Source organism: Sipha flava, unplaced genomic scaffold, assembly GCF_003268045.1.
Source record: "Sipha flava isolate LNK unplaced genomic scaffold, YSA_version1 49_pilon_pilon, whole genome shotgun sequence".
Lineage (NCBI taxonomy): Eukaryota > Metazoa > Arthropoda > Insecta > Hemiptera > Aphididae > Sipha > Sipha flava.
In genome coordinates, this window is record NW_020273360.1 from 423,467 (window position 1) to 495,555 (window position 72,089).

At 27.7% G+C, this 72,089-nt stretch overlaps 6 protein-coding genes and 1 pseudogene across 14 annotated transcripts; 4 read left to right on the forward strand and 3 right to left on the reverse strand.

Moving 5' to 3' along the window:
- Positions 1 to 6,635: 6,635 nt before the first annotated feature.
- On the reverse strand, positions 6,636 to 7,073 carry LOC112690294 (annotated as a pseudogene).
- A 6,702-nt stretch (positions 7,074 to 13,775) lies between these two features.
- Positions 13,776 to 35,828, reverse strand: LOC112690328 (mitogen-activated protein kinase kinase kinase 10). Of its 3 annotated transcripts, XM_025564316.1 has the most exons (15): positions 34,688 to 35,827; positions 23,727 to 23,907; positions 22,619 to 22,767; positions 22,364 to 22,539; positions 22,255 to 22,275; positions 21,935 to 22,196; positions 21,754 to 21,867; positions 18,580 to 18,780; positions 16,723 to 16,996; positions 16,571 to 16,644; positions 16,251 to 16,435; positions 15,399 to 15,459; positions 14,906 to 15,336; positions 14,310 to 14,400; positions 13,780 to 14,207 (listed from the first exon to the last, which is right to left on the reverse strand). In XM_025564316.1, the coding sequence occupies exons 1-15, from the start codon at positions 35,499 to 35,501 to the stop codon at positions 13,984 to 13,986; spliced, it is 3,258 nt and encodes a 1,085-aa protein (XP_025420101.1). In that variant the 5' UTR covers positions 35,502 to 35,827; the 3' UTR covers positions 13,780 to 13,983. The 3 variants fall into 3 exon arrangements, with proteins under 3 accessions (XP_025420103.1, XP_025420101.1, XP_025420102.1); XM_025564318.1 differs by lacking the exon at positions 18,580 to 18,780 and having other exon boundaries at positions 13,776 to 14,207; positions 34,688 to 35,828; XM_025564317.1 differs by lacking the exon at positions 22,255 to 22,275 and having other exon boundaries at positions 13,782 to 14,207.
- LOC112690329 (histone-lysine N-methyltransferase eggless) lies at positions 30,074 to 33,483 on the forward strand. Its single transcript, XM_025564319.1, has 2 exons — positions 30,074 to 31,336; positions 31,445 to 33,483. The coding sequence occupies exons 1-2, from the start codon at positions 30,330 to 30,332 to the stop codon at positions 33,420 to 33,422; spliced, it is 2,985 nt and encodes a 994-aa protein (XP_025420104.1). The 5' UTR covers positions 30,074 to 30,329; the 3' UTR covers positions 33,423 to 33,483.
- A 189-nt stretch (positions 35,829 to 36,017) lies between the features above and the next one.
- On the forward strand, positions 36,018 to 39,787 carry LOC112690330 (tetratricopeptide repeat protein 8). The gene is made up of 8 exons (XM_025564320.1): positions 36,018 to 36,313; positions 36,862 to 37,028; positions 37,123 to 37,417; positions 37,482 to 37,756; positions 38,095 to 38,244; positions 38,319 to 38,490; positions 38,550 to 38,756; positions 39,580 to 39,787. Exons 1-8 carry the CDS (start codon positions 36,185 to 36,187, stop codon positions 39,694 to 39,696), a joined length of 1,512 nt encoding a protein of 503 aa, XP_025420105.1. The 5' UTR covers positions 36,018 to 36,184; the 3' UTR covers positions 39,697 to 39,787.
- A 55-nt stretch (positions 39,788 to 39,842) lies between these two features.
- On the reverse strand, positions 39,843 to 48,850 carry LOC112690331 (neuroendocrine protein 7B2). 6 transcript variants are annotated; one of them, XM_025564325.1, is made up of 7 exons: positions 48,663 to 48,850; positions 47,692 to 47,797; positions 41,031 to 41,271; positions 40,819 to 40,947; positions 40,546 to 40,712; positions 40,413 to 40,463; positions 39,843 to 40,011 (listed from the first exon to the last, which is right to left on the reverse strand). In XM_025564325.1, the coding sequence occupies exons 2-7, from the start codon at positions 47,773 to 47,775 to the stop codon at positions 39,940 to 39,942; spliced, it is 744 nt and encodes a 247-aa protein (XP_025420110.1). In that variant the 5' UTR covers positions 47,776 to 47,797; positions 48,663 to 48,850; the 3' UTR covers positions 39,843 to 39,939. The 6 variants fall into 6 exon arrangements, with proteins under 6 accessions (XP_025420110.1, XP_025420107.1, XP_025420106.1 ...); XM_025564322.1 differs by lacking the exon at positions 48,663 to 48,850 and adding an exon at positions 47,877 to 48,080 and having other exon boundaries at positions 40,561 to 40,712; XM_025564321.1 differs by lacking the exon at positions 48,663 to 48,850 and adding an exon at positions 47,877 to 48,077.
- An 8,089-nt stretch (positions 48,851 to 56,939) lies between these two features.
- Positions 56,940 to 60,657, forward strand: LOC112690322 (D-aminoacyl-tRNA deacylase). Its single transcript, XM_025564305.1, has 4 exons — positions 56,940 to 57,139; positions 58,885 to 58,975; positions 59,508 to 59,740; positions 60,401 to 60,657. Exons 1-4 carry the CDS (start codon positions 57,097 to 57,099, stop codon positions 60,526 to 60,528), a joined length of 495 nt encoding a protein of 164 aa, XP_025420090.1. The 5' UTR covers positions 56,940 to 57,096; the 3' UTR covers positions 60,529 to 60,657.
- Positions 60,658 to 62,100: 1,443 nt separating this feature from the next.
- Positions 62,101 to 69,039, forward strand: LOC112690345 (cyclin-dependent kinase 8). Of its 2 annotated transcripts, none has more exons than XM_025564346.1 (12): positions 62,101 to 62,216; positions 62,354 to 62,571; positions 62,802 to 62,877; positions 62,948 to 63,058; positions 63,197 to 63,337; positions 63,396 to 63,585; positions 64,486 to 64,600; positions 64,879 to 64,977; positions 65,067 to 65,139; positions 65,198 to 65,295; positions 65,350 to 65,443; positions 68,352 to 69,039. In XM_025564346.1, exons 2-12 carry the CDS (start codon positions 62,444 to 62,446, stop codon positions 68,820 to 68,822), a joined length of 1,596 nt encoding a protein of 531 aa, XP_025420131.1. In that variant the 5' UTR covers positions 62,101 to 62,216; positions 62,354 to 62,443; the 3' UTR covers positions 68,823 to 69,039. The 2 variants fall into 2 exon arrangements, with proteins under 2 accessions (XP_025420131.1, XP_025420132.1); XM_025564347.1 differs by having other exon boundaries at positions 62,811 to 62,877.
- The last annotated feature ends 3,050 nt before the right edge of the window (positions 69,040 to 72,089 follow it).

The window sequence follows — 72,089 nt, forward strand, 5'->3', positions numbered from 1 at the left end:
AAATATGTTTAAATGTTTATGCGTCGTGCAAGGAGGTTATGATATATGTATAAGATTTAACCGAAAGTTTATGTTTTATACGGACCGTGGTATACATTTAAATTTCTGGTTGTGCTGGGCCAGTGCTCTTAGAAATTTCCACTTTACTACATGGTGTTACAGGGATTTCCACTTTCCCTCCCCCCAGCACTTTTTGGGATTTCCACTTTACCGCTCGCTACTATGGAATTCCCATCTTACCGCCCGCTGGACAGATAAATGGGAAATTCCAACGTTTCGACTGTGGTCGAAAACCAAACTTTCGGTACAGGCGTGACAAAAATGTTATGCCTAGAGAGTCATGTTTTAATTTCGATTACCGTTTACCTTCGTGTTTATCATTTCGATTTCTTTATTGTATAACATTTACGAGTGTAACGAGAATTTTGGCTGATGAAATTATCTTTTGGGATGAAAGTAATTCAACAACGGATGATCCTATAAGTAAGGAAGCAGGTTTTGGAATTTTTCAAGAATTTCTTGGAAGATTGAATGCTCTGCAAGCATTTTCAGTGCTTATAATAATATACAAAAACAGTAAGATAATGATATATATTGAAATAATAATCTTGAAAGATTTTTCCGATCTCGTCAAACATTTCCGTTCTCTCTTAAAATAACAATTATGTACCGTCATCATAATAACACACTTTCACGAAAACAAATAAATTGATCTTGTGTCATCTTTATTGATATACCTAAGTTATTTTGAGTATTATAATTTTTATTAAAATTAAGACTTTTAAGTTTATTATTAATAATTTTTCATATGCAAAAATGTACATTCCAATAATCGTCAACATTTAACACAAAGGGTTTTAATTAATTTTTATTTTAAACGTAATATATTAGTGTTTGAAAATTTTATGGAATATAAGATTGTTAAATATTTCAGTATTTTAAAAAAAAATAGTTATTCTTTTATATATATTTAATTTGTATGTATATTTCACACTTTTTAGGTAGATCAAATTAATAAGACCCATTATTCATTAAATTTATTTTATTTTGTTTTATTTTTAATTTTTAAAGTTTATTATTAGTTAAATTTTATTTGTCAAGAAAGTTACATGTTAAGATTTAAATGCAGTAAGATTTAAGACTATGAAATTTTAGTATGTTAAGTTTTAAAAACAATAAGAGTTGATAAATAAATAATATAATGTTTCATATTCTTTGTTTATCATCATGATATTATTACTCATTACTAATCCTTACATGTTAAGTTACGAAAAAATATTTTATTAATAGTCCATAAATATTAATTATTTAAATATATAGGTAACCATAATTTTTTAAATATTACGAAGTCGAAAAATTTAATCATTTGCCCCACTCTTTCAAAAGTTGAAATGACGCCCCTGTTCATAATAAATAAGATAAAAAGTATACATATTGATATTTATTGAAAGTGAAAACTTAAAAATATTTCTCACAACAAAATAGCGAAAATTGCGAGTATACGAGTAGTTGGTTTATTCTTAAAAACACAAATAATTCTAGAAAATGAATGCTTCGAGTTGATAAAGTAATATAATATATTCTTAAAATTTATGATGTACATAAATACGCTTGGTGAAGTAATATCAATCGCCTGATATATTTATATATGATGAGTTGACAAACTTTCGAAAATTTATTACCCAATTAACGTGGTACGTCAATCAAATATTAAGGTCACGCCAAAATGTTCTTTTAACATAACATATTTATTTTAAACAAACATATAATATGATTTAAAGCAAAAATTCTTTCAATCTGAATACGCTATACTTTCACGCGTTTAAAATTTAGAGTATCAAGTAAATTGTAATCGAGTAAGTTGTATGCTGTACATATGGGAACCGTATGTGTGACTAGAACCGCAGGATTTGAAAAAATATTCTTATAGAAAACAAATAGTTCGTTTTCACACACATGCTTGCACTTGCTACTACGGGTAATATTATTATTATAAAGCAATACCATACAATATTTCATCACCGTCGATTCTATTACGATTTTGAATATTATCATTATTATTGTTCGTTTGTTATTACTATCATAAGCGAAAATTTGGTGAAATAAGTGGGGGAGTAAGTATTATTTGCTTATTACACCAATAGGTACCCCTGTATGCAATTATTTATTTCAACAAGGCAATTTCCAAAGTTTGACAATTTAATTTGGCCTACTCAACAATTTAACCAAAAAAACAATTAGGTGCCTTATCTTAAACATTTTTGGAGTATATATCTAAACAGAAATTATTAATTAATTAAATTAAAAAACTAATGCGGGTATTATTACAGATCATTAATATTACATTAATTACGATCATTCCAAGTCATAACAGTTAGTTTGTAAAATCTTACAAATTTGATATAATTCTTATCACAGAATATTTTTTTTTAATTCAGTTATTAAAAATGCATTTTATAATTATAATAATTATTGCATTTTTAGTCACTTAACAGTTTTTAGGGCTAGGGAGACTAAGACCTGTACTTTAAATTTCTGGGGGGGCTTAGTCCCCTCAAGCCCCTCCCCGATTTTCGCCTATGATTACTATGACCGTTGTATTTCTGTTATATGATTTATTATTTTTATTTATTATCATTTTATTTATTATATTATTATTATAACTTTTAATACTACTATACTTAAGCCAAAAAATGAACGTCGTATGCAAATAATAATAATTCAGAGTGTTAAAGCGACCATTTACTCGAGTGGAGGGGATGGAAGATGGGAGGGGGCGGAAGAAAACCCATATAATAGCTTTAACGCGCAATCGGTTTCCATCAGTCATATGATACGAACGTCGTATACAATACGTATTTCGTATAATATACTATATATACATCTAGATTCGAACGACAGCGATAATTGGCGTGGTGACAGACATAGTTGATGTCGAAGGTGTATAATAATATACAATATTTGGCCGCGATCCGTGGCAGGGGAGTAAAACGACTGCTACAAACTGTATTATATCCAATAAACAATATCGAAAGTATATACGTGTGTGTTATTACGTCCGCGGGGAAACGTCGACGGCGTGTATATCGATCCGCATCGTATACTATATTATATTGTTCGCCTAAGAAAAACCAATATTCCGCGAAAGTTTTACCCGATCCTCCCGCGTGCGAGCGCTGTTTCTTATGGATCCTATGCCGCGGGACCGAGCTGGATGTGTCGCGAGTTATGTACACGATGAAAAAAGATAATTGACAACGACAACGACATATACGCATCAAGTGAAAACCGCTACTTCATGTCTTAAACATAGTACAGGGCGGTGATAGGTATTCGAAAAACCGTCATTAGTTAATTTCGAGTTTCGAATATTTCGAATATATCAGCTTTCGAGGAAAACGTGGGCCCTACGGTTTTGCTCCACTAACATTTTTAGAGTTCCACCAGTAACTATAAACAACGGTGGATTAACATGTATTTTACATACGATTTTGAGGATTTTTGAAAATTAATAAATGCGAAATCGTCGTCGTATTTTCGTCTATGACAGGACGCAGGAGACTTATAGGTTATCGATGTGTATTATCTGATCGCGTACAGGTCACGGTTTGCGAGTCGCAAATGTTTTCAATTTTTTAGATTTTAACCCATCATCCTTATCACATATGCACATGGTTGTAATACTTTCAACACTGCACCGTCGCTGTTTGAGTAAACGTTGAAAAAAAAAACACCGGTCATCAACTAATGTTACACAAAAAATAAGAAAACGTATTTATACGTGTACTCGGTAGGAGTTTTATTGTTTTGTGATTACTACACATGTCGTAAAGTATAAGCTCGGAGAGTATATGTTTGCAGGGGTAGATCTAGGGAGGTTCAGGGGGTCAGCTGACCCACAGTTAATATTTGTTGACAAAATTGGCCTCTTAGAAATTTTTATCCCTTTTTAGACTTTGATTTGGACTCTTGGACAGTTGGCCCATTAGAGTTAATTGAAAAATTAATGCCATGTATATTCAAAATTTAAAAATTTTCAGTTCATAATTAATATTTTAAATTATATCATTTTAGTAGAAAGTTAAGAAAATCATATTTTATTCCGTACGTTTGTTGTGCTGATAAAATTAGATTATATTTATTAATCGTAAATAAGTCATTATCGGTGGTATCCCTAATTCTAAAATGTAATATGTATAAATATACTTATACAATTTTATGAGCATATTGTGTTTTTTTTTTTTACAAGGTATTCATTTATAATTCAGTTTCATCCCTAATAAATGGCCTCTTGAAATGGCTTGACCCACAGTTCCCCGACTCTGGATCTGCCCCTGTATGTTTGTATTGGCCGCTAGGCGCAAGATTGGTTTGCTCGAATCTTGCTCGCTCAGGAATACATCCATAATTTTCTCGTCGTTGACCTTCACCAACATTTCTTCTGCTACTGAACATAGAACGCACGTCAAACGGTAAATGTAATCCCGTTCTTGTAGAAATCGTGTAAAAAGAATAATATTTTTCCACTCCGACCGTTTTTTTGACACGTGTAACATGGAGCCCTGAGCAGCTAGATAACTAGATAATATAGGTTAGTTATTCCTTCTGCCGAGTGGTGTATCTACAAGAAATGGAAGGAATGTCAAATACATGTGCGCGATTTTTTTCCTCAAGCATTTTTCGATTGTAATTATTTTACTAAATTGTTCTAGAGTGTTTGAAATTCTATTTTATTTATCTTAATCAAACTATAAAGTATTATACTCTAGTAATGTGAAAATATACCACAACAAAGTAATCGGTAAACAAACATATCCTACTCCCTTTCCCTTTCCGAAAAAAAACGACACCACTTCTATCTCGACCCGGCTCGAAGTCCCGGATGAAACGCACGCGTTTAAATAGGCGCGCGAATATCCGTTAACTGAAACATTCACCGCGAGTGCGGAATTCGCCCGTTGAATCAAACTGGTCGGTGGAAATTATCGGTATAGCGTAATCGCGACATACGTTCTACCGATTTTTTTAAGATTTTTTTCGCCTTGCGGATCAGGAAACATCGCATCGATCTCCCAAAGTGTGATCATTCGACCGGTCGGGGTGAGATCGAGATGCTTACCTACTTCGGTCAGCGGCGTATTTACGGGGGGGGGGGAGAGGGATCAATACATGTAACCCCCCTTTGTCTTTTTTTTCCTTAAGAACGCCTTAACGGACTAGCACTTTTATCAGTTTATCGGACAATAGACATAAACTCTAATTAAGTAATTGTTGAACTAGCAATTAAATAAAGAAAACTTGATTTTGTATTATAATTGCAAATGATAAATAATTATAACAAAAATAAATGTTTGTAGTGTGTAAAGAGTAAACTATTTTTATTCTGTAGATATTAATTGTAATGCGGTGTACTTTTTTATTATTTTCCTTTTCTCTTGATATTTTTCGGGAGTTACAACTACGCCAATAGTTCACGAGTTTCGTGCTGTATTCCGTCTAGTGCTTTTTTTGTCTGGTTTTCTCGGTACAGATATAATATGACAATTCCAAATTCAAAAGAGATTTCAGAAATATAATGTTAAGCTCGAAATTCAGCACAGCCATATTGACCGCTAGCGCCTCGGTGCCAATAGTTTGAAACTATGAAAAACTCAACTGTATAGTTGCCAAAAAAATATAAACTTAGCGATGCACTTATGTTATCACATATAATACATATATTTTTTTTTTTGGTCTTCAATCTCTAGATTTGTTGGCTGCAGCTCTCCAAGCTACTCTGTTCAAACTCAAGTCGTGTAAATCACGATAACATTTATATATTAAATATATATAGATATTTATTCCGTTTTTTTTTTTATTTTATACATATTATTTTAAATTATGTATTATATACATATTTTTGATTAAGAAAATGAATTTAAAATTAAATATGGTAACTAATAAATTATGTGTTCCTGGTTGTAAAAGCTCAACCAGTAACTTTGGTGTCTCACAAAATGCCTTAAATGTATGAGAAAAAGCAATTGGTGTAAATTTAAATATATGTTCAAGAAATTAATACTTTGCATTTTAATCAGGATGATATTATATCTGAGTTAAGTTAATTTTATTTTCTATCTTAACTTTTAACTTATCGAGTTACTTTTTTTATTTTTTGTTAATTTTTAACTTTAACTGAAGGCAATTTAATTGAATTAATTTAACTAACCACAGTTAATTATTTTCATTAACTTGCCCATCTTTGATTTTAAGACATACTTTTACACAGTCCAGTTTCCGCCAGTTTATATATACATACATGTAAACACTTTTAGGGTTTTAAATACCTGTAAATCCGCACCCTGATAATAACTATAATACGTCGTGTCCAACAGTGAGGTGGACTTAATCGGACACGGACATTTCGGCGCGGTCGTTTCGGCGCGAGGTATGTTTCGGCGCTGGATTACACTTATTTACATAATACACAAATTTACTTCTATAAAATTAATATTATAATTCACTTTTATAGATATTGTCGAAAAATTTACAATTTTAATAAAATATCAATATGTCTTGTTTAATAAATAATAAATATAAAATTAATAATATAATAACAATATGTCACTCTAATAATAAAATAAATATGTAGTATATTAATGTGTCATGTTTAAATTATGAGCGATACCTCTTAAAAATGTTAATATGTCCCTATTATTATAATTGCTAACTATTTTAAAGATTCGCTTATCAACATCCAAAAATTTTTTTTGTTTTTTCGGTGGGCTTTTACCAGCTTCTAATTGGCAATAAAAAGTATCCCGACCACTCTGTATTTTTCTTAAGCAAGATATAAAAGCCCATAGTGTTGGATTAGTAACCCCCATTTGAACATTGAGTCGTCTATTAGCGGCTTCGGCATAATTATTAGTTCTATCGTTTTTATTTAAAACTCGTTCGTGGACATTCCACAGATTTGGAGGAAAACGTGCATTTCGACGTCAATTTCTATGAACTCTACCTATATAATTTTCTTCAAACCAGTCTAACAAGGGTAAGATTTCTTCTGGTAATTCATCCGACAGAATGTCCATAATAACACCTGGCGCCGAAACGTAGCTCGCGCCGAAAAGCCCGCGCCAAAACCCTCGCGCCGAAATGTCCTAGATCGGGACCTAATGATGCGAAGAAAAGAAAAAAGAAAAATAAGCAGTTGACGCGCAGTTCGATTACACAGTTCTATTGCCACGTTAACGTTTTCCATAAGTGCACAGTATACACAATGTATGCCCACTGTGCAAGTCGATCGATCGTGTGCGGACACGGGTTATCGCGATACCATCAATATCCTTCGCGGAACCGTTCGGGTGCTCTCAAAAGAATCGCTGTGGCGTGACGGAAAGGAATAATAACATTATAAATCCTTTAGAAAAATATAAACGCAGAAGTCGACTACGGCGAAGACGACCCCGAAAAGGTTAAGCCGAGCCGTGAAAACCCCTGATGGTACCCTCGTTTAAATACGTGTTAAACACAATGGCCGTCGTGACGCACTGGACGCACATCATCGGACATGACAGCGTACCGTTTACTGTGTACCAATCGTATTATATCATAACAGGACGTGGCATATTTATCGAATGGTGGTGGTAGAGGGAGGGATGAGTAACTAAATGTTTCAAAAAAGCACTACCAGATTCCCTGAATAATTAATTATGAAAATACTAATAATACGTACGGACCGAGTAAAATTTTTATTTTATTTATCTTGATTCGATCACCATGTTATAAAATATGTGTAAATTTTGTCGCCACAATAATTACTAATTACTAGGGAACGGATTTATATGTAATAAAAATACATAAATATGTACATATGTATGTAAGTATAATTTATAAAATATGTACTAAAACCATCCAAATATGTAGGAAAAAAATTTAAAAAAAAAAAAATTATAATTATTAAATTATCAAAATGATTTGTTGCATTGAATAATTACAATATATTTTAAATTACCTATCAAATATTAAATGTCGCCTATTAGATCTGAAAATATTTTTAAAACGGCTAAATGATCGTTCCACATCAACCTACATCGGTTGATTTAAGCATATTTGAAGGGCATAATATTAGAAGGCGATAATTCCAAATTTTTAGAAAGGTGTCTGCCACTAATTATGTTATTAATTGATTTAAAATCAATATGGCCTGAAATTTTTTTCTGTCAAAACATGAATTTTCTTTTTTACTACTTCTCCTATTGGTCCGTTTACGAGTTTTCATTTTGCAATCGTTGATTCGACAATTTGCATACTTTCATTCAAGGACATATTTTTGTTTCTAATTTTTTAATTGTATGTGCAATAAAACTAAAATTCATTAAGATGAAAATTAAATTTGTTTTCAATGTTTCATTTTGCATAATATTTTGAGCTTTTCTAATAGCGATAAAAGTTCTGGATCTAAATTTGAAATAATTTTTTGTATTTTTGTACGAAGAAGACGTATGAATGATGAAATAATAAAATATGTTTAAAAATATTTACAAATTAGTGAAATATGTAAAAATATGTAATTATACCAAAATATGTAAAAATATGTAAAATAAAAGTAGCATCATATTAATAGGAATGATTTAAATCATGAACATTTCTTATCAAATTTTAAATATCTCGTTTTAATAAAAATATGTATTTACATATAAATCCGTTCCCTACTAATCACTGTTAACAACACTTGTATGCATTTACATATTTTTATTGGCGGATCAAAAAAGTAGCTTGTTTGTACTAAAATGTGTTTCATAACCTAACAAAACTGAACACGAAATTTTATTTAACACATTTTTCATATTATGGTATTTCTGTATTTTCCGGGCATATTTTAGAATTTAGTATATATTTAAAATTTTAAAGACTCGGTAAAACGAAATTCACATTACACAAATAAAAATATTATTTTTTTCACTCATGTATCTACTTAATTATGGGTAATTGAACTTAATAATTAAAATAGACAAGGTTAAATTATTAATCTTAATCACTAATCGGGATCTCATGATATTATATTTTATCGTACCTATCGTAGTCATCAGTCATGAGTTTATGACCATGAGTTTATACCCATCAGTTTATGGGTACTTGTGCTGTGTTTTATTAAATCGATCGTTTTAAAATGCCGAAAATAAACACATTTTGTAAAATTTCGAAAGTGAAAGCTTCTAACATTAGTCGCGTCAATAGTTTCATCTCTGAATATGGTGAAAATATATTTTCATCGAATGGAAATATATTGTTTTGTAAAATATACGAAATGAAAAACGATTTATGGTTCTACAACATCTTAAAACCCCTAAGCACGCACGTGGTATTCAACGACTCAACGTCCAACAACAAATGATTCAACAACTTTTACCTATTACATCAAAAATGAATTCTTTTAATAAAGACCAACACTTTGTTAGCTGCCAATATACCTGTAAATAAATTACAAAATACCTATTTTCGTTAATTTTGGAAAAATACACACATAAGGACATTCTATCGGTACCTATGTTAAGAAGTACTTATGTCAACGATTGCTATGATGAGACAGTGGATTCCAAAAAAAAATAAGTGTTTGGTAAGAAAGTCTAGGTTTCGATCGCCGAAACTACTGATGTAGAATCTCGATTTATTGCAAACGTAATTATTGGTATATTAAATGTCGATGAACCAGGTAAAATATTTTAAATTTTTTCTGGTGTTCTCGAAAAAACCAATCACTCTACAATTTGTCAAATATTTGATAAAGCTCTCTTTACATTATATATTTATGGAATCCGTCATCCCGATGTACTTTTGTTTTTAAGTAATGCCGCTCCTTATATGGTTTAGGCAGCTAAATGTTTACAAGCTTTTCACCCAAAAAATGGTGCACGTCACTTGTGTATGGGCTTACTTATAGGCTTCACCAGGTGGCAGAAAAATTCGCGGTCAATTAAAAAAAAAATGTACGAGCTTATTTCAAACACAAAAACAAAATTTCTGAATGCTCCAAGTCGTATTGATTTGCTTAAAACTGTAGCTCCAAGTATTCCATTACCTCCAACGCCTATATGAACAAGATGGGGTTACATGGATTTCTAGTTAATTGTATTATTGCGAACATATACAAATTATTCGAAATATGATACAGAAATTAAAACCGGAAGACATCGTTTCAATCGATAAAGTTCAAAAATTAATTTCTTAAACCAATTTGAAGCAAATTTAACATTTATTCATTCAAACTATGGATTTTTATCTAATACTATAACGTCTTTAAAAAGTCAGAATGTTTTAGCAGCAGACTCAATTAAATTCATAGAAACTGTGAGAAGTGAAATATATGAAGTTAGTGGTACAAACAGCATCGATATAAACAATAAATGTAAAAATATTTTTTTAAAAAAAATAATGGTTTTTATGTACTTACGAAAATTTCAAAAATATTTTCCGGTGATGTATTCACGTAGGAGGGTATCCTAGAAGATTTGACAAGCAACGATTTATTGCATTATAAATACGCACCTATTACATCTGTTGGTGTAAAACGATACATAAATTTACTAACGGACAATTGTAACGTTTAATACTATTTGAAAACTTATCCAAATCATTAATAGTTCAATTGCAATGCAATAACATCGGGTAAAAATTTAAATGTTAACAATTTAATTAATCTGTTATTTTTTTAAATTATAATTTTTAGTAACATAAAATATTTTTGTTTAGTTTTCAGATGGAGAGAATTCCATCCATTTTTATAAATCATTGACAGTATCTATAATATATAAAAAATAAAAATTATTTAATTAAAAATAGAATATTACAGTAATTTTTTTTTTTTAGAGCATAACTGCACACATATTTTCATATTTTATAGATTTTTAGGACATATAACTGTCGGCCTTAGAAATTAGTAAGCAAATACCATACTCTTACGAAATATCCTGAATTTCAAGCCTGAGCATTAACGAGTTCAAAAGTTAAAATTGTCATGAAAAGTGGTCTTAAATCTATATTACAAAAATGGGTACATATTATTATTGATTATAGAATACAATTATTATTAAAATCATTCCATAATCTATGATATAATTAAATAAGATTGATATTATTAAATATTATTGAATGAGAGAAGAAATTTAATAGCTAATCAACATTTTGAGATGACTCTTTTATTGAGATTCAATAGGTATTTTAATTAACCTGTCCATTGTATTATTTTATTTGTTTAGATTTGAATAAAGTTAAATAATATTATATATTTATTTCAATGTTTTGTATCTACTCTTCCTATATATTTATTGCCTGTATAATTTTATAATTACACTTTCAGCTGCAGTAATTATTTTTAGTTTTCATACTGTTATTGAACATTAATAAGAATACTTTTTCTAAATTATATTTATCATATGTAATTTGTATGAAAAATGAATAAAAACAAATGATACATAAAGTACCATAAATTTGACGTTTGAGTGCTTAAAAACAATCCCAATAAAGAAATGTATATTTTTCTACTCTTATTAGAGTCTAATTAAATTTTTTTTATTTTCATTATCGTTAATGTTAAATAAGATTTGTTGTAAATCGTTAATATGTATTACTTATATTAACGCTTAATTTAAATATTTTTTTTTTTTTTTGTAATTAACTTAACTTTTAAATCGAAGTTAAGTTAAGTTAAAGATATTTTTTAACTTTTTTTACTGAATTTTTTAACTGAATTTGTTTACAGGGGGTTCGGGATGTATACAACACGTCTTTAAAAGATTAAACCACCGAAATTTCGTATAACATTCTCTTAACAATTTTGTTAAACGCATCAATTCTATATATAAAAAAAAAGTCAAGGGTTGCAAGCAGAATAACAAAGAAAAATTAATTTGTATAATTTTGGGATATGCAAGGTTATTTTATGAATAAATTCAATTATGCCTTCCAGAAAAATATTTCACCTTCAATAGGTCTGAGCATCCCATTTACTATTTATAACAAACAATACGTCATAACGGTTAAAATGACACTGTTTTTTCGTTTTAAGCTTAATGTCAAAATTGCAACATTTGTTTTATGTGCTTTGTTTTTTGGTCACCCATATAATTTCTTATATCTTGAAATAAATGAACGCAATTAATTTCTCGTTAATTTTAAATCAAAAAAGCTTATTTATATAGTTTGCTCTTGAGCTTTATAAAAAACTTATTTACTATTTACTGAACAAAATAATTGTCATCACGTTTACAGAGCAACTTTAACAAATATTGTCAATATTTTATAGGACAGTTTTTTTTCCAACAAAAATAATTATTATCATCATGTCTAGCCGAAGACAATATTTGAACACAGAAATTGAAAATATAAAATAAATATGAAAACATTTAAATCCACGAAAATCATAATTATCTATCAATAATAAAAAAACTAATACTTACCTATGTAATATTAGTGTATGTTTCAAGTTCATGTGAAAATCGTAAAATTCAAAGTCACGAAATCTTTCAATGGCAAAAACGATAATTGCAAACTATTTTTAGCAAAGTTATATGATTTGTCAATTGATTTGTATTCGTACATCAAAAAATATTTAAATTTAAAATAATTATTGTCACACATGAATATTTTAAGATACAACATATTTTTCGTATATATTATTTTAATAATATGAAAAGAACAATAATCTATTTCAACAAAACCTATCTACATAAGAATGAGTGTAATAGATTTGTCCCGCACACGTAGATGTATGATTTTTATTGCAAACACTACGACGAAACAATACGTTCATAATACTGTAGGAAAAAAGAATCACTGCACCGTGAGACGGATGCATACGGATCATGCATCGAAATGACTAGGTACGTTCCAGTATGTCGAGAGTACTTCTTCATCCATTCACTGGTCGTGTGGACAACCAGATATTCTTTAAACGACGACTCCGAAAAGTTCCTACGACTCGGAAAATTTCGATCATTTTTTGAAGTGGGAAAAGTGCAAAAATAAATGAAATTCGGTCGGCCGCCGTATGTATTCATTCATGGTTCAAGACACAGTTTTGTTTTTTATAGATTACTACAGTACACTGATATCGATAAATTTATACAAAGAACAAAAATTGTTGATTATCATCAAAATATAAAATTAATTTAGACTAATATGATAAACTGGAATATCTTGTGGAAAATATTTACTGAATGACCTAGGTTAGTAAAAAAGTTATAGGTAATATCAACGAAAAAACAATCACAGAATTTGCCTAAAATCACCTATATTCATTCTAAACAACTAGGCCGAAAATACTATAATTCTTAGATTTCATGATTATTTTCATTATAAAAACTTTTAGTAACTATTATTTTCGTTATTTATTTTTGTTTTTTTAAATCTATGTTTAAGTATTTATAACTAACATGCAAATTTGTAGCAGCTACTGTTCATTATATATTTTTCAAAATACTCATAAAAAATCTTTAACACAAATAAACTATTCCAAATGATATAAATCATTAAAAATACAATTTATTATTACATCTCTTGAGTTATAATAATAATAATAATAAACAAATATAAAGTTTGGAAATTAGCAAAGGCAAGGTAAATTCTATAAACCTTACTAATTATTAAATATTATAAACCAAATACTGTATGTATGTTATACATTTTTACTTAGGTATATCGATTGTTTATTGTTTATATAAAAAAATAAGTTTTAAATTATAAAATAATTATATTAACTAGTTTTATCACATGAAAATAGATTTTGCGTTCAATCATAAACATTGTCTATGTATTAAAAACTTAATAATAAAATATATAAAATAATAAAAAGAAGAATATAAAATTTCTTGACACATTTCACATTGTGACTGAACTATATAAAAGAATATATGTATAAATATATTATATATTAAAAAACATATGGGTAAATACTGACTGGATTACAATATATAAATATTATAAAATTCAAGGCTCAAAATACTACGATATGAATTCTGTGACAGATGATGATCGTCTGGAAGATGATGCCTGTAGAGGTACAGTAGAATCTTGGTGTTGGCCATGGGTAGGCAAGTCCAATAATGTTATAGGTGAAAACCGAACTCGAGCTGTGGATGTAGATGTTATTGAACTATCCCTGGCTGACATGTAACTACTATCATCACTGGTTAAACTGTCTGGTGGAGTCGGATTGGTTGGCGATACTATTTAACGGTATTGCAATTTATTACAATGATAATAATAAAAATAATAATTAAAATTCAAACAAAGTATAACAAAAATATGCATTTTAAATATAAATTTACCTGCACTAGGACTCGATGAGCCAACTGCAGTTTGTCGACTGCAGTACACAGATTTTTTCAAACTGGACCGCAATCTCGACGGTGTACCAGGCTATCATCAAAAATTATATTTAAACCAGAACACAAGTCAGTATATATATAATTTGACAACTGTTAACACCAGATATTATTCTAATGGGCAGTACAATCCAAATTGGGTAGTAGGAAAAATCAAAAGGGCAGTGGACTTTATGAATATGGGCACCTTATAAAAATATAATTTTCCTTGTAGAATGATTAAATTTCTACTAAGTATTTGAAATTTGTGTAATTTATAAACCCAACCTAGTACCTAATAAGTAATAATTATGTAAGTTTACAATCTTTGCTACTTCGATGATTGATTAATCTATGAAATTTAAATTTAAATAGTGGTAAAAGATCTGTATTTTTTTTAATATTTTACCACGAGATGATCAAAATTCTAAAATATCAATGTACAATTTATTTGGGGAGGGGTTAAGTATTATAATTCAAATACATTTCATAAAACAAACTTTTCAGTGTGTTTGGATTGTAGCTAAAAATCCTTAGAATAAGCCCTGGTTAACACTTACTTCTAAGGTAGTTGGTCGCTTTAGAACTTCTTGCATTGTTGGATTATGGTCTTGTGAAAAATAAGTGGTAAAGTCTCTGGCTCGTCTGAGATACGGAAGAGACAATGAAGACTTGTCCGTTTCAGTATTCATTTGTTGCTGCAGAAAATACGACGATGTTTCTGCAGGATCCATAGAAAATGTAGGATTACCACCCCCGCATTGGTACCGAATCCTGCTGAAGGAAGGTGAACTACCTGCGCTACAGATGACATCACTGTTAGCGCTGGGATTGTCGTACGCGTACAATGCTCTATTTTCATAATCATAGCCACTATCTCCTCCTCGGTCGCTGGACAACTGACGATATCCTCGGTCGCTGGACAGTTGACGATATCCTCTGTCGCTTGACAATTGACGGTATTCTCGGTCACTGGATAGTTGTCGATATCCTACGAAAAGTCCATTATGTGATTATTACATCATATAGATACTTCGACGTATAATTATTTACCAGTATGAGATGAAAAGTCACTTTGCTTGTAATAGTCGCTCGACGTGGTACCATAAAAATGCTATAATAACAACGTAAAATAAATAATGATCTTTTATATAACAAATTTCCTGTTATTTTTATATTGAAATCAATTACAAAACCGAATACGTATTTATAAAATTAAAAAAAAACCAGCGAATGCAAGGATATTTAGAGGAAGCCAATATGATTTTAGCGACTAAGTCAATATGTTTTTCTTGTTAAAGAATAAATGTTGTTAAAATAAATATTTTATCGTGAACCTGTCATTATTTATATTTAGTATATGTGGGTATTACCCCCTCCTCAACATAAACGCAAATTCTATAATTGTAAAATTTTCATCATACGAGAATTTATACATAGAAGCCACAAGGCTCAGTGGTAAAAGTTGTGCCTTGAATCACTCAATTATTTCTCTGAAATATAAAGATGACTATTTTTAAGGCCGAAACATAATATTTTAACTAAGGGAAAAAAAGTGTTTCAAGCTGCGATTTCTATCTCAATGGGTTGAAGCTTCTTTTTAATGAAAAATAACCTATGCCACTTACCCTAAACCATATTTAATTTAAAATTTGAGAATTTGAGTATAAGCTGAAGTAATATTTTAATTTTAATATTTGTATCTAAAATACGTCGGATATACAGAATTATATAACAATAATGATTTAAAAATCTATCAATTAAAATAATATGTTAAGAACAAAAAATAATTTTCATTCGAAAATTAAGAATAATTCCGGTTGAATATTTCGTTTTATGTTCGTATATACATTTTCCTGTGAAACCGTTGATAACGAAAATGGATTTAACCAAATCATAACTCACGTCATTTTTGTCATTGTTACAAGCACTACTCGACTTCCTTCGAGGTGATGGCCTGGTTTTTCTCCGTGATCGGCTCAAACGGTGTTGTGGACTATCGGTGAATCGTAAAGGTTTGGCGTCCAAACCTTGCATCAGGGGCGTGCGAAAGTGTTTCGGTGGGCCGTGATAAGTATTGTGTTTATTGGCTGAAAAAATAAATTAATCAATCAAATTGAACACATAAATTATGAGGTTTAGCGCATTAATTAACAAATTTATGAGGCGATCTACAGAAAATCATAAATAAAACGCTACACGTGTTGAAGTATACGTATAATTACAGTGACTCGAAAAATTCTGCTGGTGAAGGTGATGACCAATCGATTCATCGCCCACTTCAAAAGGCACGCCGCGGCTGGATTACAAAACAAAAAAAAATGTAATTACGGTTTGGAAATAAAATGAAAAAAGTTCATTAAATTTGAGTTTTTACCCGTACGAACACCTCTTAATATCCACACCTAACACGAGACCGGCCAACATGGACGCGGCCATGTGTAAGACACTCTCGACCGCAGTAGTTCTGGAAGCTCCTACCGATGAAGATGATGATTTCGACGAAACGCTTGGCGGCGCCGCCGCTAACAATCCGCCTTGAGTGGAATAGCTGCAATCTCCACTACTATCACATGTGGTCTTGTTCAAGGATTTCGGTCGTTCATCGTCGTTTGGCCAAAAATCAGCGGACATCGGAGGACCACCATAATCTTGGATAAATCATAACAGAAAAAAACCATTATTATATCGGAAGTCGTTCGAGTGGTTAATGAAAAATGAAATAAACATTATAATTATTATTATACACAAAATGGCGTCACTTATATAATATTATTAATAGATTTTGTTATAAGCTGGATTAGTCGCGATGAAATAAGAGAAAGAGTGAGTTAAAAAATATTGAGGTAAGTTAAGTTTATCTTTCCGAGAAGCGGAAAATAAAAGTTTATTGATCTTATCTCATTATGTTATATGGATCAAAAAATATTATATGATTTGATTACTAATTATAAGGCCTAAGAGAGTCCAAATAATATAGGAAAATTATTATGTATTTTAAAGATATTACATGGTTAGTTATTTTAATTGGAAAAATTTAATAATACGAATTTATAAGTTTTACAGAGGGAAGTGTTTACTCGGAGAAAATTATTTCATTTAAATATTTATTAGAAAATTAAATAAATGTAAGTATAAATAAATATATATATATATATATAAATATGTTATAAATTAAATAAACATGCTTACCAATTGTAGCGACTAATTATCAACGAAATGAAACATGCACAATCATCTACAGAGAATATTTTAAACTATTGCGCGAAACCAATGAATCAAATTACTTTGATGCTATATAAAATAAAGCTAAACAGTTAAAATATCAATAACAAATAGTAACAAACGGTAATTTATACTTACTGTGTATATATATATATATAAATATATATAAGTATATAGAAACTTACTGTATCAGTCATAATATTATCAATTAGTACATTTTTGCGAAAACTTGAAATAATTTTTTTTCAAAACTAGTTAATATCACTAAACATTTTGTTTATTCATTCATTCTGCATATTCCCAGTATAATTATTATACACAAAAATAATCTAAATAATGATTTATAAAACTTACTAATGATAAATTTTGAAAAAATGTCAAAAAAAATTCTTAAAACTAATAAAAAAAAATTCACTACAAGTATATGATTAAAAATAAACAACTCTAATAAATGGGAGCAATTTTTTTTTTTTACGTACGTGCCTAATAATTTGGGAAATAGGTACAAAGTAAAATAATAATTATAATAATAATAAGTAATAATAAAAATATTAAATAATAATAATAATAATAATAACAGCCATTGGCCTAAGTCTAAAGATATACAAAATACATTTTTGTGATGTGCAAACTGGAATGTGTATTTTTTTTAACTTCAAAATAAATGAAATTAAAAATATTTAAATAAACAATTCAACAGTCAAGCAGTGCTTCAAGCACAAAATATTAAAAGCTTCATTTTGAAATAAAAATAATAAATTTGTAACAAACTAATAACAATTCTTAAATATATATATATATATGTATATATAAAGACCTTAGAACCAAAACCATTTAGTTTTTGATAATATATTTATTTTATTGCTTTTTTCTTTTATTTTTATCTATTCCACCACCGAGAAATGATTTTTGTAAAGGGGTTAAAAGGTTATTATAGTATGTAAGGGATGCAAAAAGAAAAATTATAGACTTATGGTCTCAGCTTCATCATTGTCCTGGTCACGGATACCTATTTCTTGTAAAGCTGCAAAATTTGAGCAAACCGATGAGTGGTGTTTTTCCAGATTAGGTGCTGATCTAGACCATCCCCTGAAAGATGTAGTGGCTGGCGATGATGGATAAGATGGGCTTCCACGAATTATCTGAACACGTTCACGTTGATGGCATGTGCTTGGGCCCCATGTTTTGCCTTTAACTCCGTCTGCTGGCACTGAAATAATTTACACATAAGAATAAAGCCATACATAATATACAAATATATAAATTTTAATTCTTTGAACTTTTTTTTTTTTATTGAATTTACAAGAAAACCATACTACAACAAAAAAAATGTAATAAATAATATATATATATATATTATATATGTAATATTGAGTTTCAAATTGAATAATTTTATTTTTATAAAATATGTAAAAAAAAACAGTTGAACAAATAACATACATTTTTGCTACAGAACCACCAATATTTTTTAAAATTATTTTTAAGATAACTATAATATTTCAAAAATGTTTGAAGAGACTAAAAGTAAATATTTTTTAATATTTTTTTGGATAAATATCTGTCAAACTCAGATTAAGAGGCCAAGTTACAGTAAAAATGTTATTACCACAACGAAGTTACACAAGCTTGGGAGCGATTATATTAATTATTATAATTACACCAACTATTATTTCAAAAGTTTCAGTAATAAATTGTTACTAGCTGAATTACCCAGCTTCGTCCGTATGTAGTTTTTACTTTCTAAACTAAACTAAATTTTTAAATCAACACACATTGTTATATTTTAAAGAAGAAAAAAAATGTTTTTAATTAATTTAATCAAGTGCTAATTATTAGTAGTAGCTGAGTTATAAATAAAAAATAAAAAATAATAACAATAATAATATTTACAAATGATTCTATAATCCTTATCCTTATATATATATATAAAAAAAAAAAAACAGACCTTTGTTGTTTCAATTTTGTAATGATACTATTTAAAATTTTTCCAATTTTTTTTTTTTTTTTGTAAAGTTATTCTTAATACTCTCCGAAGTTAATTCAGTTATTAATAATTAAATTTAAGTTGCTTAATTTTTTATTTTGTATGTTTGAAGGGAGAGAGAAGGTGGATTGTATCTATAAATAACAGTTTTATAGCGTATCATTTAAATAATTTAACAATTTTTTTTTCATAAGGTTAGAATAACTGTTTCTCATATGAACATTTGTACATAGCATTTTCTAAAGTTGGAAGACCTGACTATTAATACATTTATACAACACAAAATAAAACTTTGCATGGCTGTTATATATTATTCGTTAAGGGTTTAAAATTCTATAAGTTTTTTTGTTAATCTAAGAGTTAAATTTTAAGTAATCAATTATTAATGTGTTAAACATATTTGTATCTTGGCATATTATAAGATAATATCAAAGGACTCCCCCAGAAAAATTCTAAAAACCGCCAATTTAAAAATATACAATATATCCAATAATATACGGTAAATCTATGAAATCTTGGAAATCGAGATAATGAAAATATAAGATTAAATATAATTAAATTTTTTTAACATTATTGTTTTATTAAGTTATTAATATTATTTAATATTATTTTAATTAAGTTATTAAGTTTGCAGCTGTAATAGAAAAACCAGTTTTGTCCTATGGTGAAGCACTGGTAATGTGATCGTTAGTGATATAAATATTCTTTTAGAACCCTGAAGCATCACACAATGGTAACAAATTAGCATTTTTTAGTATTAAAACATACTTTAACTATATGCAATAACTCAATAGTACTCAAACTTCATAAGTCATAGAAATATGAATTTGATTTCAAAATAATCTTGTGAAGTTTTACTATTACATTTTTATATTAAAATTTTTGAATAGTCTTTTGATAACTTAATTTCACTATTTTATATAATTTTTTAAAAACATTTTTTTTTATTATTTTTAAGCATAAATAAAATTATTATGAATAAATCTATTTCAAAAATTATAAGTAGAACTTCTGAAGTTTATTTTGATATCAATATTATTGTATATCTATGACTAACTAGTCTTAAGTTATATTGGACATTTGATGTTTTCAAAAGCAGGTTTTTACAGTAAAATGTTGGGTACTGCAAAAACCTCTTAAATTAATCCTACACAAAATATTGAACTGACCAACACCTTATTCACAAAACAACGAAAAAGAGTGACAAACAGTCAAGGAATTAAATAAGCATACCTTGTTACTAAATCAATGTTATTTTTCTACTATAACTACATGTATATATTATTCTTCAAATTCAAAAATTTCTTTTCAGACTAATCGTCAGTAGTAGAAAATTCAAAAACTGCTCTCATATTATCAGTTACTAAGTCATGTTTTTGAACATTTAAGTTAAATGCTAACAATGCATAATACCTTCATTTGCATAAATTCAGCTTCCCTGCAATAGTACAATACTTAAACATAATTCTTTGAGGTAACATTAATGTCTACATAAATCTAAAAAATTAATTTAATTAGTTAATGCATTTTTTTTAAATATAAAAATTAAAATTATGTATTGTTTATTTGAAAATAAATAGTAAAAAACAATAAATAAATCTAAATAGAAAAAAAATACACAAAAAAATATAGTATATAAAAAATATAACGATTACAATATATCTTAAATTAAAAAAAATGTATAAAGATATCATATTTAATACTTGTATATTATATTAAACCGCAATTAATTTTAAAATTTAACAAGTGAATTAATTACTATAAAATATAAGTTAATAATAATTATAAAATAAATTAATAACTTTCTAACATTATTATTAGTTCTTATTGTAAAATACTTAAAAATGTAAACCTGATATTGCTCACACAAAAGGGTTATTAATCATAAATAAATAAATATTATAATAGCTAATAGCAGAGAAGAATAAGCGTTTCAAAACACTGCAATTTGGTACATTTTAATAAATAAATCAAATAATAATATATAAAAATAAATCAAATAATCAAATAATTTATAGGTACCAAGATATTTACTATCAAATGAGATTACCAAAAAACACTAAATTAATATTTCAAGAGTTTACTATAGAAAAAACTAACTTCATATAATACAGACATAGCCATATTTAATTTCAAAATACTAACAATATTAGTATCATAAAATTATAGAAATGCAAACTTCTAAATTAGTATACTCACGTGCAATAGCTCTCAGTCTAGGAATATTTGGGGAACCAGGTGGACTGTTTGGACCAGATGCATCACGATTTTTTCTGTCACCAGTGTGTTGTACAGTTATTGTATGTCGAAAATCTATAAAATTTAAATAAACTTAGCCACTGAAGTTTAAGAACTTTGGAATAAAATAATATAAAATTACCAGACGGAGAACTGATGGGCAATTGGTTTGGTTCTTTTTTTAACATTTTCAAAATGTTAGATTTCTTAAAATGTCCACGTCGTTTATTGGGAGTTGGTATTGCTGGTGAAGCTTGTTGTTGTTGCATTATAATATTCAATTCCCATTTGAGCAGTTCCATCTCACGCGCTTCTAGATCACGTTCTCTTTGTTTTAAATGTTTCTCAGCGATTTGTTGTTGTAACTGAGCACGACTTAATTCTTCTTCACGACATCTCAATTCCTACAATACAAAACATAGTCCTAAGAATAGATTTGATATCCAATATACTTTTACTTACTTCTTCTTTAGAACTAAAAGCCTTAAGGATGCATTTCAAAAAATATTATGGATTTAATTTTAAAATTAAATAACAAAATCTGATATGTAACTAAACATGACTATCTTACTTTTTCTTTTAACCTTAGTCCTTCGAGTACTTGTTCAATTTCTATTTTCCAAACATCTTGCAAGGTATGAAAAGATTCATGAGGGGTTTGAGTAAAAGCAGAATGTACAATCTCATCCAATGATGTCAATATGTCATCAAAACTTGGCCTCATATGAGAATCAGAATACCAACAAGCTAAATAAATAAATTAGTTAATACTGTAGTTTATTGATGAATTGTTGTATTTTTGGTATGAAAATGTACTCATGAATACCTTCCATAAGTTCTTTAAATGGCTGCGGACAAGTTGATGGTATTGGCAAAGTAAGTTTATTTGCGGCAACTCCATAAGCTACAGCTAATGAATCAATACCTTTGTATGGTGTTTGTCCAGTAAGTAATTCCCATAGTAATACACCATAACTATAACACCAAAATATAGTTCAAACTTTGACGATTTAGTTATATCTTTATAAAATTGTAAAATTATATTGATAATTTCTAAAAAATCATAACTATTTGTGGGAATAATTTTCGGTAAGTGTTCAAATTTTACACTTTCACATTTAATAAAAATATATATATATATATATATATATATATCAAATTATCAAATTAGTAATACTAGGTAAAATAGTTAACAACATTACATAAAACTAAAATCAACTAATTTTAATATGAAATAATATGATTTTTAATTGTTTTTTTTTAGACAAAAATATAAGCAATAAAAAAAATACATATAAATTTGGTTTATCTAATTTCTATACGCATGCTTATAATTATTATAACATAACCTCACACAAAGTTTCTGGACAACATTCTAATCATGGTAACAAAGTTTTTTTTGGTTTTTCCTTTATATTGTATATATTAGACAATTGAGGACAATTTCTTCGAGTATCATCAACATTGTCTAGTTTTGGATATTAACAATAATTTCTGAATATAAATTTAAATACAGATTTATTACTCGAAAAATGTTTACAGTAAAACCTATAACTATAATCCTTCATTCACTTGAAATCTAAAATAATATACCAGCTATGAAAAATATACTCATTTAAATTGATAAATATATTATGTATATAACAAATAGTCTGTAGATTATAATAATATCATTTTTTTTTATATTTATTAACCGAATGATAAAGGATCTAATGAATCAGATGAATGTCATATTTATTGTCATCCTTAATAAATTAGCAATATTTACAATGACTTGAAAAAAATAATTGTTTAAATCAATACCATCTTCACACCACAGAATTCAATAAAAATATTAATTATTAACTCAAATATTTTGATTCAATAGCTTTAGATTTAAACATGATGTTTATTTATAATTAGATTAATAAATTTTAACTATTATCTGTTCAAACCTCCAAACATCACTAGCTTTTGAGAATGTTGATTGTTTTATAACCTCTGGAGCCATCCAAGCATATGTTCCTGCTGCTGACATTCTAGTTGTTTTGTATACTTCTCTAGCAAGACCAAAATCAGTGATTTTTAATGTTTTGAATTGTAGATCATTGTTTTCAATAGGTTCATTTAATAGTACTGTAAATAAAATTTTTTAAAAAAATAAGTATTGCATATTTTAAGCTATAATAAAACATATACAAGAATATTACAAATACAAATAGGTATTGTTTTGAAATTGTATTCAAGTCTTCTAGAAACCATATGCAGTCATGGACAGACAACTAATTATCATACAGACTTAAAGTTTACATTCTATAATAATAACACATTTATATAAAAATACAAATGTATTCCATAAATAAAAAAATCATATTTTACAATAAAAATCTAGAAAATGAACAAAGAAATTACTTTATTTTTATTTCAGTAATAAAAATATTCTTATTCATTTAAATACCTATAATTGAATTTGTGGGAATTATATTAAAAATCCATATAATGTTCTTAATAGAATTTTTTTTAATATACAAATGCAAAAGTATATAATTCTACCCCACTTTTAAATTTACTTTACAAACTAATTTTTTCGCAGTACAAATATTCAAAACATTTACTTCTAACATATTATATAAATAGTAAATATTTTTCTCATATGTAACCACTTGTTCATAGAAATAATCATAGAATATCCAGTTTCTTAAAATATGTAATCAGAACTTTGAAAAGTGGTTAAAACTGAAATTGTATTTGAATTCGAAATCAAAATAATTAAATCCTATGTTCGAATCGAAAATTGAATAAGGAAAAAATTAAAACCAATATTAAAATCCAAATAAAAAAAATACTTGAATTTCAAGTTCTATAAATAGTGATTTACTATAAACCAACTAATGATGATAATAACAATGAGTATAATAAATAAATATAATAAATTAAACTCTTTCCCCTAATTTTAGTTCTGGATTCTAGTTTTAAAACCAACCAAACAACACATTTGTGAAACATTCTGATATTAATAAATAAGTAATAAACTAATAAGTAATAAGTAATAATAAAGTATTATGGAAATATAAAGAAATAATTTATATTAAAAATCTATTTCTGGATGAAGGACATATCAACAACCGAGAATTTATCGATGAAGTTATGCGTGCGAAAACAATATATGAGTGCTAACACACTCTAAATATTCTCTAACATGAGAATTTTATGTGCATAATTAAAATAGATATGGCGACATATTATCAATAATCAAGAAAATTATTTAGTCTTGGAAGGATAAGAAAATGAACACGAAGAATAGAGATTTAGAGATCAATTAAAGGGCAGATAATCAAATCTAAAATCTAGGTTATGGTTTAAATGGTACATGTATTTTCCAAAAAATGTTAAAACATAATTTTTTCAACACCACACGATTAAAGGATGAAAAAATGAAGTGTAGCCTGTAGTTATAATTTAATCTTGCAACTCATTTAGTTTTCAATTCCAATATCGAATTTTATTTGATATTTCATTATCATACAAATAAATTAATGTTTCTACGATGTAATCCTTCTTCCTTAATATTTAAAAAATAGTATCATAACTACAAGACCCGTATTTGATAAAAAAACACAATGTACGATAACGTTTTTTTTATTTGATAACAATAGTATAGTCCAGTGGCGTCATTTCAGTTTTTGATAGGGGGGGCAACATTTTTGACCGGCTATACTAGAGATGGGCAAAATTGTTTGAACATCGATATTCGACAAATCGATACATTAATTTTTAAAATATCGATGTATTCGATGTATCGGTGAAAAACTATCGATGTTTAAGAACATCAAAGTTTAAAAACATCGACAATTTTTTTTTCCCCTCTAGTGCTGCCATCTGTTGCACACCTTATTACTTGTACCTTGTATTATTTACTTGTTTAAATAATAAATTTAAGAGTTAAAATACCATATTAAATACTTATAATCAGGTCTCGTAAGTTCATGCATTTGCATGTTTTCTTTGCTACATCAGAAAATATATTGAGATAAAAATCCGTTTCATAACAATTGTAATACAAATCTATAGTTTAATAGAGCATGTTTTTGCATGTTTAGTGTGTATTGGCATATTTGGCATATATAGTTGACTTTATTTATGTTATTAGCGCATATTATTTTATGTAAATTCAGCGAAATCGTTTTTTGTGAAAGTCAAAAGAATATTAGATCAATAAATGTTTAAATTCTTTCTTATTTACTTTTCCGAACTTGTTTATAAAATGTTAGTATTTTATCAATGTGGGTAATTCGTAAATGGTACACACAGTTATTTTTGAAAAATAATTTATTGATTTAAAATGTATACAATTACAACGCTCACAAACAAAAAAATAAAAATGTATAAGTGTATTAGAAATAGTAACGTAATTAATGTCGATACAAAAGGAAATAATAATAATAATAGTACATTAAATTGTAAAATTTACATGGTTATGGTGGACGTGTCGATGGCGGTTATAATACTTATAGCGATAACGCGACGGATACTGAACGACTGTTGTTGTATATGGCTAGCTCTCCCGGTATATATAGAGGCGATAACTTTCTTGATTATTCCTGAACAATCTCGATATGATAAGTGATTAATATATTTAGTCTCGAATGTTCTCGAAATATATAGATAATTCGATAAGCGTCGCGCGTTATTGATTGTCGCCACATCAATAATTTTAATTTTTAATGACATTAAATTTTATAAGTTAAAAGGAGTACCACGAAAACAATGTTATTGCGCACCATTACCACTCTCCTCTTATTGACGCATCCATTGTAATCTATCTATTTTCATCGCAACGTGTGTTCATTAACTATAATTTTAATAAAATGTAACCCAAGAAAAAATATAACTTTTAAAAATATAAATGGATTATTATTTTAAAAAATCCTTAAACGTTTTTTTTCGTGCATAGTTAAGGATTTTAAATGTATATTTGATCAAATATTAGTGCATTATCGCATGCTTATTTATGCGTTTTTTAGTGCATGAACTTACGAGCCCTGATTATAACTGTATAACAATTTTTGTATACTGCATACTAAACAATACAAAAAAAAAAAAAAAATTCTAACTTTTCAAACATAAACATTGATATTTAATTTCGAACATCTTGAACATAAACATCGATGTTTAATCGTTTAATCAAAATTAAATCATTTAAGTTGAAACATCGATATATCGACCCAATACATCAATGTTTTAAAAACATCGATGTTTTTTGCCCTTTCCTAGCCTATACCACCGGGGGAAATGTAGAGTTTCGCTCATACGTTTTAACTTATACTTTAGGTACATATTTTATTAGTTATATTATTATACAACTTAAATTTTTGCAAAGTATAATTTTGTATTTTATAAACATTACCTAAACAAGGTTAATTTAATCCTAAATTAATCTAAGCTGTAAGTGGATATCTTCTATTTTTCATTTTTGAAAATACATCTACTGCATCATCTAAACTGATTTTTGCAGTAATATCACTGTCAACAGCTATAACCATCAAATCACTCAGTCGATCATTTCCCATTATCAAGCGTAGATAGGTTTTAATTAATTTAAGGAAAGAAAAAAATCGTTCATTGGAAGCAGTTGTTACATGAAAAGTTTAAAGAATATTTATAATTTTAAGAGTTTCAGTAAAAGCTTTAGTAAGCTCATTTAAAATTTTAGAAATAGAAAAAAAATCATATAACAATCATCAAACTGACATGCGGTTTCACACATTCGTTCGTGCGCTGTAATGGAAATACACTTTTCAGCAAAAATATATTGTTACCATATTCTGTTTAAAAATAAATCGATAAAATATTATACTGATAAATGTTCTTTATTATAACGTTATAAAATATTAACATTGGTCAACAATATTAAAACTGTATAAAACCATAAGCGAATTCTAGTTAATATATTTTTATTTTTTCAATTATAACTTGAGAGCAACGTAGTTATTTTTTTAATGAAAATTAAATTAATTTCATAACAATTTTATTTTATTTATTAATTACATTAAAGTAATGAATAACGATTAAAGTGATTTATTATTTTTTTTAAAGTAACTAAGCTAACACTGAACAAATGCCAATTTATACTTAACCTTGTTTCTGTAGGAAATACAGAATTATAATTTATCGTTTATAATACTAACATTTATATTTTTAATCATAATAATAATATAGTGGTATTGGTTTGTTATAGTCCCGCCACCCATATAACAATATAAATATAAAATAGTTAGTAATCTAACAATTCGATGAAAGGTATATTAATGTAAATGAAAATATAAAATAATGTTTATAATTCAAAAGGAAATACGTACCATTACTTTTAGATAGGTACCTAATAATATATATAATTATATATAATATAATAAACCGATATACCGATTCGACGGAAATTTTTTACTCTTACATGGCGGAATTTATGTAGCGATCAAAACTGAACATAGGCGTGCGCACGGGGTATGCAGGGTATGCCGCTGCATAGTCTGCGGCTTCATGTGAGGGGCCCAGTGGCGTAGCCAAGGGGGGGGGGGCTAAGGGGGCTTAGCCCCCCCCATGGGCCGTGTTTATATGTATAATGTATCTTGACTATTTAATAGAATCAATGGATGCTCGTTTTAATCAAAGGCTTATTGATGTTATGCCACTTGAAGGACTTATTCCGGCCAATTTAAATATGTATGACGATAAAAATATTATAAAAACTGCTAAAATATATGTCCAAGATCTCCATGATGATACCTCATCTACAATCAGAGCTAACCTGTTTATATGGAGGCAACAATGGAGTCAAAATACTATTCCAAAACCGAATTCTGCTCTTGATTCACTCTCTCATCACACTAATCTTCGACCTAACATTAAAATACTTTTACAATTATTCGCCACGTTACCAGTTACCTCTTTTACTCCGGAAAGAACGTTTTCAGCACTTAATCGCTTAAAATTTTTTTTAAGAAGCACCATGTCGGAAAACAGACTAAATGGGTTAGCTATGGCTAATATAAATAAAAAAGAGCAATTCGATGAAAGTGAAATAATAACTGAATTTGCTAGAAATTCGCCTAAGAAGATGCAGCTGTCAGAGTGGAGCAAGTGACTGAACACTGAAACTAAAATTATTATTATTATTATTATAAATTATATATTAATAAATATTTTTAAAACTATTCTAAAATGCTTGAGTTACGTTTAGAAACTTGGTGGTAGATGGTGAGGGGGGTAAGGCTGAATTCTCATATCCTCTCTTACCTTACTTATCCAAAAAAGTAGTTAGCCCCCCCCCCCCCCCATTTAAAAATCCTGGCTACGCCACTGGAGGGGCCCATATTTATTATTAAGTTAAGAAACTTTAAATTTAATTACCGCCACAGGAAATTTAAATCAATTAAAGCTTAACAGTAATGATATTTCAATATTGAAGGAAAAATTTAATTTGAATACTACATTTGAGTCTGAAATTAAGCTCATTACAAATATGTCTGATAGAACTTCTATTAGAGGGTTATCAACTAAAACAATTGTAGTATGGCTGAATTGGTTATCAGAAAACGACCGGAAAATAATATTTTCAAACTTCAATAAAGCTTTAACACAATTTGCAACAATACCTGTGACAAGCTGCTCGTGTGAGAGGGATTTTTCTAAATTGTCTATTGTAAAGTCTAAACTTAGAAACACTATGTTACTAGAACGTCTTGATTCACTGATTTTAATATTTATCGAGCAAAAGATGGCATCAGAAATCAATATTGAAGATGTAATAGATGAATTCAAAGCATGTGTGCCGATAAAAAGAAGACTTGAACTTTAGATTTTAAGTACTCTCCATAAAATAACAATATTATAAATATGTTAAAATTATTCAAAAGCATTCAATATAGTACATACTTGATCTTAAATAAATAATAAATTTTTTTTTAATAAATATAAATCAAATTTCAAACTACTTATTTCTACAGTGCATTGTTTAATATTCTACTGTAAAATTATATGTGATTATAAGGGAAGTAAAGAAGCTACGTAGTATATATGCAAAAACTTAGATTGTGACTTGAATCTTATATGCGTTAAAAGAAAATGCAAATAAATTAAGGGAAGATTAGAAAATTTATTTGTGAGGGGCCCTATATTTCTTATTGCATAACCTGCGAATAAAGTCTGCGCACGCCTATGAAACTGAACAATAGTGATCCGTTTAACACCATCTTAAAAAATATAGCTGAATTTTGGGAATCACAGAAACCATAATTTTTAACATAATATGAATAAATAAACTCATTTTTATATTTATAATAATTGTTATATGGGTGGCGGGGCTCTTAAGTTTTCACTCGCCATAGCGGAGCTATAACAAACCAGTACCAATATAGTTATGATATGGCTCGCTCGAACGTATAGCGAACCTAGCAGTTAACTCTGGAAATATTTACAAAGTTGAGACACACTGCTATTTAGTATACGTTGAAAACCGTGTTCTTTTTATCAGTGGTAATAACATCTTATAATTGATATCGATGGTAATTCATAAACAGTGTTCAATGGTGTTTAACATTTTTCATTTTGTGAATAATAATATAATGGCGCAGAAATGTATTAATTATCAGTGCAAATCAAAATTTGGTAAAAAGTTTTTATCAGCTCAACAATCCGTATGCAATTATTATCATGTTCCTTTCAAACCCTATCAAAAAGTGTGTAGTATCTGTTTAGAAATATGTATAAAACATTTTAATCGTTTAGGAAAACAAATGAAAAGCCAAGAATGTATATTTAATAATGAATTTCCAGCCCGACACATATATATTGAGTTGTCAGATTCAGATGATGAAGAGACAGAAGATAACATTGCTACATCGATATTAAGTGAAGATATACATGAAAATGATTTATCTAATTATATAAAAACTGTTTGGTATGACTTCATCAAAAATCCAGTTGACTTACAACTACAAAATTGTAAAAATTTTATAAATTCAGAAAAACACAACATAAATGAAACAAATAATCAAATAAATAGTTTAATTAAACAAATTAGTATTGATTTAAGCAAACTTCATTGCAACTTATACAAATTTAATAACTGTCGTCAATTTCATTATGAAAAAGAAGTAAATATTATAGATAACAACCCAGACAAGATTGATACAGATAATGATGCAGTTGTGGTAATAAAAAACAAAACCATCAAACCACTAAATTTACCACCAAAAGGCCAACCAAGAAGATGTTCACTAAGATCAGGAGATAAGGTATATGCAATGAAATATTCAATGTGTCGACCGTGGTTTGAGGCAACTGTAGAATCACCAATCAGTAAGACATATTTTAACATTTCATTCAATGATGATGGAAACAAGAAAATTTTGAATAATAAAAATTTAGCTTACATAAATACAAGTAACACACAGTATCCAATAGGTAGCAGGGTAATTGCTAAATTCCAAGATATGAATATTAAGTTGACAGATAATTTTTATGTGGGTGTAATAGCAGAAAAACCAAAATATTTAAATAATTTTAGGTTTGTACTTAAATTTTAAACATATTTTACTAATAAACTTGTTGAAATATTTTTAAGTTTAACAATTATTATGTACTTAACTAACTAGGTAAATTTTGTTGATTATAGGTATATGATATTCTTTGATGTTGGATACACTCAATATGTCTGCCATGAAGATATACGCTTATTGTGCTATCAGTCAAAAATAATAAGTGATGATGTACATGAAAATGTTAAAGAATTTGTCAAAGCTTATTTCAATAAATATCCAGAACGTATAATGGTAAATTTTAATAAAAAACAATTAGTGCGTGCAGAATTAAATTCTAAATGGAGTTTAGCTAAAGTGGTAAACACAGATGCTTCATTAGTTCAACTAAAATTCTTTAACCAAGAGAATGAAGTACATATAGAGTGGTTGTATAGAGGTTCTAATAGATTAGGTCCAATTTATAATCAATTAAATAAAAATATACATGATGTGCAACCAACCACTTCAATGGTTAATGTCTACAAAAAATTAAATCGACCATATATTAAACTAGAAAATGCTGCGAAAGAAAAAAAAATAATTAAACCTAATAAACATAAAAGTAAAAAAAATGTTATAGAAATTATTTCTATAAATGAATTTTCTTCAAAAAAACAAACAAATTCTGGTGTTATAGAGACTATTAATTTGCCCCCAGACAGACCAAAACCACTTCCTTATAAAGCACATCAATGCAGTCACTTATGTATGTTATGGATTCAATATGATTACAGTAAAACAAAAACAATGAATACTTTAAGTATTCCATTACATTTTGGTTTTGAAAGAACTATAATTCAAGATGAAAATTTAAAATCAAGCAAAGTAGTTTATAAAACTCCTTGTGGACGTATAATAAAGAATGAAAAAGAAATGTACAACTATCTAAAAACAGTTGAATATGGTAAAAATATTATGACAATTGATTTTTTTAATTTTGACTATTTTGTAAATCCATTGGCTTTATATAAAGAAACTGAATATTTTAATTACATAGATGATATATCTTTCGAAATGGAATCTAAACAAATTAGTGCTGTCAATTGTTTAAATCACACGTCCCCCCCACCTTTGAAGTACATAACAGAACGTGAAATTAAACCGGGTGTAAATTTAAATTTAGATACAAAATTCTTGTGTAGTTGTGATTGCACTGATAACTGTGAAAACAAAACAAAATGTTCCTGTTGGCAACTAACATATGAATGTCAAAAAAAAATTCCAATAAACTATAAAGATAATATTATTGGTTATAATTATAAAAGACTATATGAAACTGTATACACTGGAATTTATGAATGTAATGCATATTGTAAATGTAAGAAAACTTGTTTAAATCGTGTTGTTCAAGAACCTTTGTCATCTACATTACAAATATTTTTAACAGAAAAAAAAGGTTGGGGAGTAAGAACTCTTGTTGATATACCAAAAGGCAGTTTTGTTTGTACATATATAGGCGCAGTATACAAAGAAAAAGAGGCTGAAATACATGGTATGAAGTATGGTGATGAATATCAAGCGGAATTGGATTACATTGAAATAGTTCAAGGGATTAAGGAAGGATATGAAACTGATGCAGATCAATTAGATATAGAAAGTGATAGTAAGAGCAGTTCTTCTTCTGAAGAGGAAGAATTCAATCCAGGTCAAGTGATTAAAAGTAAAATTCCGATTGAATCAAAAATGTCTTTAAGACAAAACATACAAAATACTAATAAAAAAACAGATGGTAAACATCAATTATCTAAATTAAATATCAAACAAAAAATTGGAAATCAAAAAGAATCTTTACGTAAATACTTTGATTACAGTGGTACTTATATATTAGATGCTAAATTCAGTGGAAATGTAGGTCGTTATTTTAATCATTCTTGTGATCCTAATATATTCGTTCAGAATGTTTTTGTCGATTCTCATGATCTTAGATTTCCATGGGTTGCATACTTTGCATTGACTTATATTGCGGCAGGAACAGAATTGACATGGAATTATTCCTATACTGTTGGAAGTGTGGAAAATAAAGTACTAGTATGTTACTGTGGATCAGAAAAATGTAGCGGAAGACTCATATGATTTTTTTAATTTTTTTTTTATCAACCTAAATGTTAAATATGTATGTATATACTATGTAATGTTAAACAGAATAATTGAAAATAATTGTTTTGTTAATCAATTAAAATTTCATAACTTCTTTAACACTGTTTATTTTTATTTTTTATAATTCTACTGAAAATAAAATATACTACAGGCTGAATTAAACTTTATATAAGGCATATAAATTAAATTATTTACAAAAAATAATTTGTAATAAATATATATAATCAACAGAGTTATGGCTATCTATCCAACATTAGAATAATTTCCATAACATAAAATTCATTAACATATTAATGGCTAGTTTTCTAAATAATAATTTCTTATGACGTTGTGGACATCTTTATATTAAAATAATAATACATAAAATAATTTCAAAATTATAAACTATAAATTATATTAATAGGTGTATATTATAAAATTATAATATTTATGTAAGGCAATATATATATAAATACGTAATGTACCATATACTTATATTATATTATTATAATATAATATAATATTTATATAGAAACATAAAAACATATATGGAAATACTCCTTTACTTTTTGAACTAATTAATACCATGTAAATGAAATAAAAAACGATTTCAAACTTAGAAATGTATTTTTGGAAATATTTGAATAAATATAATTTGTAGGTGTATAAAATAAATGAAATAATTTCTTAAAACACAAAAAACTTATATAAAATTAAATTATTTTTCTGATTTTATCTTTTACATAATTCAACATTTTTCAAATAGGTTAGGATAGATACTACTATTTTTTTGATTGTAGAAATATTACTTCAATTATCGAAATGTTTGCAATACTAATACATTTTGATTATGTTATGAAGATCTAATATATCTGATTATACTACAAAAATTAATTATTTACATAATAATTAAAAAATATTTTAAAAGTATATATAAATGTAAATATGTTTCTGCTGCGATTTCAAATTTTATATAAAAACAGACTTTATTTTTACAGTAAACATAATGTAATATGTCAATGTAATTGTAATATTATGTTGTTTGATAATATTAATAACAAAAAAGTAACTTTCATTTATAATTTTACCAATTGCTATATAAAAGCATAATTAAAAATATTATTTATAACTAATTTAAGAACTTGTTTTAAAATTTTTTATTTTTAGGCCAATATACGATTTTATAACTAACAAATATGTAAGTTGTGTTACTGTATACTTTTTATTGTTATAAAAAAAATACAAAAATAATCTCAACTTACCATTTGATGACTTTAAGTCTCGATGAATCAATGATATTGGTGCTCCATTATGTAAATAATTCATTCCTCTAGCAATTTGAATGGCCCAATCAACAAGCACATCTGGTCGTATTTTTCTTCCCATCAGTACACGATTAAGTGAACCTCCACGTGCGTACTCCATGACTAAGCATAAATTTGGGATTTCTAAACAAACACCCAACATTGACACAATATTTTCATTGTCTAATAACCAAAATAAATTTGCCTCTTGTTTGACATTTTTTAATGTTTCACTAATATCTTCGTCTGGATCTTGACGTGCTGCTTTAACAGCAACCTCTTTATTATTCCAATAACCACGATAAACTTTTCCAAAACCACCAACACCAATTACTTCTTCAAGTTCAAGTTCACTAAAACCGATTTCTGTGATGTGGGCATTTTCCACTACTGTTGACACATTCTCCAAAATATTATTTTCAGTGACAAAATTTGCAGGGAATATGCCAACCTTATCACCGAGCTTACCAGTCCACCAGCCTTCATCTCCAGATATTTTTACATCAGTTGAAAGCACCTCTACAATGTCTCCTCGTTTAAGGCTCAACTCATCTTCACCTTGGGCTTTATAATCAAATATAGCAGTCCACAGTGGCAGGTTGGCTACTGCTGGTTGAGATATAAATTTATTCGTGTAATACGTAGATGATGAATTTACGTATGAGGTGTTTGGACCGTGAAACTTTGTTCTAGACGCCGAATAGGGATTGCGCAAGTTAGGACTGCCAAAACCTGGACCAAGGTGTTCCATGGACGCCACCGCCGGAGGCATACGTTACGGCTGCTACCTGATTTCTACGCCACTTTGTTGATGTGGAAAAATCTCTAACATCATTTGACAACAAGTTTTTAAAGTGACTTAATATTCTGACACATTACAATATTATTATTATTATATTATTGGCTTATCAATGTTTTGAATACAATTTGAATGGATTTGACATCTAGTCAATTTTCTAATATTGCAATAGTCATTTATTAGCGGGATTTCCGTAGAAATTAAAGTTTTTAAACCGTAGCTGTCTAATGAGAAACAGTAACGTATAATTTATAAAAAAAAAAATTAAAAAAAAAATAAAAACAATTTAAATAATAATAATAATATTAAATTAAAAGTATTCACAAATGTTTAGTCGCCATTTTGAATTTTAAATTCTTGTTATCTCTTCGAAATATTATTACTTTTTCGACGATATGGAAACTTATTTGAGACATCTTTGGAATAATATCACATTAAAATGATTAATCAACCAAAAAGAAATGAATTATCAATCATTGGCATAGATAGTATCTACAGCCGTTATCTTCAGTTCTTTTCTTCTCCGAGTTGATTATAAACCAGCTTTAATACTGCCTGCTAGTACTTTTAAATACTCAAACAATTGTTTACAATTCTGATCGGAATTTTGTCTATTAAAAATTAATATTATAATTAATTGTAAATAATATTTTATAATGGTAGATAACAATGTAATTCTTCTAGTGGATCCTTTCTATGCTGCATGCATACATTTGCGGAAACATAATTATGATAAATGTATTGAATGTTGCACGGGTATTTTATTGAAAAATCCATACGATCAGGTAATACTTGAATAACATTTTGGAATAATATGTGTATTTTATTGCTTATGATATTATGATTTTCTGGTTGATGTAAATATATGTATCGTGTTTTTAGGATAAAGTAAATTTTTTATCAATATTATTCATATTAGATTATAAATATGACGTATAAATATTCTATTTGAAAGAAAAATATATATTATTTTATATTTAAATTTAATGTAATTTTAACTATCATTTTTAAGTATAAATAAAATGTAATAATTTAAACCAAAAATCTTCAATAGTTATGTTTTTCACATCTAAGATTTTACATTTATCTAAAGTAAATGAATTAGTTCAGTTCTTACCTAACCTACATGATTTTTAAAAAAGAAATTTCTGTATATATTTTATATAAATTATAGAATTCATGATAATAGGTACAATCTGCCTAAAATAAAATATATTATATTTTCTAACAATAATTTTTTTTTTACGATCCATTATAAAATACTTAATATTATATCTTCAATTTCATATTATGAATATTATAGTTTATATCTTAATTTCATTGTACATTCAAGGCTACTTGGGCTCTAAAAATGCGTGCATTAACTGAACAATTATCTATCGATGACATTGAAGCTGAAGAAGAAGGTATTGCTGATTCTTATTTTAACTCTGATGCAATAGCTGAAAATGCTAGAATAGGTACATCACTGAGGTCAACTCCTAATTCTTGTAACCAAAGGTAAGACAAAGTTAATCAATTTTATGGTTGAATATGAAATATACTGTTTATTAATTTTTTATATTGAATGATTTGATACTGTATATTTTTATAGACCTCGGACAATTGATGGAAGACCTTTAAGTGGTATTGTTCGTCCTTCAACTTCATCAGCTGGTGGAAATAATTTACAAAAAGCTTTAAAAACTCCCCGCACTGTTGGTTCCTCAAGACCATTAACTTCACAATTGGCCAGAAATATACGTCTAGGTACTGCATCAATGGTTTCTCAAATGGATGGGCCTTTTATTAATATATCTCGTTTAAATTTTTCAAAATATGCATCTGATAAACAACTTTCCAAGTTATTATTCAACTACATTTATTATCAGCAAAATGATATTAGAAATGTAAGAGTATTATTAATTGTTTACTCTTATCATGAATTTTATATATTTTGAATACAATATTTAGGCTTTAGATTTTGCTGTGGAAGCAACTAAATGTTGCTTTTTTGAGGATCCTTGGTGGAAAGTACAGTTGGGCAAATGTTATGTGATGTTAGGTTTACTACGAGATGGGGAATCACAATTTAGATCTGCTTTACAACATGGACCTAATATTGAAGTGTTTCTACGCCTTTCACGATTATTTGTACGCCTCGATCAGCCATTAAGTTCATTAGACATATGTCAGCAAGCATTATCTTGGTTTCCAAACGAGGTTACATTACTTATAGAAATGGCTCGGTATATTCAACAATCGTAGTTACTTTTTTATTCTTTCACCAAGCACTTATTATTATTATTATTATTATTTTAATTTTAATTTATACATATAAATCAAATAGCCATAGTACTTTTTTATAATTTACTCGCACTGTTTTTCACATATTCCTAGTACACTATCATCAAATTTAAATTAAGTATTGATGGATATAAGTAATATAAATATATCAGAACATATTTTAATTTGTGCATAATAAATATTTAAGTACTAGCAGTTTTATCTTATTTAGTTATGTTGTGAGTATATGCAGATTATTGTACTATAAGTTATACTCAGTGTGAAATATTATTTATTTCAGAATATTTGAAGGCTTGAATAATATATCAATGTCTGTGAAGTATTATAGAGATATACTTGAATTGGATGCAACCGATATGGAATCTATTGCGTGTATAGGGTTACATCATTTTTATTCTGATCAACCTGAAGTAGCTTTAAGATATTATAGGTACTATTATAATTCTAATCAATATTAATTTTCTTATTGAATTACAATTTTAACATCATTGTTCTTTAACGTAGGAGATTGCTACAATTGGGTTTATATAATGCTGAACTATTTAATAACTTAGGACTATGCTCATTTTACGCTCAACAATTCGATGTTGTCACAGCATGTTTTGAAAATGCATTACGATTAGCATTAGATTATAATGCAGCAGAAATTTGGTATAATATTAGCCACATAGCAATTGTATGTATTTGAGTATTAATATTATATTTATTTAAATAGTTTTATCATTTGTTTTTTAGGGTTTTGGAGATTTGGATATAGCTGAACACAGTTTGCACTTAACATTATCTTTAAATAGTTCTCATGGTGCAGCTCTTAATAATTTAGCTGTATTACAGTGGCGTAAAAACGATGTAGCTAGAGCAGAATCCTTGTTGAACTCTGCCATAGCTGCTGAAGATCATCTTTATGAACCGCACTATAATAAAGCTTTACTAGCGCAAGAGGTAAAATATATATTTAATAAGTAGAGCTACAAAAATCAAATGTTTATGTTTATTTTATTAAATCTTAATCATATCATTGATTAAAAATATTAAGAAAATATCAGCTAAATTTTGGTTGTCACTATCTAAATTGAAATGTTCCAAAAACATTTTTCATAGAATATAAATGGTGATTAGGTTTCATTTATAGTTTAAATCTTTTATACTATGAAATTTATAAGAAAATCTTTATTGTAAAATATCTATGTATAAAGAAGTTACAGAGATTCCAGTTTTAGATTTTTTAAATAGTAGTAATTTTGTTAGTTGATATTTTATAAAAAATAAAATTTTATAAAAAGTCCTGTTCTCAAAAAAAATTCAAAAATATTTTTCTTTTTCAATTTCATGATAAAGGTTTAAACTCAAGATCTAACATAAAGTCCAAATTGTGTGTCCCGTGTGGAGTACATTTGTTGTGAGATAGAAAAAAAAATAAAAAAATATGTAACCAAATAGAGCTGACATCCTCTTAACTTATTTATAAATAAAATAGTAAATTGTATAAAAAAAAAAAATTAATATACTTACAATTTATTTATGTGCTTTTTTTTAAATGATTAAAATAATTTAAATCAATTTTTATGCTTAACTGAAACATTTAACCTATAAGAAATTTAGTTATTAAACTTCTCTTGGTATAAAGTTCTATACAAAACAATAACAATAAAGAATATGAATATAATAATTTTGTTTTATACCATAAAAATGTCAATGATAATAAGATTTTATGTAAATAATTCATAAAAATATATTATATTATTTAATTTATCATATTTTTTAGGAAGGTGATCACCAAACAAGTTATGTTATGTTAAAGAAGTCACTGGAAATATATCCCAATCATTACAATTCTAGAGATATTTTAAATAAATTAAAAAAATATTTTTCTAGTCTTTAAAAATGATTAATTTGTCTATAATTTATTAATTAATTATTTAGCTTTATGCTTCATCTCTTGGTCATATCTTTAACATTTAATTAAGGTAAAATATTTATTAAATACAATCTATCAGGTAACATTTTTACTTATTAGTCAAACTGTTTGAAATAAATGTATGTTCTTTTTTTTTTTTTTTTACATTTTCAGTAGAATTCTCTAATGTAGAATGAATAAATAATTGGTCATTTGGATTAAGATATGTTAAAATCCTATGTTAATTCCTTTTTTTGCTGCTATTGGTAAAAATTCACCTTGTAAGTATGGGTTGAAAGCCTGTGAAAACAAACATATAATAAAATCTTTTAGTTATTTCATTTTATTTTTATATTCAATTAAATCTGTACTAAAGGGAGGGACAACATGGGGTTATACTTGAGCACCACTTATAAAATAGCAACATTTTGTATATTGTGTATAACATAAAATAAGTTTAGAAAGTTATATGCTCTTAAGGGGTATAAAAAATGTATATTTTAAAATGTAATATTTTATTATTTTTAAATCTGTTAACATCTTGGTTTAATAAAAATGATTCTAGTCAAAAATTAACTAAACCATTATAGTGTTTTAATTAAAAAATAAATTGTCTCATCCAATAATAAATTTTACGGTTCTGTCAATATTATTATAGAATAAATGTACTCATGATATACTTACTCATATTATAAACTCACCTTTTTAACATGGAATTTTTTTGCTACCAAATTTTTATGTTCATCCTCTACCTTTAATTAATTAAATAAATTAATTAAATTTACATTTACCACAGGAAGATCATGTATCTATATACAACGTTAATTTTAATACCTGAAATTTTCTTACTAGTTCGTCCACGTCAACACCATGTTTGGTACTGGTACTTGATCTTGCACAATCAAACATGTGTTCAGAATCACACATACATTCTTGCGATTCTTGGTACTCACGGCTAAATGCTGCTGTATTCTCAAAGTCTGTTATACATCCATCTTCCTCTGAATCATACAATTAGTATTAGATCACCAATGTAAAATTAATTATTGTTTTAATAGATTAAAACACGTTTTATCTTATCAATAGAATTACAAGAGTAAAAGATACCTGTGTATCCTACTGGACATGGGTTTGGAGGGTTGCAGTAAGCTGGTAATGCAGCATCAGTTTTAACTTCGTTTTTGTTCCTCACTGGATTTTCAGGATTTAATGTTTGAACTCCTTCGCCAGCACCTCCTAATAATAATGATAAAGCACAAACAAAATAGAAAAACACATTAAGTTATTTACAAGTCTTTAGAAAATAATGCGTTAACTACCGCTCATGTATTGTGCACCCCACAATGTACTGTGTTGCATGTATTCATTGTCCCTAATTGATGGCACAATGTTGGTCTCATCCACTTCATCTTCGTAATCGGTCGTGTCCTTGGGTTCCTGTTCAGTTGTCTTTATCCTACCAAATTGTACATACTTACTGTCCATCTCCGACTTCACAATGTCTTTTTCTAATTGACTAATGACGTTTTCTAAGAGTTTACTTCGCATGTATTCAGAGTCCTTTCAAATGTAAAAATAACAATTACTATGTTTGAATATCACATTTATTCATGTAACTATTATATTAATACAATCTGACAAATTTCCACATTTAAATAATAAAATATAGTATACTATATATGTTTAAATGTGATCTAATTTTTTTTTTTTGTATATTCACTAATGGTAGAGATTCAGTTACAATTTAGGAAGGACATATTTTATTTTAAATTTAGGTAACATATAAATAGAGTGAACCGTATAATAGAATGTGTTACATCTTACTTAAGATATTTTTGAAGAGGGTAAGTCTTTCTAGTATCTGCCTATGAGTATATAAGAGTACTAATTGTAAATATTTATAATCATGTTAAAATACTTTTTTAGAATTATAATTATACAACAAATATACTAATTTGACTTTATTACTAAAAACTTTAGTAATGTACCAAAGTAACTACTTGTGATATTTTGTATTAATGTATTACTAACATTCATTTTTTTAAAAAAAATAATAATTAAGTTTACTTTTATTATGTAGGTATAATAAATAATAAAGATTATTATCAAGATTTAACACTTCTTTATTCAAGCTTATATTTCATTAAAAGTTTACATATGGTAAATAAATTATTAAAAACGGGAATTGCTCATGAAGGTTTATAGCTGTTTATCAAAAAGTGTTGTAGCATATTTTGTAAACAGAAATTTAGAATTGATTTTGATGTAAAGGTTTAATTTTAATATTATTATTTTAAAAGATGTATGCACTACATTTTTTATAGTAAAATCATTTTATAGTTTTTATAACAAAAATCAGTTAATACCTACATTTAGGTGCAATATGTTTACAATATAATATATATTAGCATTAATAGAAATATAAGACTTTAAGCTATAATATTCTTATAAGTATAAAATTTGAAGGTTATCTATCCATTCTCAAAAAAATTAGATATTCAAGATAATACCAAGTTGTTACACATAAAATATTTAGAAATATTTTATTTTTTTATACATTTTTTTGATTAAAAACTTTCAATCATCTTGCGCTTTAAATATTAAAATGTGCATCAACGAAGAATTATTATACTTAGCCCTTATTTAATAGTAGGTACCTAAATGTTTTTTCAATAATTTGTTATAATGGTATTTTTACTTTTAATGTGGCAAATGAAATATTTATGTATTTATTCATAACATTATAATACAATTATTATTGAACTTTGATTAAAACTATCTATCGTACTTTTAATGAAAACATAAGCGTTAAAATAACAACAACAACAACAAAGTTTATCTCCAATCTCCATACTATAATTGTATGCGAATTCGTACTTTTGTAGGCGGAAAGTCGTATATTGTGCTTAAACTTAGCTGAGTGGGCGAAGTGGACAGTATGGAAAACATCCAACATGAAAATACCCGTATATCAAATTTTAATTATTAGTATGCTAAATAGTTCTATAAATGAAACACCTACGTTATACTCATATATGTATTACCGTGAAAAGGATATTTTTATAATGTTCGATATACAATAAAACAGATTTATAAGCCCATCAAACGCATACTCAAAAAAATATTTTGGGAGGGGTTTTAGGTTTGTATATTTTCATAATTATGTAATATAGGTATATACTAATTTTACTATATAAAAACATAGTTAATCTTTTTCCTGAATTTCTGGAGGGGTTTGAACCCCCCCCCCCCTCCTTATGTACGGGCTTGAAGCCCATCAAAACCTAACAGTTCATGTGAAACCAATTATAAATAACATAAATTGTATCCGATGCGTCCGTTTTCGCATTGCACTCGCCGCACATTTTTACAACAAACAGTAGTACCTACATTATTGTATTAAAACTTAATAATTGAATGATTAGGTATTAAATAAATAAATACGTCCGTCTGGTCAGTAGCGCACACAGAATTTTTTTTCGGGGGGGGGGAGGGTTGCTATTAATAATTTACTATAATAATTAATACTGTACCTAATGTTACATTAATGTTAACTCTATGCAAATATATTGTCAGGGGCAGATCTATAACTTAAATTGGGGAGGGGTCATTTTTTTGAAAGGACAATAAGATTATATACAATTACAAAATAATTAAAGTAAATTATTAATTAAAATTAGAACGTTATAAACATATGAAATTGTTCATTTTTAAAATTAAATAACAAAGTTTAATCTTCTTTGTTTTATTTTTCCAAATTTAGAAATAATATTATCAATATTTATGGGTATATTCTTGTGAATATAGAGCAAAGAGGTGAAGCGTTCCTCCCCCATGTTTGAACGAAACCATGTCTTAAGGAGATGCCTGGGAGTATAGAATGATCGCATGCATAGTATTTTTTTTAACAAGTTATTAGAACCTTAATTAACGATGAGCGGTGCCATAGCAAGTATACGGTATAATATTATATAGACTTACAGGTAACGGATTGATAATAATCTTATCTAAGTTATCTTTCTGTCGAAGGTCAAACACTCAAACATTTATGCAGATTTACTATTATATTTATATTTATTCACCAACAATATTATAATATATCAGTAAGTTTATAATCATTATTAATATTCTTAGAAGTTGGATGGAAATTATGATTTTATGAACAAGTGGTGATGTAGTTTAAATGTATATGAATATAATATGTTGTATAACATTTTTTTTCCGGCTTTACGATCTATCGAGGATCTTTACCGTATAACATTTTTATTGCAAGAAAAAATCTAATTGAAAAAAAATTAAAAACGCAATTTATGCATATTTTAATTTTCCAATAAACACGAAGGACCTAATCTTGATGTTTTTCTGGGAGGGAGTCATGACCCCCCCCCTGGATCCGCGCCTGCATATTATTAAACGTTGTACAAAAATAGTGATTACTATTTATATTTGTAGGTACCTACATGGAAAATAAACCCTTATCATGATATTATTTGTTATTATTCAGTATACTTATAACTTCTTAATTTATCATGAATCAATATAAGGTCAACGAAAACTAAATGAAAATTGTTAACTTGTTATTAGAATAATGTATGCATAATAGTATAATTTTATAAATGTAATGCCAATATTGTTTGTAAAATCGTTCGTAAAACTTAATTAGGTAAGGTTAAAATTTAATTAAGGTAGACATTTGGTGGGGGGGGTTATGACCACTTCACCCTCCTGTGTGTGCCGCTACGTCTGATGCGTCAATAAACAAAATGATTTGTTTTTCAAATTGTGTGGTCTGATGTGACACTATCCAGATTGGACAGGTTGTATCATGTTTGCAGATTTGTTTTTAATTTTGGACGTAACGGATTTACTTTGGAAACGACATAAAATTAGTAACATATTCTGGGGTGTATTTTTGCAATAAATAACATACGGTATTTTATTATAAACAAAAATTTTTTGTAGGTAAAACATTATTGGTACTTTAAATTTAGTTTTTATGTAACTGTTGTAATTTTGTTACTAACAAAACAATATGGTATAATCTTAAAATTTTTTATTTTTGGAATTATTTCGTTATCGATTTTGAATTGAACCTTATTTCTTAGATATAGGTACTCTATACTTGACTAATTTAATATAATACTTAAACAGAGGCGAACCAATTCTAAACCTATCATTTCTTACATTATCATTATATTGTATAGCTATTTACAAAATTATTTAATAAATATAAATTTAAATATACGGGTATTTATAACTAACAACAAGCGAGGATTTTGGTAGGTTAGGTAAGTTAAGATGGCTTCTGCCATCTGGTATTTTAATACAATATAATAATATTATATATAGGAAATGGTAGACCGAAATGTAGTATTCTCAGACATAGTTATATTGTTTAATATTTTTTATCTAGACAAGTCCTATAGTTATTCTCACTTGACATTTTAATTGTTATTATTAATTTACCAAAATATATTTATTGGAGTACAGTGACGGAAATTTGGAGTAATTATAGGAGGGATTGAGTTATCCATATCTATTGGATTTACCAACGCCACTTGGAAATATTGATTCAAAATTTTGGATTGCATCAAAAAAAATTTTCTTGCAAAATAATTAAAAAAATTAAACAATAAAAATATTAGTAGTCTGAATTAGTATTGTTTGTGTCTTTTGTACTATATGTGGCCACAGGAGCCGGCTTATTTACGTTAAAAATATCAAAAATTTTCAACTATAATTTAATAATTATAAAAAGTATTATAATAACTATTACTATTATTATTACTTGTTATAAAAACAAAACTTACAAATAATGATTAAATTGAAACACTACACTAAATCAAAAAAACGAAAAATAAAAACTAAGCCTGAAATATGTATAATATGTATATTATTTAAGGACCATCCAATTCAAAACATTTTCTTCAGCTTAAATTATACTACATACCATTACGAAAAAAATAATACCACTAAAATTCGTTCGCTAATTATGCGTTTGTGCGCGTATCGTGTTCGTTGCGACGGCAACCATGTATAATACCCAACAATATTTATCCGTTTTTGGTTTAACGTAAAGTAACTGCTAATGAACTTGTATTTTTCGAATAACATAACTATATGTATTTAAAAGTATCTCATAATCTTTCTATTCTTATAATTACATTAAATTTTGGTTTAATATTAATAAAATAATAACAATTATATTATAATACCCACTATCACATGTAAATTATTATTACTCATATGAATAACTGCTATGATTTTATTTATAATTTTATATAATTTTATCGATGTTTATTTTTCATAACAATATAGTCTTATCGTTATATTAAAGTTATAAATATTTTTATGATTATAATAATAATAATATCCTTTATTTCGTATTAGTATTTAGTAGTAACTCGTAAGTACAGTGTCACTGTAAAATGTAAATGCGGTCCTTTCTATTATTGATTGTATTATAATTTTAATGTACGATTTAGTTACACAATATAATATTATAATATATATTGTTATTTTTTTTTTTTAATGGCCCTTCAACCATATAATTTTAAACTAACAATGGATGATCTGGGAACAGATACGAATTAAAACTAAATAGTCAATTTCGGCGTCAAAAATCCGTATACGATGTCACGATCGTTAACATGATATTACACACGTTTACTGTAGTGAATGTATGGTAAAATCGTATTATAATTTATCTAAGTTTTATTTTTGTCTACAAGATTAAATCAAAATGTGGTATAATTATATAGTCTTTCCATTCATATAATTATATCACATTTATAGGTACTCACAGGTAATCTTAAATACATTTGATTAGTTCATTCATTCAAAAAAAATTAGTTCATTAGCAATTGTTTTATGTTAAACTAGAAATTGATAAATATTTATATGACCCCCGTCTAGGCGAACGAATCCGTGCCGTCACGCGCAATGTCAAAAATCACCCTGACTAACAAACGAATTTTAGTAAATAGTTAAACTCTATTTTATTTATATGGTAATAAAAAAATATTGATTTTTTTTGAGTAGAATGGTCCTTTAATATAAAATATCCACGTCAACAATTACAGTTGAAAATTTGCGCTAATTATAGTCTGTACTCGGTAGTAAATATATGTCAAGTGTGGAGACATAAATATGATGGAACCACGAACACGAACAGAATTATGCTTAGTCCGTGATAAGAAATTTTTTATTATTTCTAATACAAGTCTAAACATCAGTGACAATAATAATGAGTCATAAATAATATATTATTGAATTACCGTCGAAGCTGACAAATTGGACAGACATAGATACAATTGATTAACTGACCCAAATTATTTGATTAATGTTGTTCGAAAAATCACAATGTTATTAATTTTTTAAGGTATCAAAAATTAAAATATTTTTGTTTTTTGTAACCCATTTTCAATTTAAAAATTGTCAAGAAATTTCACAATTATATTTGTAAGTTTGTGACGGTAATTATTAGTCATTTTTTTTTTGTTGCTAGAACCGGACGACAAGGGCGGTTAAGACCTCTACTTTGAACTTTTACGGGGACTTGGTACCATCAAGCCCCCCACCCAATTTCCGCCTATGTTGGTGTATCTATAATAAGCTTTTACTTATCGGTACTTCGCATAAGTATATAATATAAATCTACTATGGAATGTCTCTAAATATTTTGTAAGAAGGACGTATAATTATATTATGTAAACACAATCAAATTAATTTAATATGTGTGTGTAAAGCGAACGAGAACCGCAACATGCAGAACCCGATATCCACCTGCAGCTAAAATATCACTGGCAGAAAAATAGTCGACACAGCAACCTTATCAAAACTGACCTCGCCACTGCAACAAGGGTATCTAAATGTTATCCTCATACAGGTGGTAGACGTACCTACTACAAACGTGTATTCATATATATAAATATACATTTCGTATAAATATTTATCGTGAGTATACGTAGATAAACTTACTTTTGTATTTCCTGAGTACTTTCCAAACGCGATGGCACAGGCGGGTACCAAAGCAATGTACAGAATGATAACGCTCGTCGCCATAATGATGGAGTTTTTCGTATGCCTGAAAAAAACAGATGGCACAATATTGTTGTATAAAAAAAATATGAATATACCACGGAAGAATAATATTGTAATAGAACCCGTGTAGAATATTACACCGCGGTGTACTGCAGTGCTGGATACGGATTGAAGGCAGTCGCGCTGGCGCGTTAAACCGCGTTTTTGTTAGATTTTTCACAAACTTTCGACGTGGTCGCGCAACGATTCCCACCGATGTGCAATATCGTATTGTAACATACGGATTACTACTGTGGTGAACGAAGCGCGCGCTCGTCCCCGGACTACTAATGCTGGAGGGTGTGTGTGTGTGTGTGTGTGTGTGTGTGAGTGTGTGCGTGTATGCGAGTGTGTACATGCATTATTCGTTTTATAATTTTCCGCACGGGCACCCGCAGCGATCGGACGAACGCCCATAAGGACCCGATGCGCACGACGACGATGATGATGATAAAAATAAATGTACTTCGCAATACACTACAATTATTCGTATTTTTAAGATATCATAATATTATTCTAGTTACAACGTTCCAGCATCCCCGATAAGCACTCCTTATGCTGGGGGAATCCGAATAAAATATAATTCGTCCTTTACTTGGTGGAACGGCGGTGGGGGGGATGGTATGTATACCGATAGTATTGCAACAATAATTGTTCCGATGACGACGCGTGCGGTTTACGCCGCGTGTGCCGCGAGTTACATACGTTATTCTGATCGGGAATTACGTAATGCATGCGCGTATTCCTTACGATTATTTTATGCAAATATCTACTGCAGTGCAATCAACAGCGGTTACCCTCCACCCACAAAACACGACCGTTATAGCTGCTACTGTTGTGTTCGTTACGTACGCTTACAATTTCGTTACCTTTTTCGACGATATGACCCGCATAAATGTTTGTCCACTGTTCCACAGGTAGACGACGCGTCAGCGGGGGCGGCGAGTCGTGTGGCGGCGGATCAATAGGCGCGGCCACCGACGACGTGCGTGCGTGCGGTGTGTGTACGTACGGCGTACACGACGCGCGCGATGTACCGTCGGGGTAAAAGCTCCGGCGGCGGCGGCGGCGGCGGCGTCGACGACCGGCTACGGCCAAGCAGCCGGACGAGTCGAGCGCCCGCGCCGGGTGGTGGATGACGCGCCTCGCGACGGCGGCGGCGCGAAACACTCCGTGTGCTGTTGTCGTGCCCGTTGTCGCAACATCATCATCATCATCATGCACGCTTGCAATAATACCAGTGCTCGACTTGGCGAAATCAAAGAACGGTGACTCCTTTTGCTTTAAAGAGAATAACGTCCCCGAGACTTGTTAAGCGTTATACTTATAACGTACGTAACAGTAGGGGGACGCTAAAATTTCTGTAAATTAGTTGGGGTACCCCGTCCTCCTGCGTCCCCCCTCAAGTCGAGCACCGAATAATACGGACGGGACTGCAGGGGAAATCGACGAACAGAACTCGTGAGAATCCTATTCGATTGTTCGTGTTAGTAAATTGTAATTAATACCGTCGGGATCGATTACTGTGGACTGTGCACTTGTATGATATTATTATTATTATTATTTACTCATCATCGGTATATGCGTACGGACGGGACTCCAGTGGAAAAAAGATTACATTATAATGATGATACAAGCGATACGTTTTGCGACGAGTGAATGAATAGATTACATGAAATTAAGGTGTAAAAGTTTGGGTAGCGTGGAAGACAGACATGTAGGAGCATTTAGTAGAGAAAATGAGGGACAGAGAAACGGGTGTAGCGATAATGAACACAGAAATTCATTTCTGCGAGTAAGGAGGCAAGAAGAAGTGATCGACTTTATTGGGTAAGAGTAAGGATAATACGAAAATACTATACCGAATGTTTTCTATCAACAAGATGTATGTGTGACCCGAACCGATGAGGCGTTGAATAATTACGAGGGAGATATGATGTTAATGCTTTTGTTGCACATCAATTGATAACAACAATTTAATTAAAATAACATGTTGTATGAAATCGGGCAATATAGATCAACGAAACCGATTTATAATTATTTATAACTAGCGATAGTCTAATTAAAAGATTTACTATTGACAAGGGAAGCACAGGATTTTATAGTAGTTGTGCCACTGATAATAGGTATAATACAGAGAGTACGGTATAACCTACGATTTATAGTTTAATGATCGCCGAATCAGTATTCAGCACATTTCACCAATAGCATTTGATTCGAACAGTTTTCTTTAATAAAATAAGGAATATAGGGAATATATGGCCTAGTTTATGTACGAGGAGTGGATGTTTTGGATGTTTTAAGTTTTAGATGTTCAATGTATAAACGATGCTCATATCTAAACCGATTGCATTTTAGTTAATACATTTTACAAGTGATAAAAAAAAAAACCTAACCAGTAAAATAAAAATTGAACAGTCTTATTATGTAAAAACGTCGCTGTGATCGAATAAAAAAAGTTGTAGTATAAATGTTGTTCTAAATATAATGTTGCACTCCGACGTACGGTGGTCTACCACCGAAAAGTGTATACAATATTGCTACAACGTAAAACCGTGTATTATGTTATGTGTTCACCGTTGAGTATAATATTGTATAATATAAACTTTTCTGGGATATCCTCCGTCCTCAGGAGTACAGGCTTAGAAGTAATGCAGGGTACAATGTACAAAGGATTAAAGAAATCGTTATTATTAGTATACGCTACATGCATTAAATGTACATTTACAAAGGAATATTTTTATTTCACTTTAAGTACACAAAATAATAAATAATATACAAGTACTTACTACTATACATTTCATGTATATGGAACACGCACAAATACCATATTATTTTATGTTATGCTTAATCCCTATGAAAAAATTTACTTATTAAATTTAAATGATAGGTGAGTGCGTGTGTTTGTAGTAAATACCTATTCTCGTTTCTTGTATGTACGTACCTATACGTTTACAACTAAGTATTCGTTATTAGTTATTACTGGAGTGCAGATTTTGAAAGCATTTGATTTTTGATGTGAAAACATTAATGTTTAGATTTTTCCTTTTAGGAAGTGATAATTTTCGAGCGTTACCTTTTTCGCGTAACGCTCGATACCTATATATTATTAAAAGGTAGGACAACTTTTATGACAATTATCCCCGAAGTTCTGCTTAACCTTTTTGCATAGTTTTTTTTTTTTAAATGTGAGTACTTTTTGTAGAGTCAGACGGTGACACTTTATGGTTTTTTTTTATTGCTCTAAAATGAAGCTATGTAAGGTATAATTAGCTATAATTAGCTATATTCGATTCTACTTAGAATAAAATACACGACATGATATTTTGTTTTTTGTTTTTTTGCGTTTTTTGTATATTAATTTTTGTTTTCGATATTTTGGGTACCTTTTTTTCAAAAAGTATTCTAAATAAACGTATCTGGAATGTTAATATTTATTTTTACATTATATAATGTGTTCCAAATCTTGTTCAATCATTTATTGACAACCTTTCCTCGTGTGTTCAGTTTGTCACGTACCGTATGATATATAGTTGATTAATTTATCTTGAAACGACAATAAACCCTAAAATATGCTTTTGCTCTGGAAATTATCTACTCAGAATTACAGTTTAGTTTTCGTTATATCACCGCATAGTCATTTACAAAATACCAAAAATTATTAATTTTTTTTTAAACCCCATTTTTAATGATTTATATAAAGTTTTTTTTAAAAACTTATACTGCCTTATTACTTTTTTTTTAGTGATTTTACTTTAGTTTTCTAATGTTCTAAAAGCCATACTCTAGTTATTACCATATCGTATATTCGCATCCATAATGATTTTAAACTGTTAAATTATCTGCTTACTGAAACTTGTAAAGGGTTTAATATTTATGCATTTGAATGATAATTTTTAATCATTAGTCATAATTATTAATTGGATACGACGAAATTTCTATAATAGTATTATCTTATAATTATATGACCAGCGCTCATAAGAAAAAAAATAAACGCCTTAAATAAAAAATATAAGAGCTTTATACTTTTAATAGTTTGAATTTTAGTTATAATATTAAAAAATCAACTTTTTTTTATTATTCAACTGAATCAACAATTTATTAATAATGCAGATTTTAAAAAAAAATTATCACTTATACTAATTATTAAACAATTTGATAAAGTTAAAATTATTACTATATATAACAAATTTATAATTTAAACAATGTAGCAATTTATTAGTTTAAATTATAAAGAATATATTATACTACCTATATAATATTATATAGATAGAAATTATTATATGACTGTATTCGTTAATTTAAATTTTACACCAACATTGAAATTGTCATTATTAATAGCATTGTTAATTATTATTGTTGTTATCATGCTCATTTTTATCATTATTTTTTATCACTGTAAAAATATGCACTACAATATTGCACTTAATTTCAGACAAGTTTTCGCCTGGAAGATTTTGGAAGGAAAGTTTTCTTGCGCAAACTTTCAATCAACGAATTTCCGCTAGACGAACTACTTTCATGTTCTGAATCGCTCGTTTGATAGACTCGTTAATATCTTATTCGGCTTTTTTTCAGCTTTTTTCAACATCATATTTATTTAGCTACACGTTACTTGTTCTGTATCGCTATACCCAAGAATCCCAACATTTATTTTTTCTATATAATAAAATGAGGCAATTGTGAACGGACATAAGTGTAGTATCGCTTTTTATCTTATGTTCTGATTAATTTTCGTCATCTCCATGCTATAAGATATATCAAATTAAATCCTATTCTCATTGCACTATTCTGCATGCTGTACATCGTTAATTAATCTATATATCAGAGCCGCATTTAGGGAGGGGCACTCTCGTAAAATATCATCGTCAATTCCTTCCACATTTAAAAAAAAACCCAAACAACTCATTTATTTCAATGTATACATTTGTATGCATTTTCCACTTATATTGATTGAAAATAAAATATTAGACACGTTTGTTTTCCAGTCAATCATAATTCGTAAATCGAACTCGACAACGACGACAACTATGACCACGAGATTTAAAAGGGAGAGATATAACAAAAACAATTGCTTGGTAGTGTGTAAGTAAATTATTTGAAATTATTAATATCAAATTTAATAATCTGATGGTTATAAACTATAATACACACATAGAGATATATATGAAATACAATACACACAATTTTATGTTAGTGTAACGAAAATAAAAATGCATAGGTCCGAACGCTAAATAATAATAATATGGTTTTACTAACATATGCTAAACGCCAACAGACGAAATAACTCAGTGGTTTAATATATTATAATATAACTATTATAATTATAATATTATAATATTATATAATTGTTATTAATATTTTTCAATAATAAATTAATAATTTTTCCTAAAAATTAGTTTATACATTAGAAAATTTCAAAATTTTTATTGACGCCGTCAAAAAATTGCAGTCCCTAAAATTTTTCCGCCCGGGGCAACTGCCCCCTTTGCCACCTCCTTAACCTGGCACTGTATGTATATATATATACATACTGTAATATTGTATCCTTCATGGTTTTGGAAATAGGAAATTGTCAACATCCCATAAATAATCATCTAACTGTATTATTATTAAATCTAATACACCCATGTCTAATATATTAAACAACGGCGGACTACAGACAATTTGATTACCCCGTCGCTGAAAAAGTCCAAACGTTGCATATCCCGAGGGGTTACTTTATCGTCAATATTTCAAAATAACAAGTAACCTAGTTATGGTTGTATGAAATGTATATCAAAAATTTTAACTTAAATTTATCTCAATTTATATACGGCTTTATCTGTTCTGTATAGTGTAAGTATAATTAGGGTTGGCGCTGCAAATATTAGCGACCTACCTATACGAAGCCATGTATTTGCGTCCCACCTCTCTCATTATTCAATTACAATTGTTTTTTAGGTATAAATTTATGAATAACATTATTTAAAAATATTACCCTATACTATCAATGTCGAAATATTACGATAATGTATTACCAACCAACAGGGGTGGATCTAGGATTTTTATATAGTGGGTGCTAGTTTGCATATAATGGTCCTTATAAGGTACTTATAAGTTAATACTTGTAGTTATGATAAAAAAAAAAATTTAAGCTTAATCAGCTAGAAAAATCGGTTTTGCAATGTGAATTTGTTTTGGATATTACATAAACGGTAACTGGACGTTCCCCCCACTCGGGAATCTTAATGGTATTGGACGTTTCTCTCCCCCCAGACTGAGATGTTCCCTCCTCCTGACTCAATATATATTTTTTATCACTGCCCAAACATAAAACAATTTTTTATTTAAATTTTCAATTATATTTATATATTAATTTAATAATTTATGCATTTATTTATTTGCATTGTATATTATTATTGTTTAATATTTATTTTTTTTTGTCCGGGAGGAAATTGTCCCATTTAGGGGGAAAACGTCCTAGATTATACATAAATAGTTTGAAATAGATAAATTTTATTTTTTTTTTAAATATGTAGGTTGTAGGTACATAATACAATGTATGAATTTTAAAATTTGTTAAAATTTATAATCAAGACTTACCAGTCCTCTAAATTTTCAATAATTAATAATACGAGGAACGGTGAGTGCTTCAGCACTCTAAGAAACCCCCTTAAATCCGCCCCTGCTAACCAACGAATATTTTACACGGAGTTATAATGAAGTGTTTTTGGTGAATCAATGTCACAAAGGTTTTTATTTAATCTTAATACTAAACAGTAGCGTATTTATGAGGGGGGTGCTGGGGGTTTCCACCCCCATCAAAATATTTGAAAACGTCAAATTTTATAAATATCAGTAAAATAATAATTTTAGTTTGTTTTTTCAATAAAGTATTAAAGTATAACGAAAAAAAAAAGTATATATACAAAAAAAATATTACTATCGTTAATAATTAAATTGTAATCAAATAATAACTTGAAATAGTGAAAACAATAAAATCACGAAAACTTCAGTATCTAGGACATGTTATGCGACATCCAGAAAAATATAATTTACTACAATTAATAATTCAGGGTAAAATAGTAGGAAAAAAGAGCCGTGAAAGACCTCAAATTTCTTGGTTGGACAACCTCCGAAAATGGTTCAATACATCAACAATATCTTTATTCAGAACAGCCATTAATAAAGATAAAATTACTAACATGATTGCCAACGTTCGTTAACGAATATGGCACTCGAAGAAGAAGAAATCAAATAATAATGATAACAATCGATCACACGGTACTCACAGACACACGGTAATAAATAATCTGATGTGGGGAAATTATCGGTCGATATGTCGATGTCTTTGTCATGCTATCGAGATTTAGACTTTTAAACCGATGAAGTTATTGATGATTTGGCAAATAAAAAACGAAAACTAGAATTTATAATATAATTTGTAATTTTTTTTTTACAGTAGTTGGTCAATAGTTTATATTTCAATAAGATAATAAAAAAGCTAACAATAAGTTGATAAAGAAAATTTTATACTAATTTATAAAATTATTTCACTATTAGGTATGACACTCTTCCCAAAAAAAAGTTTCTAAATACGCCACAGGTACTAAATATTTAAATATATTAAATTATAGCTGACACAATATTTATGATTGTGATGAACGTAGCAATTTTTCTGATCGAAATCGAATACTTAGATACAAAAACAAAAAAATACTCATCGTGGTAAAATCAATACATAATTGGTAAAAAAAAATATTTTTTATTTTGGAATCGCAATAGTGCGGAAAAGTTATAATTTGGTATTCTAAATGAGAGAAAAATAATTAAAAAAAAAATTTATTTTACAAAATAAAAGTTTATTTTTTCAGTTCTCGCACCGAGTTTGAATAAAACAAGTGTTATAGGCTATCATGTATAAATAGAAAACGTATGTGATTATGTAACACAATATTATATGTATTGCGTAAGCCAGCATATTGTTATATTTAACTAATTGATCGCAGGGTCGCATTTAGGGAGAGGCACTGTCTATAATTGCCCCGGGCGACAGTTTTTTGGGGGCACCAATATTTTGCAGTCAGAAATTTGCTCACTTGTGAATTATTGAACTTTTAAAATTATTTTGAAATTATTATTTTTTTTGTTTTTAATAACAGTATTATAAATTAATGTTAATTTATTATGCTTTTTTGAATTTAAACAACTATGAACTATGAATGTATTTATAGCAATATAGCTATTAGCGATCCAGAATATTATTAATATACCTAATGTTAGTGCCCAAATTTGTTGTGATAATATCAATAACCATAAGTTATTTATAATAATACAGCGTATTATGTTATCGCGTGCTGTGTGAAGTGGTGTGCCTACTACACAAAAATAGCATTTTAGAATATCTAAATAGTTTATGAGGATTTATCTCCTATATTTTCCGTAAGTAGGCCCCTTAGAGGGGTATCAATTTTTTTTTGCGCTTGAGCACAAAATGTTTAAATGCGGAATTGATTGGTCTTGAGCCGAGTAATAATTGGAAGGTGCATCAAATGTTAATCTATAATCCTTGAATAGGAACAAGGCCTATGGCTGGATATTGCTAAAACAACAAGTCCTATGACGTCATATAAAAGGAATATAAAAGGATGGCGGAAACGACCACAAATCAGATGAGTTCTAGTCACGGAACTGCAAGCAACGTCACTCAGTATCAGCATTTTGTTAAACACTTTGAATTGTAAAATAAACGAATTAAATATATTAAAAGTTAAAGTCTCATGTCTAATTAATTAAAAATAAACACATCTTCGACTGCACAATTTGAAATCAAGCCGGTGGCACGTAACACGGGCAAAAATTAAAAAAATTTACAACTTCATAAAAATTAAAAAATTTTTATTTTTAAAATGTATTGGTCATTAAATAACAGTATGAGGATCTATGGTCATAAATGTATAAATATACTGCGCTGAATAAATTAAAAATAAAAGTAGGTAATTGGAAAAATGTTATACTCGTATTCGAATATCAAATTTGCATAAGCTTTTGTCGTCACCGAATATTTGGGATTTGATAAGAACACATGTATTAATATATGTTGTTATCATGTTACGTTCACACGTCACACGTGCTCTATTATCACATGTGTTCTATCACATAATGTTCAATTTAATCTGTACTATGGTATAATGTATTTAACAAAATCTTATTTTTCTAACTGTTGTTTGATTATTTGTTATTCGTAAGCTTATTGTCAAACCTATGATCGTTTATTTACCTAAAAATTATTAAAGAAAACCTGAAATTTAGAAAAGCATTATGAAGGTAGTCGTACAACGTGTTTTGAGAGCAAAAGTTTCTGGTAAACATCTATACATACGTTTTATTTAGACAATTTTATAATCAGATATCATTCTTTACATTTTTACACTAATTCTCAACAGCTATATCGTTGTTTTAGTCTATAGCTTCTAATAGTTCTGTAAATAGTATACTAGAATCATGTAAATAAAACACCTTAATAAGTTTAATATTTGAAATCTATATCTGCATATTAAAATCGATAACGTATTATTTTTAATTATTGATTAATTTATTCATATGTGTAATAAGTAAAATGTAAATTTTAAAATCATATGTAAATATTTTAATAAAAAGATATATTTTATTCAATATTGTATAGTTATTTTTTTTATTTATTTCTTTATTTCTTATTGTTTTTCTTATAGTCATACCAATAGTTTTAAATGGTAAAAATAATATAATTTTTCTTTAAAAAGTTTTTTAGAAATAACTTTATATTTTAAAATTGTCAAAATAATTTCTGTGTTTCTGTTATAAATGGTGAAAATTCTTGATATAGTTTTTGTTTTAGATGTGCACTATGATTTTTAATAACATATTTGAATATAATCAATCACAATTAGTGTCTATAACATTTTTTCAGGATTAAAAATTTATGATTGAGATGAGTTCATTCACAAATCATAATACCTTCAATTTTTTTTTGTGATGAATCTTAAGTTATTCTTTATTTTGGTTTACTATTGCATTGGTACTTAGTACTATACAATATATTTTTTTAATATCTACCATTGATTATAAATTTAGTATAAATTAATATTTATAATCAATGATATTTATATACAAAAGTATATGTTTTTACTTTTTAGAAAATAATTATGGACTTATAGTTCTATTTTACAACATTTTAATTTCACAATAAAATATTGAAATTCAAAAGTTACTTAGTTTGTTATTTAGTGATATTCTAGAATAGAAAGTTGGCTACTGTATTAAACTTATTAACTTGTAATATAAATGGATTTTTAAATGACAGTTTATACAGCCATTTTATGGTATCATAGATTTGAATTGTTGAATTAAACATACATTAATTTTCAATTCAATAAGATTACATAATATAATATATTATATTTAGCTTAAATTTTTATATTATTGTCGTTGATTGAATAAGATTGTTTTATAGAGATATTTACGTATTAAATTTAAATTTTTTTTTAAACTATTGAAATTACTGTGTATATATATATATATATATATATATATATATATATATATATATATATATATATATATATATATATACATATATTAAAATACATGAATTATGTCTGTTTGAATACTTAGTATTAGTAATATTAATAAATGCATTATTATTATTAGTGTTATGAATTAAATTTGTATTGAATTTATAACTTATATTTTAGGTTTTGGAAAATGTATACCTCTAAACCACTCACCTTATTTTTATGATACTGGTTATCATATTTCTATTATCTAATTTATTTAATGAATAAAGTATCTTAAGTGCTTCCGTGCTTAGTAGTATTGTATACTCATGGATTATTATAGATATATTGCTAAAATGTTCTATAATCAAGAGTTATTGAAAATGTATTTATGTAAACACATTGTTTTGAATTAATATAATTATAAAATATTTGTGTTTTTGTATAATGATCAATTGATGTGTAGATCTCATAAGGGGTATTTTTTTATTATTAGTGAACAATCTGAGAAATTAATTAATATGTATAATTTATTGAAATAAATTGTCTGAAAATGGTTTTTTTATAATTTTAGTGGATGGACATGAAATAAATTCAATCGCCAAAGGCTTATGTTTGTTGGTTGGTTTGCAAAAAACTGATGAGAAAAATGATATTGATGCTATGTAATATAATTAACTAATATTCAATAAACTTTTATTTTCATAACAAATTATATATATGATAATTTTATTATTATTATAAATTGTTTTTCGTGTATGACCTACATCAGATACTTTGTTAATAACAGTCACATTAATTTTCAAACTATCTTTCAAGTTATAAAAATCAATTTCTTTAATTTTTATTTTTTTATTTTCTAAAAGAGATTTCTCTAGCTACCTATATTATAATTTTATATCAACTTAATGTAATTACCATTATTATTTTAATATTTTCATACAACGAGTTACTGCTAATTTATAATATTTATGTTTATAATTCATTTTTTACAAATATTGAAACTCGTTTGTTTTTGGCATTTGAAACACTTAACCAAGTAAATTAAGTAAAATTAACAACAAGTGAATACCAAGTGGAAATATTTTTCTAAACATTTTTTTTTTTTAATTCATATTAAAAATGTGGGAAGAACAATTTATTTTTGTCAATTGTGATGTTAATGGTCTGTAATATTATAAATCTATATTATTATAGGGTGCAGAAGATATTAAAGTTGCGACTTTTTGATCATGATGAAAAAAAATGGCATTGTAATGTAACTGAAATGAATTATGAAATACTTTCAATTAGTCAGTTTACACTGTGTTATAAGCTTAAAGGTAACAAATTAGATTTTCATATGACCATGCCTGGGAATCTAGCCTTAAAAAATTACCAATATTTTTTGGATACTTTGCGTAGACATTACAATGAAAATAAAATTAAAGGTATAAGTATAGTTATTTATTTTTTATATAAAAAGTTTAAAGATAATGAATTCAATTGTATGACTATTTATTTAAAAATTAACACTTCATTAATGCTTAAGAGTTTAATTTATGAAATAAAACTTTAAAAAATAAGGGATAAATTATTATTTAATTAATTTCACTATCGTTAAAAATATTAGGACACATATTTTAAATAGAAATTGTACTTGTTTCTGCCATACCGTTAAATATTATAGTCTTAAATCAAATATTATTTGAATCTCATGTGATATTGTCTTATTCTACACATTCATGATAACTCAAGATAATAGGAATTTCCCTTGACATTGATAGAACATATATTTTACTCATATTAATTCAAATATCCACTATATTGAAATGTTCTAGCGTTATAACATAGTATTTTAAAATTAGTAGAATTTATAACTATTTAAAATCATTGTGAATAATATATAAAATAACCATCTAATTATTCATATTGTTTCTTTTAGAAAGTATATTTTTTCTGTGTATTTGTTTATGTGACTATAACACAAATACCCATCTATTTTCCTTATTATATTGTTTAATTTAATTTCTAATTTCTATTACAATAGTCATAACTTTTTCTTAAATGTTTTATGTTATCCTTACATTTACAATTACTATGCATTTTAGATGGAGCATTTGGCGAAAAAATGGAAGTTGAAATCGTAAATGACGGACCAGTGACTGTGCAATTGGAATTTCCTAATCCTGGAAAAAATGTTTTAGAAAAATTAGACAAGGATAATGGAGTTGATTGAATGTAATTTAAAAATATTTATTTTTATCTGTTAAATTTGAGCTACTATGGTGGCCACATATATCGGCTTAACTCCAACAAGCTTACCAACGCTTAGGTGTTCTCTTCCCAATAATAAATAGGAAATCAACTATTAGTAAAAAATGCTCACTTATTATATATAAGCAAGTACTGAGACTCTTAATCTTTACACATGTCCTTTATGGGGCAGTTGCGGTAAAAGTCACTTAAACAAAATAAAAATTTTCCAAAACAAAATACTTCGCATAATAACAGATGTTCCTTGGTTTGTACGCAACCAAGCACTGCATAATGACTTGAAAATCCCCACCTATTGACAAACACATAAACTACATAGCAAGCAGATTCTTTCACTCACTTATGAAATCATATGGTGCAATGAATTATGACTTAAAAGTAAGTCCTTTAAATATTCGCTATCTCAAGAGAGGAAGACCCCACGACCGCAAAGAGCGACATCCACGATCAGTCACTGTCTAATTGGATACATCATGCTAGATAAACACCTAAATTAAACTTATTACTAATAAATTTATTATCATATTATTATATTGCAATTATTTTAAAGAAAAAAGAAAAATTGTAAAAAAAAAAAAATTTGTAAAAAAATTGTACATTATCAATAGGCTTAGATAGCTACGTAACTAGGAATACCTTAATCTAATAATAATATTAAAAAAAAAATAAAAAAAAATTAGCTACTATTTTTATTAAAAATAGCTTTATTAATAAGTACCTATTTTTAGGTATTTATTTTTGTATTTATTTTTCACAAATTGTGTGTAAAAATATGCTATTAAGTGTTAATAAAAATTAATTTTATCGTGAACCACTGTTGCTATGAAGCTTGAATGTTAAAGATTTAAGTCTCTAAATAAGTCAGATATTAAATACTTCCAGCGCAAAACAAATTATTCTTAAGATAATAATTATAGAGGTTTTGGTTTTTACTCTCTGGTTTCATATGTAACTATAGACATTGTATATGTTCGGTTCTGTACAGCTCTTAATTGGGTCGTGAGACTTGGATTTTAGTATCCATCGATTGTCTGTTTTTTTTACAGCCCATTGCCCAAGACGAAAGAAACGTGACTTTGTAATTATGTGAATTTGAATAGAATTATGCTCATGTGAGCTTCTGAGTTGTGCATTTGTAATGTGAGGGTATAAGCAATGGCAGACTTGGCAAAATTAAAGAAGGGGGACTTTGTTTACTTTATAGAAATAGCGTCCCCAAGACTTATGCGTTATAATTTTAACATTATAATAGTAGGGGGGTGCTAACATTTTTGAAAATTAGTCGGGGTACTCCGTCCCTTTGCGTCCCCCTCAATTCAAGCACTGGCTCTAAGTCGAAACGAATATGCAATGTTAACTGGTCATTTCATGCACAATCGGTGCTTAAAGTTTATTTTAACTTGCGTTCAAATTTAATTTTGCTGTTTTGTTTTTCATTTTAATTTTATTAAATTGTCCATTTTAATACGTCAGTACGTTGCCTACACTGATCCGGTTTCTGTTATCAGTGCAAGTTTTGTTTACGTTTCAGTTGTTAAAAGAATCACTATATTTAAAATAAAAAATAACCATTTGTATATTCTACAAATTTTAAACTGATCGTACAACTATTAATATCTTGAATTATATGAAATTATAAGATTTTAATTGGTAAGTTGGTTTTTGTAACGGATGCAATGGTAATATTGTCTGTGTTTGGAATGACTTTGTTAAAAAAATAAAAAACTAACTTGTCCGTTTGACCATAACTTTAATAATTATAAAATAATTTTTGTTGGTATTCATAGGTCAATCGCTAAATATATTTGTGTTCCGCATGTGCCTTACAGTATTTAATGAAAACGTACTAAATCAATTTTTTGGAAGGTAGCAGTTCAATGGATTACGAATTCAAAATTAAGACAGGTAATGAAAGAGCTAAAGTTGAAGAACTTTTCGACTACGAAGGATGTAAAGTTGGAAGAGGTACTTATGGTCATGTTTATAAAGCAAGAAGAAAAGATGGGTGTGTATATTTTAAATAATAATAATTTTAATAAATTATTATATTATAATTTTGAAAAATGTACCTATTTGATAATGTTATAACAACACAAATGATTATCCAAAGTTTAATTGTATATTTTAATAGATATTTGATATTTTATTGGTTAGATCATGAATATGTAGTGTATTTTTATCATTTTAAAATTTACACTTTTTTTATGGTTATTGAATATCCTATCCTTTTTCTAGGGACAATAGTAAGGACTTTGCATTGAAACAAATTGAAGGTACTGGATTATCAATGTCAGCATGTCGTGAAATCGCTGTATGTATTTAAATATAATTACTGATTAAACCATAGTAAATGTATTTCAAAATAATATGTTATATTCTAGTTATTACGTGAGTTGAAACATCCAAATGTAATTAATCTAATTAGAGTATTTTTATCACACAATGATAGAAAAGTGTGGTTACTTTTTGACTATGCAGAACATGATCTTTGGGTAAGGTTAACTTGAATAATGAAAATTAATATTTATTTTATTGGTTATAAATAATTGTATTGATTTTTAGTAATTTTATTTTTATAAAAGTAACTAATGTTATTGAATATTGTCATTAATTATTTTATTTTGTTATAGCATATTATTAAATTTCATAGAGCAGCTAAAGCTAATAAAAAACCAGTCATGGTTCCTAAAGGAATGGTGAAGTCATTACTGTTTCAGATCCTAGATGGAATACATTATTTACATTCTAATTGGGTGTTACATAGAGATTTGGTAAAAATGAAAAAGTTTTGATTATGTTTTTAACTAATATTTCTGGTTTTATTTTTAGAAACCAGCAAATATTTTAGTGATGGGTGAAGGTCCTGAAAGAGGACGAGTTAAAATAGCTGATATGGGGTTTGCTCGGCTTTTCAATGCTCCATTAAAACCACTTGCTGACCTTGATCCAGTTGTGGTCACTTTTTGGTATCGTGCACCTGAACTTTTATTAGGTGCAAGACATTATACAAAGGCTATTGGTAATTAAAAAGTTGCATAAATCTTAACTGTTATTTTTTGTTTGAAATTATTTTGTAATTGGCGAATAAACATAAAATTTAATTTAAAATTAGTTAAATAAGCATGTTTATTCTATTTCTATTTGGCTTATATTTAATTTTTGAAGTCAAAAGTACTGATATAGTAAGAATGAAATCTCGAAATATTGCTGTTTTGATTCAATTTTATAATCATGTATGTGTTTATATATTTAATATTATATATTTTATCAAGATTAAAAAAAACAAAAAAAAAAATAGTTTCTTTAGGTACTATTTTATCAAATATTAATTTTAATTTTAAAATCTTTATTATTGAAATATTTTTTCATTTGTAAATTATAAAAGTTAATTTTAAAATGTTAACATAATTAATACCTATTTGTTTCATTATTTAAAAATGTATTTATAAATGAATGAGTATCATAATTGAATCGGTTATTTCGAAAAGGCCATTTTTTCACACATTTTCAAAACTAGTTTTATATGATAGATGTTTTTAACCAATAATAATGCATATTTTTTGCGATATCGTCATATCATAGTTGGTTTTATATAAGGGACTTAAATAATTTAACAATTTTTCAATTTTTGTCTAAATTTAATTTTCATCTCTAAAAACAGTTTTTCACGTTTCCTAACAATTTTTATTTCATGGAGATATAGTTTTTTCGAAATGACCGATTCAATTGTAATATTCTACTAATTATAATGACCAAGTATTAAGTATATTTATAATTGATTGAAGATGTTTAAATATTTCTAATAATATCCATATAAATAAAGTCTTATCAAGAGTATATTGTTATTATTTAATAGAAATAACCGCTAAATAATTTTATTTTTGTACACTAATAATGGTATATGTTAAATATAATTTAGACATTTGGGCAATTGGATGTATATTTGCTGAATTGTTAACATCTGAACCTATTTTTCATTGTCGTCAAGAAGATATCAAAACAAGTAATCCATATCATCATGATCAATTAGATAGGTGAGGAATAACTAAATAAAAAAAATATTTAATTTTAAAAATAATAATGATAATAATTTTTTATTATATTTCATAATAACTGTGTTGAATTAGTAGGAAATAAAATATTAGTACATGAGCTGTATATTATGTAGCTATTGATTTACCTTTCAAACATTATCTGGGCCTAAAATATTTTTACAAAACTAAATATGTCTATAATAACTAACAAAAATTTTTTTTGTATCAAAGTTCAATTTTTAGAAATATGTATAATATTACTATAATCTTTGTTACAGAATTTTTAATGTAATGGGTTTTCCTCAAGAGAAAGATTGGGAGGATATAAAAAAGATGCCTGAACATCAAACTTTAATGAAAGATTTCAAAAGATCAAAGTAATAATAATATTAAATAAAATTATAATATTATTTTGAAAAATAAGACTGAATTATTTAAGAAAAAAAATAATTTTAAATTATTCTAGTTATTCAAATTGTTCTTTGGTGAAATATATGGACAGACATAAAGTAAAACCAGATAGCAAAGCATTCCATTTGGTATGAGTAAAATAAAATATTGTAATTTGAAATTCAATAAATTATATGGATTTTATAGTTACAAAAACTGTTGCTGATGGATCCTAACAAAAGAATTACTTCAGAACAGGCTAAACAAGATTCATATTTCCAAGAAGATCCTACACCCACTTCTGAGTATTATTTTAATCAATTTAAAGTGTGACATAATTTAAAGGCAATATTTTTCAGTGTTTTTGCTGGTTGTCCAATTCCATATCCAAAAAGAGAATTTCTAACTGATGATGATCAAGATGATAAAGATAAACGTCAGCAAGCAACAAATGTATGTTTTTTTAATGATATCTATAATATAAAAAATTGTGTTTGTGTGTGTTTTTATCAAAGCTTAGTTACAACAAATATTTTTATTTTGAAGATTTATATAAATTATATTTATGTATTATATTTTTTCAACTCCAAAAGTATTACAATTTTTAATATTTGAAAGTCAAAAATTGTATAATATATTAACAGGGCATAAAAAATACATACCTATTTAATTAGCTTCTCACTTATGTTAATAGCAATATTTCATCCTATAGAACTAAAAAAAGTAGAATGTTGATAAATATTTTGTATGTTCCTGATGGAATGTATGTAATGTTGGAGAATTTAAAATAAAATTTAAAAAAGTCTGTTATATATACAGTATATTATGGATATTTATGTATATATATAAATAAATGAAATGTTCTTTTTTATTTATGCAATAATAATTAAAACATGAAATTATAAATGTATTTTAGGAATGAAAGGTAAATATATAATAGTTAATTTTTTAAAAACCAGTACTTTTTATTGTTAAAATGTATGTAATTAGGATTAAATTTATTTCATGGTGTTTTAAATATAAAATTTTCAATGCATGACATACTCTTTAACTTTTCTATTGCTTTATAAAATGTATTTCTTTTAACAAATGAAATATTTATAAATGAGTATAATAATTGAACTTGTATGCTCTTCAAAAATGTATGAACTAAATATTTTTTAATTAGATTTTTACCTTGTATTGTGGACATTACTTAATCGATAGTTCTTAAACACATTTATAATAAGAAAAATATATTACCTATATTTGATAGTAATGCTCAGGAATGCAGTAATCGCTTAACCAGTAATGCTTATGTTAATAGTTTGCATAATTGGCATTGCTTTAGTTACACTTTGATAGAGGTAACACTTAAAGATAATAATTATTATGCGTTAAAATATTGCTATATTTAATATGCCGGTAACTAAAAAGTACATTTTAATGTAAAATTCTTGATTTATATTTTAATATTTATTTTCAATATCATTATAAAAAAAAAAATTAAATTAAAAATTATTTATTGGTTTAAACTTGTAAATTAATATATAAATAAATAAAAAAATAGTTAATATATAAAAATAAATAAATAAAAACTTAGCTTGGAGTATTATTATATTTGTAAAGTACGACCAGTTTTGAATTAAAAATTCATCGTCACAAAGTCAATTCATTTATTTAAATGATTAATTTTTAATTCGAAACTGGTCGTACTTTACAAATATAATAATACTTCAGGCTAAGCATAAATTTTTTTATTTATGTATCTATATCATTGTTATTATTTATAAAGGTTTTATGTAGCTTACATTATTTCAAATGTATGTAGTGTTTAATAAGTTTATATGTATTTTTCATTATGTTTGATGTTTTATATAATAATGTTTTTATATTTTTGTGTAATCTTTATCAATAGATTAGATTTTAAATTATATTATTCAAAATATTAACCAAAAGCATTCAAAGAGTAGAACATTTTTTTATATTTGCAGTATGATTAATGAAAACTTGAAATTTAATATTTGATTAAATTCTTCTTCTCAAATTTAAAATACAAAAAATATACAATTTTATTTTTATATCGATTTATTTTACATTTTATATTTACTCGAAAAATAAATTATATACATTTTTAAATTTTATGAATATTTCTGGAAGCTTCATTTTTTAACATTTATTATTAAATTAATAATTTTGGACTTGTAGAAAATCTATAATTTTTTACTCTAATATAGGAGTTCATTAATATTTGATAATTTATTACAATTTAATCAAATAATATTATAACTGAAAATATAGAAGCTGTACATATTTTAAAATATAAATATAATGTAATGAGTGATTCAATTTTTAAATGAAATATTTCCTTATTTTTATATATGATAATTGCATCAAAATAACTATTTAATATTAATTATAATAATTTAGGGCTTTTGTTATAAAATCTAGTACACCAAAGGTAATAATGTACCACTTTATCTGATATTTAAAAAATTTATTTTATTTTTATCACATTTTCCTATAAAATTTTAGATACTTATTTAAAAAAAAAAAAACATATTCCATTGCCTTAGTTAATAAGGCTAGTTATATATTTATCAATTATTTTTAAAAATAGTCCTGAGACACAAATACAACACCTTTGTATCACGCTAATATTGTTCTGGTCAGTGGCGGATTCAGGGGAGAGGCCTCCTGTCAATTTTCTATTGACAATTTTTTTTATGTTATTACAAGTATCGTTTAAATAGAAAATACAATAAATAAGAATGATACTACTTATAAGTATAATAATTATTTAAATTTAAACTAGATAGATATGTTTGCTAAAAAACATAAATGAAGACTTCAACTCGACCTATAAGACTATAAAGTATGAGAATCTATGAAGATATTTTTATTTATTAATGACTATATACATGAATAATAATTTGCCTATAGATATAAATTATTATTTTCGTGTGTGATATGTAATCAACATTATATTAAATATATTACGAATTTTGTTTAAAAATAAGATTATCTACTATTAATTATGATTAAAAAATCATTATACAATTTATATGTACCCCCCCCCCCCCCATCAAAATATTCAAAATCTGCCTCTGATTCTGGCTAATGAGATTATAAATTTTTAATTTGTTCTGTTTAGCAAAAAATATTTTTAACAACTCGAAATTGAATAAATAATAAAATGAATAATGAAAATGAATGGATAATGAAAAAAATAAAAATAAAATAATGACATTTTGTCAAATATTTGAAATATTGAGATGTATGTGGTATAGAATATTTCAGTGACATTTTACTTTTTACATGATTAATATTTTATTATTGTTTTTACTGCATGTAAATGTATATATTTTATTGTATTGGTTAGGGTGCACACTCTGATCAAGCTGGCAGTCATCACAGTCATCAACAACAACATGCTGCTAATCAAAAACGAATGCGTATGAATGGACTTGGTCAACATCCTAGTGTTAATCCTGGAACAGTTATGTCACAAAATGTTCAACAGCAACAACAACAGCAACAGCAACAGCAACAGCAACAACAACAACAACAACAACAACAACAGCAGCAGCAACAACAAGTTCAACAACAACAAGTTCAACAGCAACAACAACCACAACTCTCACAACAACAACAACAACAACAAAACTCACAACAACAACAACAACAACAACACCAACAACAACAGCAGCAGCAGCAGCAGCAGCAGCAACAACAACAACCACAGCAACAGCACCAACAAGACTTCCATCATGTGCCTCAGCATCAACAGCAAATGATGTATTCTCAAGGTAATCCTAATGGACCGGGCCCAAATTATTCACAAAGGTTTTAATTTTTGATTTTTTTCTTTTTTGACTGACGAATTTTTCTATCAATACCTTTGTGCGGTATATTTTATAAATGTTTAGAACTAAGTTGAATACTATACGATTCTACTAATTGTCACGACTAAGGAATTTGTTCAAATAATTAGGTTGAATTTCTCTGCCTGTTAAGTTGAGATTGTACTGTGTTATTTTCTTAATAAAAATAACTATTATAGCATTCAATTAGTCGTTAAATTATTTGTCTTCACACGCTTATAAATTAACCATTTTTATTCTCGTTTATTTAATATGATTTAATATACTCATTGAAGTATATTTATTATTATTATTATTATTGTATTGGATCGAAGTATAAAGATATTTTAAATAGTCGTGTCAAATATTATTGTTATAATTCTCGGTACAAGCGCACGGTTGAGTTATTGTTTAGTTACATTTCTCAGGCTTTGTATTTGAAAATTAATTATTAATTTTCACTCGGTACATGATAAATTCGTATTTTATAGGACCAGAGAGGTTTTCAATGAACATTGATGTACATGAATAATAAACGTCACGTGTTAATCGTCAGCGTTTATAGCGTTGGTACGGGAGTATGAAAATATATTCTTACGGGCGAGATTTCCCACTGCAATTCCCTGTGAACATGGTATTGCGTCAACTAGAATCATTATAATATCTCAAGGAGTATAATATAGTCGTATTAATTTGACGACGATGGACGAAGTACATATTACATACCTGTCCGGTTCTCACGACACGTTAATTTTCAAAAGAAAAAAGTTAAAAATCGTTTCTCTTTTTTTCATTCCATTAATTGCATATTAATGATAAAAAAAAATAATAAAGCGAAAAAATCGTTTTAGCGCTCGGCTGATTTGTCACCTATTATATTGCGCGTTATATACCAAAGCGTCGAGTATTTCCTGTATCCCTTCCAACCACCATCGGAGCGGTCTTGAGCGATCCATCCGATTTGGAATAACGACGTGCTCGGATGTATGGTTTTCCGGTGTTGGCAAGCGCAGCACACTACTTACCTATACACAAAAACTTTTATGAGATCGTATGTGTGTGTGTGAGCGTAATGGGTGGGTGTGTTTATATAACAATAATAGGCGAGTGTGCGTGTGTGCGCGTTCAGCGGTTACAACAATGTACACGTTTTGGCATCCAAACGTATTTGCGGTAGGTATAATATTACTCGCTACAGTGACGGAAAGTACCATCGTATAGTTAAATATTATGTAAATATCTACTCTCTCGGTTAGATATGTTAGACGATCTGTGTAAGATACTCGATGCCAAATTATCGCATAGAGTTAGCATCGTCTTTTACTTTTTTACCACCGTTTGACAAACTGTTTGGCTATTAATATTTGTATGCACTATACATATTTCTTTCTAGCAAACGTGTTTCAAGAAGCCCGAATAATTGATTTCCATTTGTCCAAATGCGCCCTTTTGAAAACGGCTCACGGCTCGAAGAACGCATACGGTTTACATCACCTCCTCCTAAATAGGTCTCAACTTATGTACATTATACACCACCACGTACTGCTGCAAGTACGTGATGAACAATAATGTGTGTATGTGTGTATATTTGTTTTATATAAATGACGAGTACTTATTGTTTAACTATATTACTAATATAAGCGTAGCCTATTGTTAATCAGATACAACGAAGTAAAAAAAAAAAAATAAAAAAAACGGGCAAAGATACTGATAATATTTATAACTATATTATAATATACGTTTGTATATGAATGCATTTAGGACGTGCGCGCGCGTATAATAAACATATATATGCAAGTTCATTCGTCAAAATTAGATTGACCACTTCATGTAATGCATCCCCGACGATCATGCTCCGCCCCTACGCCTGACAGACGCCTTGGGGTCGTCTGGTCTAAAATGAATGCCTGGCTGGAAAAGGGGGTCACACCAGCTACAAACGTCCTTGGGTCAATTGATCGAATCCCTTTTTTCCTCACCTTAGCGACGGTGCTTTTTTCCACCCTCCTCCTTCCAGCACCCCACTGTCGTCTCTCACTCACACTCTTCCCAGCGCCCTCCCACCTATCGTTTTCACCTCGTGCACATGCCGTGCCGATACACAAAAATCGTATTATTACCGATTAATATTACACATATACAAGCACAATATGATATTTGTATGAATAGCGATTAGATTTTGTTTATTGCATAGTGTAGGCTACATTATACTATTACCTACATTATATTGCGTTTAAGGTGAGAAACGTGCCAAAGACTATAACTAACACGGAAATTTGACTGGTACATTTTTTATTTGTTTTCGGTAAAGTCACAATTTCCCTTTTCAAATTTGTACGGGATAAGCCGGAAATTTGTTGAAAACAAAAAAATCTCTTAACCGTCCTGCACGATTTAGTCTCAGATAGTTTACGATTACCTGTGTACAGGGGCGGCTTGATCATGAATTTTGTGGTTCACTGAACCACCAACAATTTTGGAGTGGGTGTCATTTTAATAGGTGGGTATTTAGTCTTGGCGTCTGGCAGCGGTAGGTAATATAAAATTGGTAATTTAATAAAAATTAGGTAAGTTTTTGTATCTAGTATGACTTTTTGGGGTAGGTGGTTAATTAATTAGTAAGAGGAAGATACCGCATATTAATTACATAACTGTGTTCAGGAAGAGGTAGCAGTGCCTGTTGCAGCTTCTCCGTAAATGCGCCTGGGGAATTTCAATATTAAATTTTGACTAAACGACAAAAATCATGAAATCCTCTAAATTATTTTGTTAATAATTCATAAACTTTTAATTTTTACACTTGAGGCTTGACAATCAGTTTGTCGTGATCGTTCAGTATGAACTGATGTTCATTACAGTTGTCCGTTATTGCTAATTTATTAAAAAAAAAAAATAGATGAATTGTGCTGTTGGGTATTATTGACTACAGGTCATCTCCTCCTCATTTTTACAGCATTACCAGGTATCGTATTATTTTCCTATTTAGTATGATGTCCATCGAATTAACCGCGTAGAGACCCGAAACACCGCACTTGGGAATTCGGAATTTTTCAAAGGAAATGTGGCACGGAATTATGATTTAATTGATAGTTTGAATACAAAACGTTTATTGGATATCATATTAAATATAGCACAGAATGTTGGTTCGAAGATGTGTTCAACACGTACAATTTGTCAACCGTTACCATACATATTACATTTTACCCAATTTGTAAAACGGTTTAAAATATAATTAGTTTTAAATATAATAATGAGTA

Coding starts and splice junctions, on each gene's coding strand:
- LOC112690329 (XM_025564319.1), top strand. CDS start 30,330: ATGGTAATTCATAAACAGTGTTCAATGGTGTTTAACATTTTTCATTTT. Junction 31,337..31,444: donor AAATATTTAAATAATTTTAG/GTTTGTACTTAA, acceptor TGTTGATTATAG/GTATATGATATTCTTTGATG.
- LOC112690328 (XM_025564316.1), bottom strand. CDS start 35,501: ATGCCTCCGGCGGTGGCGTCCATGGAACACCTTGGTCCAGGTTTTGGC. Junction 22,276..22,363: donor GACTAAGGTTAAAAGAAAAA/GTAAGATAGTCA, acceptor TGCATCCTTAAG/GCTTTTAGTTCTAAAGAAGA. Junction 14,401..14,905: donor AGCGACCAACTACCTTAGAA/GTAAGTGTTAAC, acceptor TTTTGATGATAG/CCTGGTACACCGTCGAGATT.
- LOC112690330 (XM_025564320.1), top strand. CDS start 36,185: ATGGTAGATAACAATGTAATTCTTCTAGTGGATCCTTTCTATGCTGCA. Junction 38,491..38,549: donor ATATTAGCCACATAGCAATT/GTATGTATTTGA, acceptor TTTGTTTTTTAG/GGTTTTGGAGATTTGGATAT. Junction 38,757..39,579: donor AAGCTTTACTAGCGCAAGAG/GTAAAATATATA, acceptor CATATTTTTTAG/GAAGGTGATCACCAAACAAG.
- LOC112690331 (XM_025564325.1), bottom strand. CDS start 47,775: ATGGCGACGAGCGTTATCATTCTGTACATTGCTTTGGTACCCGCCTGT. Junction 40,948..41,030: donor GGGTGCACAATACATGAGCG/GTAGTTAACGCA, acceptor CATTATTATTAG/GAGGTGCTGGCGAAGGAGTT. Junction 40,012..40,412: donor AAAAATTCCATGTTAAAAAG/GTGAGTTTATAA, acceptor TTGTTTTCACAG/GCTTTCAACCCATACTTACA.
- LOC112690322 (XM_025564305.1), top strand. CDS start 57,097: ATGAAGGTAGTCGTACAACGTGTTTTGAGAGCAAAAGTTTCTG. Junction 58,976..59,507: donor AAAAATGATATTGATGCTAT/GTAATATAATTA, acceptor ATATTATTATAG/GGTGCAGAAGATATTAAAGT. Junction 59,741..60,400: donor CAATGAAAATAAAATTAAAG/GTATAAGTATAG, acceptor TATGCATTTTAG/ATGGAGCATTTGGCGAAAAA.
- LOC112690345 (XM_025564346.1), top strand. CDS start 62,444: ATGGATTACGAATTCAAAATTAAGACAGGTAATGAAAGAGCTAAAGTT. Junction 62,878..62,947: donor CAGCATGTCGTGAAATCGCT/GTATGTATTTAA, acceptor GTTATATTCTAG/TTATTACGTGAGTTGAAACA. Junction 63,586..64,485: donor ACATTATACAAAGGCTATTG/GTAATTAAAAAG, acceptor AATATAATTTAG/ACATTTGGGCAATTGGATGT.